Genomic DNA, 52,456 nt, shown 5'->3' with positions numbered 1-52,456 from the left:
TCCCAAAATGGATTGAAGCGACCCTCAGGATATCAAAATGATCACATCTTGTCCACATGATATTGTTCTTGCAGGACACAGGAAAATGTCCTGCACAATAAAAAAATTTAAACATTTCAGATGACTTTGCAGTCAGTAACTTGAAACAAATAGCTTCACTACTGTGAATGAATACTTCAGCTCCATCTGTGAGCTTCATGATCACAGCCTTGTGTTTATAACTGAAGGTGATATTCCTTGGGAGCATGTTTCCACCCTGTTCTGTCTTCCTTTATTTAAACACGAGCACAGCACATTCCTTGCTTGCCAAGACGGAGAATGTGGGAGGGTAAGTCCTTCTGAGTTGTAAGACTCAACCAAGTCCAAGTGATTAAAGTCAAAGCTGAGTTGAGTATCAAGTCATCAAGTTCTAGTCTGACTCAAGTCCAGGTCATGTGATTTAAATTCACAGCCCTTTTGTTTACTGCAACTCATGAAGACATCTATAATCCAGTAACAGATCATGCAATGGTTATAACTGGTATAATAATAAGGAGAAAGCTTAAAAATAATAAAAATGTGCATTGCTCTTTGCCGTCCAGGTCCAGCAGTAGGAGTGTAGGAATATAGTGACATGTGAAATGCAAAAACCTTGATCAAGCATTTATTAAATTCTTATCCATATCTTCATAAACTCAGGCTACACAACCATCTCCATACTTCTACTCTTCAGGTTATGTGTCTGATACAAGATCTAAACCAAGTTCTTGATGTTGTGTCCAACACTCTGGTTTCTGCCTCAGTTTAATTTGTCCACAAGCCTTTTCTCCAGAGATGGACAAAGTACCCAACTTCATTACTTAAGTCAAAGTACAGATCCCACTGGTCAAATGTTACTCCGATACAAGTGAAAGCTGTCCAATCAAATTTTTACTTAAGCTAAAGTACTGACGTACTTGCTTTTAAAAATACTTAAATACATTTTCTGTCAGTGCATTGTTGTATTATTGCCACAACGCTTACAAAACCCAATGCCTCTGAAGGAACTGACTGGATTTGCAAAATGAACGCATGCTGTGCCATCATGGTGGTTTAACGTTAAGCTAGCTAGTCAGTGAAGCGCCACCTGACATGCTAGCAAACTCTTTTGAAACTTGAAATCATATTGAGTAGCTAATATTACTAGAAAAGAAAGCTTTCTACATTCTGTTTATTTGGCAAGATTATGCTAAAACATATTTCTGAAAGGACTTCAGATAAGTTAACGTTATTCATATTAGCGTAACGCCGTTTTTACATGCTAACTAATAGTGTCCAAGTTAACTATACACTGTAAAAAATGTCCGTAGAATTAACAGGGAATTTATGTAAAATCATGACATAAAAAAACTGTAAATACAAAAACAATGAAGCAGTGTGTAATTTACATCAATATACTGTAAAACTCCTCACCAAATACCACTGTTAATTTAACAGTAAGAATATGTTGAATTGATCATATTTTTTTGTAGAATTTACAAATTGTTGTAGTTTAAACGCAGACAAACTGTAATACTAAAACAGAATGTGATAGTTAAAATTACATAATTGCCCTGTTAAAAAAAATACAAAAACGGCCACTGTCGTGGCTCAGTCGACTAAGGCGCCATACTGTGAATCTGGGGACCCGGGTTCGATTCTGACCCAAGGTCATTTCCCAGTCTCTCTCTAGCTCATTTCCTGTCTCTACACTGTCCTATTCAATAAAGGTGAAAAAAGCCCCCCCAAAAAAATATCTGTCTAGTAGATCATTGAAACCAGCATACAAAAATCCCGTTGTTCTTACGGAAAAAAACTGGCAGCTGGAGTCACCAGAAAAAATCCGTAAAATATACAGCAAAACGGTAATTGCTTTTACGGTACAGCTTGTACATTTTACAGTTAAATCCAGCATATAAAACACTGGACTTCTGTTATATTTGCTACTTTAAACTGTAAAATGTACATGCTGTGCTGTAAAAGCAATTACCGTTTTGCTGTATATTTTACGGATTTTTTCTGGTGACTCCAGCTGCCAGTTTTTTTCCGTAAAAACAACGGGATTTTTTTTACAGTGTAGCTATGTGTTAACGTTAGCACTGGACAAGACAATGGCAACTTGGTGGGTAAATCCATAGAAAGTCATTTGACTAACCAGACTGTATAGCTACGACAACGTTATCGCTAGCTCTAAAAGCACACACAACTTCATTGCAAGCTTTCTCTTGGAATAAAACATATACAGACCTCAATATGCTTCCGCAGGTTGGACGGCGGGTTTTTGTAGACTGTGATGTGGTTCATTTTAGGCAAACAGAGCAAACATTTAAAATGAAATTAATCTTTAATCCTTTCAAAAAACTGAAAAAAGGGATTCTAGGTATGGCCATGGGTGTGTGCGTTCTCCAGAATAACTGCCTCCTTCCATTCTGCCATCAACTGATCATGTTAAATAACGCTACTGAGAAATCATTGATCTTGATTTTATAGTCTATGGGCGTGACGTGATCCTAGTGATTACTGATAGTCTGTCTCAGTGTCACCTGCAAAAAAAACAATCACATTTTAGAAAAGAAAAGAAAAAACATCCACTTTCTAAGCCGCTTCATAGTAATGAGGACCTTGATAGAAATGTAATGGAGTGAAAAGTACGATATTTGTCTTTCAAATGTAGTGAAGTTAAAGTCATAAGTTTCCAGAAAAAATAATACTCAAGTAAAGTGCAGATACTCAAAAAGTGTACTGAAGTACAGTACTCAAGTAAATGCACTTTGTTATTGTCCACCTCTACTTTTCTCCAGTGTTCAAGTACAGATTAATGCTGTGGCTTACACAAACAACCCCATCACACTTTCAGTCAAATGTTTACAGCTTCAGTTCTTCATCATGTGTACAGTACGCAGACGTGCACTGTGAACGGGTGAAAGATTTCTTCAGGAACTTGAGGCAGAACAGCTAAGTTTCCACATTATTGAAGAGTGTCTTGTTGAAATGAACCCTTCTATCCAGAAAATAGTGGGGGAAAAAAGTTATGAGGAAAAACTTTATACTGAAAGGTTTTTAACAGTATTACACTAAGAAGGCTGACAAAACGGGGCGGCATGGCAGTGTAGTGGTTAGTGCTGTCGCCTCACAGCAAGAAGGTCCGGGTTCGAGCCCCGTGGCCGGCGAGGGCCTTTCTGTGCGGAGTTTGCATGTTCTCCCCGTGTCCGCGTGGGTTTCCTCCGGGTGCTCCGGTTTCCCCCACAGTCCAAAGACATGCAGGTTAGGTTAACTGGTGACTCTAAGTTGACCGTAGGTGTGAATGTGAGTGTGAATGGTTGTCTGTGTCTATGTGTCAGCCCTGTGATGACCTGGCGACTTGTCCAGGGTGTACCCCGCCTTTCGCCTGTAGTCAGCTGGGATAGGCTCCAGCTTGCCTGCGACCCTGTAGAACAGGATAAAGCGGCTACAGATAATGAGATGAGATGAGGCTGACAAAAACATGATGGTAGAGTGCAATGCTGAAGTAGAAGGATTTTCCTGAACGAAATAAGCATTTTTTAAACAGTATGTTTATTCTATATAATTTTTAAAACTAATTTCTTTTGATTTTTGTTATGAATTAGGAAACACTTAATACTTAAAGTGAGACAGCCTTTCAATTATATAATATCCCTAATGGTATTATTACAATTTTTTAAAAATTATTTTTATTAAAGCAAGACAACCTTTTGATTTCATAAAATCAGTGAAATTTAGTTCCTTCTGAAATGTGGTCATTGTGATGTATTTTTATTTCTGTAATATCTCACAAAATATCAGGCCATTCTGTGGCTGGGAAGTTATTTAATTTGAGGGGATTAAAGCAAATAATATGCATGAAATCGCTTGCTTTGCGCAGTCAAGCAGACAGGGGAAGTCCATGTGCGCATGCGCAGGTTTACCTTCTTCTTCTTTTGGGTTTTACAGCAGCTGGCATCCACAGTGTTGCATTACTGCCATCTACAGGTTTACCTTTTGTCCATGCACTGACAATTCCATCATTCTGTCGCTAAACGAACAGCTGATCACACTGAGGTGCTCGCTGAGCGCCGATATTTATTAGTTTGATCCTGTGTTTCCTTTCCTTCGTATATAACATAACGTCTTTTCTTCTCGCTTTCTTTCCGTTACTGTAGTCGGTCTTTCACGTTTCTTTCGCACACCCACATCCTCCATTTTTCTGTCCTGTTTCAGATTTGTATCCCACAATGCCTTGCGTGAACGGGGAAAGCCCACCACGTGATGCATGATGTAGCATCTTGAATTGGATCATGGTGAAGCAGGAAAAAATAGCAGAGAATTTAAGGCCATATGGAGATAAATTCATTAATTGTTTTATTAAAAGAACTAATAAAATTGGAAGTCTGTGATTTGAATTCAGTAGCTTTCAGTCCACTAAACAAAAATAATTGGGTGTTGGGGAAAATTCTTTTTATGATCTACACTTGAAAAATCTGAAAGTCAGTCTACCTTTAATACACAGATGGTAAACCATAGAAAATTGTGCATCATGTTTATAATGTCATGTTTCTTCTTTCTTTCTTTTTTTGGCTACATTTATAACATCACTATGCTATCAGTGAGGTTAGCTAACGTTAATTCATGTACTTATGTGTCAGACTGTCTATTAAACTGTCTATTCAGTTGCAGCTGTTAATAACTGAATACAGTAATACAGTATTTAGTAATATTTAATATTTATTTATATTTTAGTAATGCAACACTGTGGATGCCAGCTGCTGTAAAACCCAAAAGAAGAAGAAGGTAATATTTAATATTTAGTATTTAGTAATATTTAGTATTTAATACAGTATTTAGTCACAATTCATGTTATATAGTGATTAAAAAATTTATTCATCCCATAACTTACCTGAAGTTAACATTCACTTGAATTAAAAAAAAAGTCTTTTTTTTTTCCTGCAAAACCATTGGGCTGTGAGAAAGCAATTACAAAGAACAGTTTAAACTCAAGTCTCAATTACTGAACAGTTGATAACTTCAGTTTGATGTAAGAGACACATGTTAACTAGAAGGGCACTTGGTAGAGTGCATACCTCCATCAAGCCACATATTATCAACATCAAAATCAAATCACTTAAATATAGGATAATACTAAAGCTGTACACCAAATTTCATCAAAATCCATTCATTAGTTTTTGAATTACGTTGGGAACATGCAAAAAAAATCCTGGATCCACAAACATATTTGGATTTGCATCAAAATCTAATCAATTGTTCCTTGGCCCATGGCTCACCTTTCCTCCAAGGTTCATCAAAATCCATTTACTACTTTTTGAGTCACATTGGAAACAGTCAAACAAACAAATGGAGATAAAAACATAACCTCGTCCAACAAAGCTGGCAGAGGTAAAAATCTAACAATACTCACACTCAAGTTCCTTTAACTTAGCACAGCTTGACTTTAGAGGATACAATTAAAGAAGAGTAATGATTTATAATTAACATTGTTCAGCATCACCCAGATGAGTTTCCCCATTTGAGTCTGGTTAGTCTCAAGGTTTCTTCCTCTAGGTGTCTCAGGGAGTGTTTCCCTGCCACGTCTTTGAAGGTTTTCAGCCATCCAGGTCATTGTAAACCGTAGGTGCTAAAGAAGGCAACCGGACTTGCTTGAAATCCTTGAAGACATTTCATCTCTCATCCGAAAGGCTTCTTCAGTTCTGTCTGACTAGTGCGGAGTTCCAGGTATTTATCCTCTAGTGGACCAAAACCAACCCTAAGGAGAGTCATTGAGGTCACATGGGTCATTGACCCTCTGAGTCATCCTGTAGGTGTTAGGGTCACTGGAGGCCGGGTGTGAATGGTGTTAGCAGCCTAGAGAGTCATTAGGGTGATTTGTGGGTCGTTGGCTCTCTCTCTCTGCCATCATGTGAGTCTTTGAAGTCAGCTGAGTCTTGGTGTGGATGTGTATTCAGTTTTCTGGGAAGTGTGCCAAGGACTGAACTGTAGGTGGCTGATAAGTGGTGTCTCAGGCCCTGTCCACACGGCAACGGATTCAGGTGACTCCGATACAATTGCTTATTGTTTAGGCCTGGCGTCCACACAGCACCGGCGTTTTGGGTGCCCAAAACGCAATCTTTTTGAGAACGGGTTCCAGAGTGGAAAGATCTGGCAACGTTGCCGTTGTGAAGTCGTCTGGATGAGTAGAACGGATTTGTTTACGATGACATCACAACCACATGACTGTGAGTGCTTCACGCTGGGTAGAAGTGTAACGAACTCGATGCGAGTTGTCAACAAATCCTATAACTTGGTTCATGAAACGCGCTTACAAAATATTTTCACTGTGAATATTTATTGTATAATGGTGCAAAGTGAGAGAGAGAGAGAGAGAGAGAGAGAGAGACTCTGCCCTTAGGGCAGAGTCAATCCCGCCAGCAAAAATAGGGAAAAAAAGGAGCAATCTCACCTCTTCAGATGTTCGTTTAAGTCCTACAATACATTCCTCAAAAAGGGCGTAGAAGAGCAAATTAATCCATCAACGTGTAGCATTCAATTTATTCCGGACCATTAAAGACGCCGCCTTCCGCGCAGAATCATACGTCATCCTCGCCGCCATATTGGATAGGTCAAAGCGGAGAATAAAGATTCATGTGCTGCGTTTAACTGTACCAACAGGTTTACCGTCCAAATGAGATCACATGGGATTACCTTTCACAGGTGAGAAACAACAAATTAATCCATCAATGTGTAGCATTCAATTTATTCCGGACCATTAAAGACGCCGCCTTCCGCGTAGAATTATACGTCATCCTCGCCGCCATATTGGATGGGTCAAAGCGGAGAATAAAGATTAGCTGCGTTTAACTGTACCAACAGGTTTGCCGTCCAAACGAGATCACATGGGATTACCTTTCACAGGTGAGACTGGAAAAATACTTTTCATTGTATTTGGTCATTATAATGTAATTTTATGAACAGATTTTCCTGACTTTGTGGCTAATATGAAGTCTCGCGCATAATAGTTTATGCGCATGTGTCCTTACTTCTTCTATTGTTCTGGTGTCTCTGAAGGGACCATCTTACAGCGCCCCTAGAGGTGTGGCATGTGTATTGCATCGTTTTCAGCAAGCGTTGCGTTGCCATATGGACCTGATATTTTACTGATCGTTGCCCATTTGGACACGATATATTTTTAAATAACATCTCGTTGCCGTTGTCGTGTGGATGTAGCCTCAGACCACCTCGTCTGTTCAGTGATGGTCGTTCCAGGTTGGCTTCTTTTACTCCTCTTTCAAACCACTGGTGTTTACTTCCCAGAAAACTGAATACACATCCACACCAAGGTGGGGTTTACATTAGACCGTATCAGCGGATCATCAGATTAACGTTTTTAAAATGATTAGCGTGCACACAGCAACACCAATACACGATTTGCGTGCACACAGCAACACCAATACACGGATACGCTCGGCTCCGCAGGCATCCTGCGCTCCAAATCACTCCGCCCTGAACAGCAAGTGCCCTCTGGAGGGTGCGCACTCCGGCCCTGCACAGCTCACAGAGCGCGCGAGTATAGCGCACGAGCAGCGATTCGGGACTGAGCCGCTGTGTGTGTGATCCCAGCGCACATCACTTACCACTTGCAAGTGGAAGGATGGCAAGCCTAAAGACAATCATAACTACACAATAGGCAGTATTTGCATCAGTATTTGCAGTATTTTCATACTTTATACTCTAATGAAAGGTGATACAAGGCGGAAGTCCGTGCCGTTTTTCAGCAGTCGCGTCACATGACCAACGCCAGCGAATCAGGAAGGTGGATGTCACAATGACGTTGTCCAATGACGACGCCAGCTAGAGCTCAGCACAGCGTATCCGCGTATTCTCAATGTTTACACAGCACCGGACCAGACACGATCTGGATTGAATACGTGGACCCTGGCGGATTCCCGTTTCCCGGTGTTTTAATGTAAACGGACAGTGCATCCGCGAAGAAAACGAGACAGATACGGTCTAATGTAAACTTGGCCCAAGACTCAGCTGAATTCACTGACTCACATGATGGCAGAGAGAGAGCCAACGACCCACAGATCATCCTAATGACCCTCTAGGCTGCTAACACCGTTCACACCTGGCCCCCAGTGACCCTAACACCTACAGGATGACTGAGAGGGTCAACGACCCATGTGACCTCAACGACTCTCCTTAGGCCAAGTTTACATTAGACCGTATCTGTCTCGTTTTCTTCGCAGATGCACTGTCCGTTCACATTAAAACGCCAGGAAACGCCGGGAAACGGGAATCCGCCAGAGCCCACGTATTCAATCCAGTTCGTGTCTGGTCCGGTGCTTTGTAAACATTGAGAATACGCGGATACGCTGTGCTGAGCTCTAGCTGACGTTGTCATTGGACAACGTCACTGTGACATCCACCTTCCTGATTCGCTGGCATTGGGATCACACACACAGCGGTTCAGTCCCGAATCACTGCTCGTGCGCTTCACTCGCGCGCTCTGTGAGCTACGCAGGGCCGGAGTGCGCACCCTCCAGAGGGCACTCGCTGTTCAGGGCGGAGTGATTTGGAGCGCAGGAGGAAGCGCTGAGCCGCACTGAGGTTTATTTACACATTTCAACCTCCTTCAGGCGCTTAAACTCAGTGAGAACATGAACATCACAGCCAGGTGTGTTTATTTGCTGGAGAAGGTGTTCGCTTGCCATCCTTCCACTTGCAAGTGGTGAGTGACTTGCGCATGCCCGATATGCACTGGGATCATGTGACGTGCCGTCTAATTAGTCATGTGATTAGCGTATCCGTGTATTGGCATTGCTGTGTGCACGCGAATTGTGTATTGGCGTTGCTGTGTGTACGCGAATAGTTTTAAAAACGTTAATCTGATGATCCGCTGATTCGAAATAATTAGTGCTGTCAAGCGATTAAAATATTTAATCGCGATTAATGTCGCGACAGTCATAGTTAACTCGCGATTAATCGCAATTTAATCGCACATTTTTGTCACATAAAAAACCATTGTAATTCTCTTATCAGCATAAAAAAGTGAATGGGCTTGCTTTGTACCAATGTTTTTTTTTTTATTGCAAAGCATAACACGTCTTGACACAGCCACTGCAACGTGAAACCTAAGCCGAGCACCGGCGCGGGGCTAGCAAGAGAATCATGAGTGAAATGATCTACTGTTTGACATGATTGATTATAATATAAAGTACACTATTATATTAAGTTGTTTGTTGATAAATATTGCATTGAATCTGATCTTTACTGTTTCAGCTCACTTAACACATTTTGTACTTTCACACTTTCTGCCTGTTGATGCGTCGCGCTGTCCAATCAGAGGCGGCCAAATTTGCATATTACAGGAAGGATTTCTGGGATAGCATTGCGTTTACAGTTCAGAGGGATCTGGCTTCTTTAAACGCTGTCTTCTTAAAACTGAATAAATATTTAAAAAGAGCCAAATGAGCCAGTCTTTTGAACGGCTCTTTTCAAAGAACGGATCACAAAGATGCGGATCCCATCAAAGAGCCATAAATCCCATCTCTACTAGCGTGCCCTGCCCGCGCTGGTTCTTGGGGGGGGGAAGGAGGGCAGAGGACTCTGGCTGTGCGGGGGGTGGCATTACAGTCTAGCTGCTATCGTTTTGTCTCTGTTCCAAGTTCCTGGCAGTTTCAAAAGCTTATGAAAAACCTACATCATGCCACAGAGCGTTAATCTCGCGATAAAAAAATTATCGCCGTTAAAATTGAGTCAAGTTAACGCGTTAATAACGTGACATTTTTGACAGCACTAGAAATAATGTAAACAGGGCCTTAGGGTTGCTTTTGGTTCACTAGAGGATAAATACCTGGAACTCCGCACTAGTCAGACAGAACTGAAGAAGCCTTTTGGACGAGAAATGGAACATCTTCAAGGATTTCAAGCAAGTCCAGTTGCCTTCTTTAGCACCTACAGTTTCCTTGCCACCTTTGCCTCTGTCTTGCTTGTTAGGAATAAGCAAATTCAAATGCAAATTTTAGATCCAGATTTCTGTAAAGCTGCTTTGTGACAAAGTCCATTATTAAAAGTGTGATATAAATAAAACTAAATTGAATTGAAAACCACGTATGAATGTACATTCGCAGCATTTTCTCAGCTTGTGTGTTGCCACACCAAAGGGGTTTAACAGTTAAAAAACAAGCACCACAGATTTGTTGAACACACTCATGTTTTTAATGCTTATCTGTAACATTTTGAGACAGTTTTATAAACTGAATTTCAGTTTCCCAATTTCATCTGTAAACCCATGAAATCTAGATCAGCAGTTCTCTATGTCCTTCCAGGCTACTGCGTGCCCTGCATGTCTTTTGTTCTCTCAGCATATTGCAGTTTTATTAATTAGCCGATGAGCTTTTTATACAGAGGGTAAAAATATACAGTGCAGCAAAATTGGGAACCAGACATCTAAATGTAGCTTGAGGCTTGATCTTAACTACTTTTACTGAGTATAACATAATTCCCATCTTTACAGCGAACACAGCTGAAACAGATGGAGCCACACATCAGTTACTCAACAACGCATGTGCTTCAGTTTCATTTTACAAAAGAACAATGTAAGGCATAATTTTCGAGCTAACTTAAGTAATGCAAAACTTTTTAATTCTGTAATTTTTTTCCGTTTTCTTATAAAATATTACAAAGCCCTGAAAACTGGGCGACTAACTAGCATGTTTTTTTTTTTTTTACATAAATACTCCTTATAAAACATAAAACAAAACAAGAAAAAAAGAAATAAAACATTTTGTTCTTAATATATAAAAATAAGCATCTCTCATTTTTGCTCTCATTGCATGGTTGTGAGAGAGAATGAGGACAGCAGAGAAACACCAGCATGCAGGGAGGAAAAAAAAAGTCACAATCACACCATCACATGCACAAACTCGCAAAATTTTGGCATCCATCTATAGGAGTTATCATAGAAATGCAAATTGTATAACAAATTCTAAATAACAAGAGTTTCAAAAACTTGGGGACATTCAAACATTTTTCTGTTTCCTTTTTTCTGTTTTGGAGCTCATCAAAAAAAAAAAAAAGTGCACTCACCTAGACATCTATGCAGTAAAAAAGCTCTCATAAATTAACACACTTGTCTGTAATGTAATGCTGTGTGTGTGTACACATGATTTTTTTTTTTAATCCCTTCTGTAGTGCAGGAGTATCAGCATTGCCAAAGTCAGCACCATGTCAAGTCTTTTGAGCGTATGAGTGTGAGAGAGTGTGGGGGGTGTGTGTGTGAGAGAGAGAGAGAGAGAGAGAGAGAGAGAGAGTGTCAGTTACTAGCACTGAGACCCAGATCAGTCATGTTAGCTGAGGACAGGTGTGTATCGCCTTCATCCTCGCTGCCATCTGTTTCATCCTCACTGTGATTACCCATCATGACTTGCTGCATGGCGAGCGTAGCTCCATCTGAGGAAAGAGTTTGATAGCCATCCATGCTCATCCCAACCGTAACTAAATTAACTACAAACACAGAAAAGACAGGCCGTACATTACATTACATGACACTGTGTGTGATTATAACAGGAGACACAGAGCTTACATAATTTCTACAAGATGCTCGCTAGAGAGTACTAATGGTCTTTTCCTAATATTTTCCCCCCTATTTTTTTTATACTGTAGCAGCTGACAAGGAACTGTTTAAGGTCCAACTATTTGCATTCAGTTTACATCCCTGAAGATGTGTGTGACAGACAGATTTAATGTTTTTTTTTTCTTTCCCCATATGTCCCAAAAACTGACATCTGGATCATTTGGAAAACAACTTCATCACAGGTCACAGGTTTAGTCGACACTGATTTAAAGTTTAGGTGGGGCCTCTTAGTCCAAAAACCCCCCCAAAACTGCTTGATTATATGCAAACATGTACACAAAGGCATTCCTTTTGTAATGTTTCCCCATTTTCTCCCCAATTTGGTCTTGGCCAACTTCCACCCATCAGCCAGGGAGAGTCAAGGCTAGCATGTGCTTCCTCTGAGATATGTGAAATTATTTTATCCAGATTCACTGGATATGAGCAATCGCCTGCTCTGATTGATTACTCTACTACTAGGCTATCAGCTCATATACCGTGAGTAGAGAAACATAAAATGGCGGCGCAACACGAGGTCAAAGTAAAAACACTACTCGAAAACAAACCCACAAAAAAAAGCAACAACAAAATATGGAATAAAAGTATTTGACGGTAAGAAAGAATTTGCAAAAAATAAAAAATAAAATGCTCTGTTTCTCAAAATCCAGTGAATATGGATATATTTAACCCTTTGGGGTCGAGAGCTTCGCTGGTGAAGCTCAGCAGTTTTAGAATGAGTAGGTCATGTATTTAGATAAATATCTTTGCAAGTTTTTCATCATACAAGCATGATAAACATATTAACAGAAACTTTATACTTTACACTTTCCTATGTGCCCACTGTCAAATAATAATATAGTTTTTAAATTACCTAAATCAGATGAAACATAAAACTTGTCTCCTTATTCAGTCACACCGGAGTCGGAGCGCTGAGTGCACACTTACACATTCATAAAAGACTATTCAACATGGTAACGGCATGATAATCACTTTCACTCCTTCAGTTTCAATTGGGTTCTCTTTCACCATGGGAACATCCACCGTAAACAGGACAAAGTCTGTCAGACATAGTTTAGACTATTTGGAGATAAAACTTGTTGCGAGATGGCACGCAATTTTATGCGCTTTGGATGATTCAGGGCAGCGATTCAATTTCAGGACAGCGAATCAATTCATGATTCATTTCATGATTCAGGACAGCAATTCATTTCAATCTTGAGAACTGCAACACTGATGATGAACGGTACCTTTTTTTTTTTTTTACTTCGACTCGATCCAGCCGAAGATCAACTCGAGTTAGTGTAAATATTTCTTCTATTTATTATGAGCAGATCAGTTGGTATGTGTGCACTGTAGTTCATACACAGGAAAAATGACTGAGCAATTTTCCAGAGTTAAAAGTATTTTCCTCAAAAATAGTTAATTTTGCTCTATTTTGAGTTTAGAGAGTAAAATTTGGAGTTGAAGTAAAATTACAGAGTAATTGTGTAACAGAGTAACAGAGTTGGTTGTGGCTCTGAACTGAGTAAAAGAGTTATCAAGACACACTGAATAGAGTTAAATACCAAAATAAAGTCAAATACCAGAAGATAAACGAAGATGTTGTAAAAAGCAGTTTTAGCAGTGTTGGAATGTGTGAAAAAACACGACCTTACCCATGGGGACTTGACCTGATGGGATTAAGAGTTAATCTGATGGGATTAAGAGTTGGCAGTGGGAGGGGTTTTCGCTCTTCTCGTTGAATGGAATGGAATTTTTTACCCTTCTCATTGAATACAGAATCAGAGCATGCCAAAATCATTAGAGTGCCAGAAAATACCCTCAGACCCCAGAGGGTTAAACAGTTATTCCACTCAAGCTCGTCGTACATGGCTTATAGCCAACTTGGTGCTATGCGCCTCATCAGCTATCAGCTGATGTACGACTCGATTTCATGGAATAACTGTTAAGTAGCCAAGTGCACTGTTGCGAACTGCTGCTCATGCTGCGTCACAGGTCAGTGTAACACACTCGGAGAAAGCGCTATCCGCCCTTCTCCGCGTGCATGATCTTATAGAGGAACACAATTCATTCGTGTCACTGTGCTTGACCAGCGAGAGTATGCCATTCCTCTCACTCAGAGAGCACGATCAATTTGACTCCCTTGACTTCTGGCCTCAGAGGCCTGTGGCATCCGATTTGAACTTGTGAAATCCTGACGATAAGGCGAACAATTTTCTGTTGTGCTTGGTTCAATGGATCGACTAAATGGACCACACCTAACGTTCAGAAACATTTCTCACACCAACACCGTGGTTCACAAGTGTGGAAAGTGAAAACGTGAAAATGCCCTGAGCCTTGTATTAAACCAGGAGATGGTTTTCAAAGAACTATTCATCCAGAGCATGTGTCTTACTTAACAATTCTGTAACTGTCAAGCTGTAGCGACATTATATATGAATTTTATATCATGTGTAGAAAATATATACATTTTTTAATGTCACAACACATGTATCATGTTTTTGAAATATTATTATTGCTATAGTGGCCTGCGTTATAATGACTGTTGTCTATTTTTATTATTTAACATTTTTCCCCCGTATCTGTTCTCATTAGGCAGCACTTCAACAGTTTTTACATTTCTGTCTGCTGATGTATTTCATCCGTAATGCCTTCTTTAATATTACCTTTTCTGAGAATGATCTATGCAACCCTGCTGTATGATTTCAACGTAAGGAACATTAAAAGCTTTATCATGAATCCTAAATTAAAAATGCATAAAATGCACACTGCTCCCAAATTAGCATGTGTGGTATAACTGTATGGCATCAGGACACTTTGTCCAATAGTTGAGACATTTCGTCCAAAGCCTTTTTCATACGCACTATCAATTATTTTATACGTGCGACAAGATCGAGATATAAACAACCCATAATTCATTTAAGGGAGTGCATTAAGCACTATCAAAAACACAGAGGCAAACAATCCAAAACGGCAGGAGATCTCGTAAACGTGAAACTAGCAAAAGGTCGGGCAAGGCACAAACAGGATAAATCAGGCAAAGACAAAAACAGAAACTAAGAACGGGAAACAGGATCGGAAACCCAGAGAATCTACATGGGAGAATAAGGCTTGGTAATGCACGCTGACGTGGTGTAATACTTTGCACTGAACGTGCATTTTCTCAGTCTTTATATAGACATGCTGATGCCTCTTGATCATAATCAAGAGGCATCAGCGTGCCTATATAAAGACTGAGAAAAGGAAAGGCACGTTTTCTCATATCTGGATATCATATCTCATATCCCGCACTTGCCAAGGACATCTGACAAGTCCGAGTCCAGATTTTCTATGTCATTTGGTCTAATAAAAATGAACGCGCCCGAAGTTGGCACTCGCTGATTCCCATCATTTCCGGTTTCGTTTTCATTTTGCAGAAATGTGTTTTGCTTCTGTCAAATTCCATTGAGAATTCCTCCTTTTTTCGAACAAATGAATACATGAAATATAAAATAACTGACAGTGCGTATGAAAAAGGCATTGGACGAAATAGTCGTTGGACGAAATGACCTTGTACCCAACTGTATTACTCATTCCTGGCATGTGTTACTTGGGTAAAACGTCTTTGGTTCTGTCTGTCTTTTCTGTCACTGTTGCTGAAATCTGATTTAATTCATGGTCTGTACCGTCTTCAATGCTGAATTGGTGCTGGGACGCTGAGGAAGCGATTGAATCGGGCCAGAAGCGCTGTAGAGGGCGGGCCTGTGGTGTCTTCTTCTTGGTTTTGGGAATCTCTGTGGAACTGGCGTCTAACATCGGTTGCAGGATCCGCCTCCGTGCGTTAATGAACCTTTAGTAAAAGGATCAGAGATGATTTTCAATCAACAAAACAAAAAACATGAAAGTAGAAACCATACCGACATGATGGACTGGATAAATTTGTGGGAATGTACACTACCGTTCAAAAGTTTGGGGTCACTTTGAAATGTCCTTATTTTTGAAAGAAAAGCACTGTTCTTTTCAATGAAGACCACTTTAAACTAATCAGAAATACACTCTATACATTGCTAATGTGGTAAATGACTATTCTAGCTGCAAATGTCTGGTTTTTGGTGCAATATCTCCATAGGTGTATAGAGGCCCATTTCCAGCAACTCTCACTCCAGTGTTCTAATGGTACAATGTGTTTGCTCATTGCCTCAGAAGGCTAATGGATGATTAGAAAACCCTTGTACAATCATGTTAGCACTGAAAACAGTTTAGCTCTTTAGAGAAGCTATAAAACTGACCTTCCTTTGAGCAGATTGAGTTTCTGGAGCATCACATTTGTGGGGTCGATTAAATGCTCAAAATGGCCAGAAAAATGTCTTGACTATATTTTCTATTCATTTTACAACTTATGGTGGGAAATAAAAGTGTGACTTTTCATGGAAAACACAAAATTGTCTGGGTGACCCCAAACTTTTGAACGGTAATGTAGTCGTTTTGGAGACAAAGCCAGATTGTTTTTAGATGACTGTATCTGATCTTTTGCTCTAAATCTGATCACGTGTGATGCACAGAGAAATAAAGCCAATAGTGTGTGTCAAGTGAGATGGTGTAACATTACCAGTTGTTGACCTGTAGCAGAGTGAGGTTGGTTTGATGAGCAATCTGTTTCTTCTCATCTTCAGTAGGATAAGGGTGCTGTGAGAGAAAAAAAAAATACAGCTGTAAACCAAGAGCTTGAAAATGATTACCAGTATTAACATCAGTGAGTGACTGATAAACTCACAGCGATGTGCTGGAAGAGCCATGAGCGCATGACGTTAGTGGCTTGTTTGGGGAGAACACCGCGCTTGTTTTTGGATGAAGTGTCTTCGTTACTGAAGAAACCAAAATCCTGATTCATCTGCAGCTGTAAATGCTTCCAGAAAAAGTACAGCAGGTCAGTGTGTCAATCTGGGAGTGTATGAATTTGCTTGATGTGTGACATTTATGCTTTGTGCATGCTGTGTACACATGTGAGGTCCACACCTGGGAGTTCTGAATGTGTATCTTGCTCGGTGAGATGGCCTGAGCCATGACATGGCCTTGGGGTGTGACTACTGTGACCGGCTGATACACTGCACCACCTAGAGAACCAACAAACCAAACCAAAATTGGGGGAAAAAAATACTAAGAAGAAATAGTAAGAAATTCATATTTCTTTTTCAATTCTCTTTAATCAGTGTTTGAAAACAAAAGCTAATTTTTATGGTAACTACATAGAAAATACAATATACAACCTGTGAGTTTATCTCTATACACATGTGTCCAGGCCATGCCTTTTGCGTGTATATCTGTGAGAGGTGAACACTGAACATAGAGTTCAATGAATAGCAAATTCACTAATTCACAGGCTTGTAGTACTCGAGTCCGACTCGTGCCCTAATTTTAAAGACTCGTGACTTGACTTGGACTTGAGCACTGATGACTCGGACTCGTGCATTAACTGCATTTGGGCTTGTAAATTGGAGACGAGGACTCTGATTTTTTCTTTATTTTTTGTAACATGCCATAATAATTTGGCAAAATATATTTATATCTACATTAATTTTTATACTAATTTTGTGCAAGAGAATGCACAGTCACCTGTTCATACTTCAGGTTCAGGAACAAACTAACGTTAATGGCGCTAAAATGCCTGGAGAGACGCCGCTAGGATTGTCCGCTTTGCTTATACAGACTTCTTGTGCAGTGGGAAAAAATGCACTGCTGTGTGTTCCATATGTAGAAGAACTATCGAGGAGATGACGGGGACAACCTCGAACTTCAATCGTCATTTGGCAAGACTCCACCCAGAGAAGGAAGTGACACACTATGATCATTGCTCTGTTGATAGCGGGACTTATTGAGCGATGAACTAGCTAGTGTTAACCCTTTCTCATATTATTTGCCCTGTTGATAGTGGGCAGAGCTTGCTGAGCGATGAACTAGCTAGTGTTAACCCTCTCTCATGTTATTTTCCCTGTTGCTATTGGGCGGGGCTTGCTTATTGAGCGATGAACTAGCTAGTGTTAACCCTCTCTCATGTTATTTGCCCTGTTGATAGTGGGCGGGGCTTGCTTATTGAGCGATGAACTAGCTAGTGTTAACCCTCTCTCATGTTATTTGCCCTGTTGATAGTGGGCGGAGCTTGCTGAGCGATGAACTAGCCAGTGTTAACCCTCTCTCATGTTATTTGCTCTGTTGATAGTGGGCGGAGCTTGCTGAGCGATGAACTAGCTAGTGTTAACCCTTTCTCATGTTATTTGCCCTGTTGATAGTGGGCGGAGCTTGCTGAGTGATGAACTAGCTAGTGTTAACCCTCTCTCATGTTATTTGCCCTGTTGATAGTGGGCGGAGCTAGCTGAGTGATGAACTAGCTAGTGTTAACCCTTTCTCATGTTATTTGCCCTGTTGATAGTGGGCGGAGCTAGCTGAGTGATGAACTAGCTAGTGTTAACCCTCTCTCATGTTATTTGCCCTGTTGATAGTGGGAGGGGCTTGCTGAGCGATGAACGAGCTTTTTATCTGTAGCCTGTTAACTAAAATGGGGCAGTCGAGCAGTAATGTTAGTCTGACACAGTAGCAGAGACGCTTTCACATAAAGGCAGCAACAGACACCATCACATGGTGCGGATGGAGTGTTGTTCTCGGACTCCACTCGAAATTTTCTTTAATGACTCGGACTTGACTTGGACTCGGACACTGGGGACTCGAGACTGGACTCGGACTTGAGGTTTAGTGACTCGACTACAACACTGCCAATTCACAAGCAACATTAATAAACTATTGAGATTAAACTTTGCATCGAGATTAATTCAGCACAAACTGAGACTAGTCAGTGCCTGAAGCAATTTTGGGTTCTTTCTCATTTAACTGAACATGCTTTTATTTGAAATCACTGATTTACATACAGCGCCCTCCACGATTATTGGCACCCCTTAAAGATTAGTCAAAAAGGTTAGAAAAAATCCACCTTTTGGTGAAGTCGCTTCATCTCACACTGAAAAAATGAGAAAAATCCAATCTTTAATTGACATGCATTGAATCAGAGAAAAACAAATCCCTCAACAAGAAATAATTATTTCAACAAAAACATATGTGCGACTATTATTGTCAGCCCTGGAAGTTATAGTGAACACAATGTAACTGAAGCATGTTTCCCATTTAAATTGTACAGTATTTCTGAGTTGACTGGAGTGTGTAGGAACTTTCAAGCTGTAGTCCATGACTTTCTGATTAACTGGGGAACAAATATGAGGTGACACAGAGGCCAAATTCCCTCAACATCAACATGGGAAAAATAAGAGACACACAAACCAAATGTGGAAGAAGTGTGTTGACTTTCATAACTCAGGGAATGGTTATAAAAAATAGATACTCGCCTGAAAATGTCTGTTTCTATGGTTAGGGCAAAAATAAAAAAGTGGACACCAACTGGAACTGTTACAAATTCGCCTGGAAGAGGACCCAAATCTATTTTGCCCCCATGTACAGTGAGGAGGAGGAGGGTAAGAGGCAAAAAAAAAATCCAAGTATCACTGTTGGTGAATTACAAGAAAAAGTAAAATATTGCAGTTTCCAAGTCTCCAAAACCACCATCAGACTCCACCTCCATACCAAAAGCATATTAAGAAGGTTTGCCGGGGGAAAAAAAAATTCTGTCAGTTAACCACAAACGTAAGCACCTGAAGTTTGCGAAATACGACTACAACTTTGACTGGAACTGTGTTTTCCGGTCTGATGGAACAAAAATAGAGCTTTTTGGTAATAAACAGTAGCGGTGGGTTTGGTGTATAAAGAAGGATGGTGATAATGAAAAGAACCCGATCCCAACTGTAAAATATGGTGTGATGTTTGTTTTGGGGCTGTTTTTCTTCCAAAGATCTTGGAAACTTTATAGGGTACACGGCATCACGGACTCTATGAAATGCCAGGACATTTTAAATCAAAATCTGGCTGCCTCTGCCAGGAAACTAAACCTGGGTCGTCATTGGATCTTCCAGCAGGACAATGACCTGAAGCGTATGTCCAAATCAACACAAAAATGGTAGCTAACCACAGAATCAAGCTTCTGCCATGAACATCTCAGTCCCCTGAACTGGACCTCAGTGAAGACCTGTGGGCTGAGCTGAAGAGGAGAGAGAGAGAGAGAGAGAGAGAGAACAAGAGAGGGTCGAGGACCCTGGATGATCTGGAGAGATTGTGTAAAGAGGAATGGTCTCAGACACCCTGCTCTGTATCTCCAACCTTATAAAATGTTATCGAAGAGACTCAGGGCTGTTTTACTGACAAAGGAAGGGAGGTTGCACAAAGTATTAAATGCAGGGGTGCCAATAATAGCGGCACATGTTTTTAGTGAAAATAATTATTTCTTGATGAGGGATTTATTTTTCTCTGAATAAATTTATTTCAATTATAGGTTGGATTTTTCTCATTTTTTCAGTGTGAGATGAAGCGACTTCACCAAAAGGTGGATTTTTTCTAACCTTTCCAATGGGTGCCAATAATTATGGAGGGCACTGTATGTGCTTATATTTGTGCCAGTTTTATTCTTGTATACAAGTGTGTGCTTGATGTGTGTGAGGGATAGAGAACCCTCTAAGAAATGGTACCTGAAACCATTTGTGACTGACTGACTGCTGATAAATTGCCTTGTTGCATAGGTGAGGCAGGAACCACAATGCCCTGGGTATCCTGTTATAATAAAAAATAAATAAATAAATAGAGAGATAAAATAAAATGCTACAGCAGTAAAAGTCACAGTAATGACAGTTAAATTCATCATGTCATGTTGAAAGAAGTGCTTGGATTAACATTCTTCCTTTTTCTGATCGATTAACCAACTTACAATGGGTTCAGAAAATAAAAAAGTGAAGCACTTTTGTTATGTCTGCAGTGCTTTTGTGAGAAACATTATTTATACACCCACAAGCACTGCTGCAATCCCTACCCGTGAGTACCAATGGTAGGTGTATCAGACGCTTGCTGGCCGCGCTGTGAAAATTGTCCATGCAGACGCTCATCTAAGTTTCCAAATCTGTCATTGCTTAACTCTTGAATATTTTCTATCATTAAAAAGCTTATAATCTCTGCTTTCCAAAGAAATGTATCTGGTAAAGATCTGTTCAGTGCTTTGGGAGTAACAGCAGGTTGAAGTCGATACAACAGAGTAAAAACTCTGCTCGTGTGACGTTGGGAAACTGGTGGTGCTTTTCTTTTTGAGTCACGGGAAAGCGGTCAGTCTCTCTCTCCTGATCGGTTTCCCACTGGATTACTCGTGAATATCAGTCAGATCACTTTTATAGGGATGTTCTCTCGCTCTCACTGTTTCTGATGAAGGATTCAGCAAAATATTCCGTCTGCTAGTTTTGATGTTATGATTCACGAGAGACTTTGAAGCGAGTTTTCAGAGCTTTACCCACTTATTTTTTTCAAATCAAACTGATTCATGTAAATAAATACAACCCCGATTCCAAAAAAGTTGGGACAAAGTACAAATTGTAAATAAAAATGGAATGCAATAATTTACAAATCTCAAAAACTGATATTGTATTCACAATAGAACATGGACAACATATCAAATGTCGAAAGTGAGATATTTTGAAATTTCATGCCAAATATTGGCTTATGTGAAATTTCATGACAGCATCACATCTCAAAAAAGTTGGGACAGGGGCAATAAGAGGCTGGAAAAGTTAAAGGTACAAAAAAGGAACAGCTGGAGGACCAAATTGCAACTCATTAGGTCAATTGGCAATAGGTCATTAACATGACTGGGTATAAAAAGAGCATCTTGGAGTGGCAGCGGCTCTCAGAAGTAAAGACGGGAAGAGGATCACCAATCCCCCTAATTCTGCGCCGACAAATAGTGGAGCAATATCAGAAAGAAGTTCGACAGTGTAAAATTGCAAAGAGTTTGAACATATCATCATCTACAGTGCATAATATCATCAAAAGATTCAGAGAATCTGGAAGAATCTCTGTGCGTAAGGGTCAAGGCCGGAAAACCATACTGGGTGCCCGTGATCTTCGGGCCCTTAGACGGCACTGCATCACATATGGGCATGCTTCTGTATTGGAAATCACAAAATGGGCTCAGGAATATTTCCAGAGAACATTATCTGTGAACACAATTCACCGTGCCATCCGCCATTGCCAGCTAAAACTCTATAGTTCAAAGAAGAAGCCGTATCTAAACATGATCCAGAAGCGCAGACGTCTTCTCTGGGCCAAGGCTCATTTAAAATGGACTGTGGCAAAGTGGAAAACTGTTCTGTGGTCAGACGAATCAAAATTTGAAGTTCTTTATGGAAATCAGGGACGCTGTGTCATTCGGACTAAAGAGGAGAAGGACGACCCAAGTTATAAGGTATATCCTGGTTCTAGAGCAACATATGCTCCCATCCAGACGACGTCTCTTTCAGGGAAGACCTTGCATTTTCCAACATGACAATGCCAAACCACATACTGCATCAATTACAGCATCATGGCTGCGTAGAAGAAGGGTCCGGGTACTGAACTGGCCAGCCTGCAGTCCAGATTTCACCCACAGAAAACATTTGGCGCATCATAAAACGGAAGATATGACAAAAAAGACCTAAGACAGTTGAGCAACTAGAATCCTACATTAGACAAGAATGGGTTAACATTCCTATCCCTAAACTTGAGCAACTTCTCTCCTCAGTCCCCAGACGTTTACAGACGGTTGTAAAGAGAAAAGGGGATGTCTCACAGTGGGAAACATGGCCTTGTCTCAACTTTTTTGAGATGTGTTGTTGTCATGAAATTTAAAATCACCTAATTTTTCTCTTTAAATGATACATTTTCTCAGTTTAAACATTTGATATGTCATCTATGTTCTATTCTGAATAAAATATGGAATTTTGAAACTTCCACATCATTGCATTCTGTTTTTATTTACAATTTGTATTTGTCCCAACATTTTTGGAATCGGGGTTGTAATTATTTTAGAATATAACTGGGGTTGTTTTGAGGAAAAGTACTGAGATCTTAGTGGTCGGAATGAGATTTAAAAAAAACAAAACAAACGGAAGTCAGAAATGCGAGTGTCAATTTCAATTCAGTTCATGTGAATTGTTTATTGGAATTGGATCAGACAGTTTTTTCTGACCTACAGAGCACAAAGACAGGATTAGAAATAATTTTTTATTACTTTTTTATTGAGTGTACTGATTTAACTTTTTTACTGAATTAGCATAATTAAAGTGCATATCATGGGTAAATTCAGGAGCAAGATCAATGTAATTCTCCTATTTTATATTAAACTTTGGTCAAATAGCTGTCACATTTTGTGCAATTTTTTTACCTTGCGCAATACCAGAAAAATTCAGTTGAAATCGAGCCATTTGAGGTGAATTGGTCCGCCTCTGAAAAAACTTGGCGTTTGGATTTCCCGGCAAACATTGATTTCCGTGACGTCGCGTGCGGGACGCCTCCCTCTGAATCCTACGTCAGCGCTGGTTTGTTTATGAGAAAACGACCTGGTGGTTTTCTGCAAATTTCTTCAACGTTATCATGTAATTATTAAAATGGTTAACAGATGTATCGTAGCAGGGTGTAGCAGCACCAATCATGAGGGGATTAGTACTCATCGTTTTCCAAAAGACCGGACAATGAGAGAGAAATGGGAGCGCTTGGTCTACACAGGCTGTGCACTGAAATCGTGCAAAGCTCTCGCAGCCTGCTGGCGCTTCCGCAGGTGACGTCACGAATCTGGCTCCAGACTCCCTTGGGATTTTTCCAGACGCGTTTTATTTTATTTTTTTCTGCTGTAGACAGATGGCCTTGTGCAAAATTACCCTTCTGGATGAGTATGTAAAGGGACAAACTTTCATATAAAAAAAACCCGAAATTGGTCCAGAATATGCCCTTTAATACTAATTAAATACAAATTTGCATAACTTGTTTTTTACTAATTTTTCAAACTTTGTGTTCAGTATCCAACCATCTATGTGCTGCCAATTTTCATGTAAATATCTTGAAAAATAAAAAAGTTATTAAGAAAAAAAAAACACTTGATCTCATTGGTTAACGAGGCCCATTTTGGACCATGTGATTCTCATATGCCCCTTTTCCACCAAAGCAGTTCCAGGGCTGGTTCGGGGCCAGTGCTTAGTTCGGAACTGTGTTTTCTGTTTCCACTGACAAAGAACTGGCTCTGGGGCCAGAAAAACCGGTTCCAGGCTAGCACCAACTCTCTGCTGGGCCAGAAGAAAGAACCGCTTACATCAGCGGGGGGGCCGAGTTGTTAAGACCAACAACAATAGCAAGACCACGAAAGGTCACCATTTTTAAGCGACAAGAAACAGCAGCTGTACAAACAAGAAGTCATCCATTATTGTTGTTGTTGCTGCTGCTTCTTCTTCTCCGTGTTGTTGTTGCTTCGATGTTCGCGCCAAGGTTTATGCAAACTCAGCGACGTAACTGACGTATACAGCGACGTAATGATGTGGCTCCCCTTAGCACCGCGAGCTATGGAAAAGCAAACTGGTTCTCAGCTGGCTCGCAAGTTGAACGAGTTGTGAACCAGCACCAGCACTGGCCCCGAACCAGCCCTGGAACTGATTTGGTGGAAAAGGGGTATTACAGAATATTATGGCAGTTTTCTAAAAATTAAGCCGTTTCTTCAATCTTTGATTTGTAATATGAGAGATACAAGAACGGATAAACATATTTTAATTCTGTACAATGTATGCTGTTCTACATTCAATTCTGAATTCAATGAGAACAGTTTCAAGCAATTTGGATTGAATTTGAATTTTCACCTGATATGCCTACCAATGGTTCCTGTCAGTATCATTTCCAAACAAGTGTCAAAACCTCCAACACCAGATCCCTTGGTACTGAGCTGGTGGCTGATAGTAAAAGTGTAATGTAGGGTTTTAATAAATGAGAAGGCAACTACTCTGAGCTGACCTGAGTGTGCAGGGGAGAGTAGAGACCGTCTGTTTCTCCACTCAGCAGTGTCTCGCTGTTCATCTTGCTCCTGAGGCAGGAGATGTAGCGGCTACAGAAGTCTTTACACAGGTCGCTGACCTTCTCCAGCTCAAGCAGGTGAATCCTGAGAACCTGAATGGCCTTCACCATCTGATCACACAGGCATAAGGTGTTACTGCAGTTTCAGAACATCATCAGTTTCTCAGATTTAAACACCATTAAAGTTAAACACTGTTAAAGTTCTCAGATCTTTTATACAAGTAAGACTGGGTGCAAATCTGGTGGCTGAAATTACTTGGATTCAGGAATTTAAAAACTAATACGGTTTAGAGGTGGGTGATCATTCTTATTATTCTATCCACATTCACTGGATATGAGCAATTGCGCGCTCTGATTGGCTACTCTACTACTAGGATATCAGCTCATATACCTATCGTGAGTAGAGAAAAACAAAATGGCGGCGCGTGTTGCTGAACCAACCGAGGATAAAATAAAAACTCTATTCGAAAACAAACCCCAAAAAAATACAAAAAAAGAAAAGTAACAAAATATGGAATAAAAGTATTTGATGGTAAGAACGTATTTTTTTTATTTTTCAAGAACTATTATTATTATAATAATAGCATTTTTCACAAATTGTTCCTGTCATTTCACCAGTTTGTTTACGTTCTAAGCAGAAATGATTTTGTCGGATGTTTTGTATAAAGTTTTTATTTATCGAATTTGCCAAAAATAAAATAAAAATGCTCTGTTTCTCAAAATCCAGTGAATGTGGATAGAATAAAAGCTATTCCACTCAATCTCGTCGTACATGACTTATAGACAACTCGGTGCTACATGTCTTATCAGCTATCAGCTCATGTACGACTTGATTTTCTAGAATAACTATTAATTATAATTAATCGATAATCAATTATCATGATTAATTAACATAATAGTTATCATGATGAAACTATGAATTTCAATACCAATACCCCAGGAGTAACAACTTAATTAAGACTTGTATTATTTAAATTTTTAATAATAAACCCAGTAATCTAAATAAATCAAACCTACATTAAAGGGGCCGGCTCACCCTTCCCACTGACAATCCAGTTTGTTGTTTTTGTTTTGAAAGCACCTGCCCACTACTCTGTGAGCTCTCCGTGCAGGAAAACCTCTACAAATTCACTCTTAGTGATCCTTTCAAACCCATCTTGAATGTTTTCTTCATCTACATATCCTACATACATGGAACTTATGAACAAAATCTTTTCTTTCCTTCGTGGTCACCTACAGAACATTCGAGGTCAGTTAGGGTCCATTATCACGGAATAACCGTACAAAAACGGAATGGATCGGTCGAAAGAATTTAAAATATACGGTAGACACTATGAATATGAATAGTATTGAAAATGATGATTTGCTACTTGGCGGTGAGGATTCTGGGAAGGATGAGTCAGCCCCTTTAACCAAAATTCATTCCACCAATGAGTAAATTTAAACCTAAGTCTCAACTTGAGTAATGTTTGCGGTTATTACTTGGCAAAATTCAGAACTGAGGCTGATACAAAGTCCAACATTTACAACAGAAGACCAGAATTCAGTAAGCTATCAACATTTTCGGAGCATGCTGAAATTTAATTTTGCTAATTTAGGTGGATTTATTTTTAGTCACTGACTGAATAGTCAATGAGGGTGGATTTTATTAACATGTTAAAATGTAAAGAAAGATTCAACTAACACATGTTAACTTACTTTGTTAACATTACTTACAATTTAATAATGCTGCAGTTTGTTCATGTTAACAAGATCAACTGTGAGCTACTGCTCACTTACGTATCCCCCGCTCTCGCTTATATCAGAACGCAAGCGATCAAAGGAATAGGACACTTATTATGAATGTTGACTTCAACAAATAATGAACCCTGAAACAAGTAAGTAAAGAGCAGTGTCTCTACTCAGGGATTTCAAATACTATCCTGGTAAACTGTCATTTTGAAATAGCGTCAAAATCCACACTATATGTTTCGTAAATACATTCAGTCGGTAAACAGGACGTCAATGTGCGACAGACCTGAAAACGGTAAGCACGGTATAGAACCCCAAGCTGAAGCTCGGTACCAAATATCAAGCAGTTGTGATTTGTAGTTGCTGAGAAAAATGTTATGAAAATTTTGTAAATCCACGCTATATGTCTTGTAAATACATTCAGTCGGTAAACAGGAAGTTGATGTGCGACAGACCTGAAAATGGTACAGTGGGGCAAAAAAGTATTTAGTCAGTCACCAATTGTGCAAGTTCTCCCAGTTAAAAAGATGAGAGCGGCCTGTAATTTTCATCATAGGTATACCTCAACTATGAGAGACAAAATGAGAAAAAACAATCCAGAAAATCACATTGTCTGATTTTTAAAGAATTTATTTGCAAATTATGGTGGAAAATAAGTATTTGGTCAATAACAAAAGTTCATCTCAATACTTTGTTATATACCCTTTATTGGCAATGACAGAGGTCAAACGTTTTCTGTAAGTCTTTACAAGGTTTTCACACACTGTTGCTGGTATTTTGGCCCATTCCTCCATGCAGATCTCCTCTAGAGCAGTGATGTTTTGGGGCTTTCGCTGGGCAACATGGACTTTCAACTCCCTCCAAAGATTTTCTATGGGGTTGAGATCTGGAGACTGGCTAGGCCACTTCAGGACTTTGAAATGCTTCTTACGAAGCCACTCCTTCGTTGCCCGGGCGGTGTGTTTGGGATCATTGTCATGCTGAAAGACCCAGCCAAGTTTCATCTTCAATGCCCTTGCTGATGGAAGGAGGGTTTCACTCAAAATCTCACGATACATGGCCTCATTCATTCTTTCCTTTACACGGATCAGTCGTCCTGGTCCCTTTGCAGAAAAACAGCCCCAAAGCATGATGTTTCCACCCCCATGCTTCACAGTAGGTATGGTGTTCTTTGGATGCAACTCAGCATTCTTTCTCCTCCAAACACGACAAGTTGAGTTTTTACCAAAAAGTTCTATTTTGGTTTCATCTGACCATATGGCATTCTCCCAATCCTCTTCTGGATCATCCAAATGCTCTCTAGCAAACTTCAGACGGGCCTGGACATGTACTGGCTTAAGCAGGGGGACACGTCTGGCACTGCAGGATTTGAGTCCCTGGCGGCGTAGTGTGTTACTGATGATAGCCTTTGTTACTTTGGTCCCAGCTCTCTGCAGGTCATTCACTAGGTCCCCCCGTGTGGTTCTGGGATTTTTGCTCACCGTTCTTGTGATCATTTTGACCCCACGGGGTGAGATCTTGCGTGGAGCCCCAGATCGAAGGAGATTATCGGTGGCCTTGTATGTCTTCCATTTTCTAATAATTGCACCCACAGTTGATTTCTTCACACCAAGCTGCTTAGCTATTGCAGATTCAGTCTTCCCAGCCTGGTGCAGGTCTACAATTTTGTTTCTGGTGTCTTTTGACAGCTCTTTGGTCTTGGCCATAGTGGAGTTTGGAGTGTGACTGTTTGAGGTTGTGGACAGGTGTCTTTTATACTGATAACGAGTTCAAACAGGTGCCATTAATACAGGTAACGAGTGGAGGACAGAGGAGCCTCTTAAAGAAGTTGTTACAGGTCTGTGAGAGCCAGAAATCTTGCTTGTTTGTAGGTGACCAAATACTTATTTTACCGAGGAATTTACCAATTAATTCATTAAAAATCCTACAATATGATTTCCTGGATTCTTTCCCCCCATTCTGTCTCTCATAGTTGAAGTGTACCTATGATGAAAATTACAGGCCTCTCTCATCTTTTTAAGTGGGAGAACTTGCATAATTAGTGGCTGACTAAATATTTTTTTGCCCCATTGTATACATGGTATAGAACCCCAAGCTGAAGTTTGGTACCAAGTACCAAGGGGCTATGATTTGTGGTTGCTGAGAAAAAGGGTGATTCAGATGGACGGAGATACGGATGGACGGACAGACAGAGGTAAACCAGTATTACCCCCCCAATTATTCGCCAAAGGCAAAGTGAATATCGGTGAATAATAACTGAGATGAAATCGAGGTTATTATTCACCAATATTCACTGAGCCTGAGGCGAATAATTGTTTTAGTATAAATAATTGTTTTAGTATAAATACACTATTTATTATTTATGATTATTTAAAAATAATGAAATATTATTACAAATGAGGCGGCACGGTGGTGTAGTGGTTAGCGCTGTCGCCTCACAGCAAGAAGGTCCTGGGTTCGAGCCCCGGGGCCGGCGAGGGCCTTTCTGTGTGGAGTTTGCATGTTCTCCCCGTGTCCGCGTGGGTTTCCTCCGGGTGCTCCGGTTTCCCCCACAGTCCAAAGACATGCAGGTTAGGTTAACTGGTGACTCTAAATTGACCGTAGGTGTGAATGTGAGTGTGAATGGTTGTCTGTGTCTATGCGTCAGCCCTGTGATGACCTGGCGACTTGTCCAGGGTGTACCCCGCCTTTCGCCCGTAGTCAGCTGGGATAGGCTCCAGCTTGCCTGCGACCCTGTAGAAGGATAAAGCGGCTAGAGATAATGAGATGAGATGAGATTATTACAAATAATTTATTTCAAACTTCAAAAGCAGTATGCAAATGTAATAAAGGTGCACGCAGGTTGTGTCACTTACCTACACGACTCACATAAAATCCTTTGTTTTGAAATTGATAAAATAAATCCCAACTCCACCTTACCTTTGAACAGTTTTAGACCAAATTTCGTAGCATCTTTAGAGCTTTTAGGAACAGCGTTTTCTTTCATCATTTGTAATTCTTCCTCACTTACGGTGACGAAGCGATCGGCCGCCATTTTGCCAAGTTGCTCGATGTGATCGAGAAATAGTTAGAATTTCTCGACCAATCAGTGTGCACGATTTCTTATAGTCACCTGTGTATTTATACGAATGTTAGTTAAAGGAACCTTAATTGTAAAGTGTTACGCAAAAAAAAAATTTTTGACACGGAAGAAATAGAAAAATTTTGGAATCTGTTAAAACTGTTGTTGAAGTACTGATGAGATATTTCATTAATCACAGAAAAGCGAATAGTGACAACGGATCGTGATAATATGATAACATCGCATCTTTTGAAGTTACTGACAAAGAATGAGACTCGTGTTGCCGAGATCTTAAAACAGGACCTGGTGTATTGTAAAGTCACCAAATATTTATGATCATTATGCAAAGAAAAATTTACAATATGTTACACATCAGCAAAGAAAACATTTTAATGTCCATTCTACTACAGGAATTCTCACCAGGCTGTCGAGCTCAGTATCTTCACTGAAGAAAGCTTTGTCCTCTTTCTCTTGGTTGCGTACAAAATTCTGGATATCGATATCAAAGCTCGCCGACGTGACACACTCTGAGCTCTGAGTAGACTGCTCGCACTTCTCAAACAGAAGGGTGAGGAGAGGAAAGAGCGGATGCCTGCAGGCCCACAGAAAACAACACACGAGGCACTGGAGATGAACAAACATGATAGAATGACTGGATTCAGGATGAAAGTCACTGAAAACAGACCTGGGGCTCGCCTATTTGCAAGGATATGGGTGCAAGCTAAAATTACACAGCCCTATTTAATCATAAAATAGGTTACATGTGTGTGTGTTACAGTAAGAAATACACAAGACTCTTACACAAGAGTAAAATGCCACTGCTGGAATAGTCGAACAGTAACAGCTTCAACAATGTTGATGCAGTTTACCGAAAGAATGTCTACATCGTTTAAACTGGTAGACGGAGTGTTTAACATGTCACACACTCTACCAGTTAGAGCGTGCACCTACATTATATGGCCAAAAGTATGTGGACACCTGCTCATCACACCATCAGTAGGTAGGTAGGTCATTTTTGTTTAATGCCATATGAGCACCTGTGGCCATTTCATGGCAAAAAAAAAGATGTGTTGTAAAATCTATACAGATAAATACTTAAAACTAGATAGAACTCGACGCCAATGGCGTCGATGGGGATGCCTCCGCCTGGTAGACTACATGCCTTATTAAGTTGTGATTTGGGGATGGACATTTGACCTCACAGTAATCTTGACCTGGTGAAATTACTTGTATTAGCCTTGGAGATATTGTGTTCACAAGGTTTTCGGACAGACATCTGACCTCACAGTGACCTTGACCTTAGACCTTTTGATCTCAAAATCTAATCAGTTCATGTTTGTCCCAAAGCGCACAAACAGTGAAAGTTTGGTGAAATTCCTGTCATCACCCTTTGAGATATCGCGTTCACAAGGTTTCGGGACAGACGCACGTGGACAGACATTTGACCTCACAATGACCTTGACCTTAGACCATTTGATCTCAAAATCTAATGAGTTTATCTTTGTCCCCAAATGCACAAATGGTGAAAGTTTGGTGAAATTCCTTTCATCTGCCTTGGAGATACTGTGTTCACAAGGTTCTCGGACAGACATTCGACCTCACAGTGACCTTGACCTTAGACCTTTTGATCTCAAAATCTAATCAGTTCATGTTTGTCCCAAAGCGCACAAACAGTGAAAGTTTGGTGAAATTCCTGTCATCACCCTTTGAGATATCGCGTTCACAAGCTTTCGGGACGGACGCACGCAGACAGACATTTGACCTCACAGTGACCTTGACCTTAGACCTTTTGATCTCAAAATCTAATGAGTTCATGTTTGTCCCAAAGCGCACAAACAGTGAAAGTTTGGTGAAATTCCTGCCATCAGCCTTTGAGATATCGCGTTCACAAGGTTTCGGGACGGACGCACACAGACAGACATGTGACCTCACAGTGACCTTGACCTTAGACCTTTTGATCTGAAAATCTAATCAGTTTATCTTTGTCCCCAAATGCACAAAAGGTGAAAGCTTGGTAAAATTTCTTTCATCTGCCTTGGAGATATCGTGTTCACAAGGTTTTCGGACAGACATTTGACCTCACAGTGACCTTGACCTTAGACCTTTTGATCTCAAAATCTAATGAGTTCATGTTTGTCCCAAAGCGCACAAACAATGAAAGTTTGGTGAAATTCCTTTCATTAGCCTTTGAGATATCGTGTTCACAAGGTTTCGGGACGGACGCACGCACGGACGGACGGACAACCCGAAAACATAATGCCTCCTGCACCTTACGGTGGCGGAGGCATAATAAATACATTTACACAGATAAATAAGTAAGTAAATAATATGCTTCAAGTACACGTGATAAAAATTCTAAAACTTTTTGTGGCAGCACCTTATGAAATACAGTGTCTTGCAAAAGTATTTATCCCCCTTGGTGTTTGTCCTGTTTTGTCGCATTGCAAGCTGGAATTAAAATGGATTTTTGGGGCGTTAGCACCATTTGAGTTACACAACATGCCGACCACTTTAAAGGTGAAAATTGTTGTTTTATTGTGCATATGTATTCACCCCCTTTAGTATGAAACCCCTAAATAAGAGCTGGTCCAACCGATTCACTTCATAAGTCACATAATTATTTGATTAGAGCATATACGCAGAACCATGGCCTCACTTTTTGTTTATAAGTGCCTTGAGACCTCAAGAATGGCACAGGAATAGTTTTAAACGTTAACAATAAATCTAATATAGCAATTTTTACGATTTAAATGATTCATATAGGTAGCGGTCTGAGGGAATGACCTTGACGTTCATAACGTCACAGCAGGAAGTCTATCGGTCTCATCACCATTACCGCTATACTAAAACACAGAGCTGACTGCAACTCCGAGCCTCCATTTTGAGCTAATTTATCGCCATGCCACGTCGATGTGTTGCTGGCGGGTGCAGCAACATGACAGAAGGTGGATTTACATTGCATTCATGGCCCAAGAATGTTCAAACTGCAAAGATTTGGATGCATTTTGCAAGTTGTTCACGGGCACATTGGGCGGCTACGAAGTGGTCTCTCCTCTGCTCTGCACATTTTACTGAAGACTCGTACGAGACCTCTGATCTGTTGAGGAGTGCTGGCTATAAGCCTGTACTGAAAGAGGGTGCAGTACCAACAATTAAAGGAAAAGAAAACTACAAGGAAAGGAAAGCAAGTTCAGTTGCACCAGTTCTCCCGGTGTGTGAGCCGAGGGTTGTTGGTAAAACCCCGGATGGAATGTGACGTGACATATTATCGCTCGGGCAGTGACCTCCCCGCAGTTGTTGCTAAAACCGGTGACATCCCGTCTCATCCTGGGTTTTAGTAATTGCCTGAGCCGAGCAGTAATGGCGGAGTACACAATATGGAGAAAATGGAGAATGAGTGGACCAGCCGTCTGATTTCTCCGCTGGATATGCTCGCCTCAGCAGCAATATCTCGCCCTTATGTGGAAGAAGCGAATGAACAGAGAACTGAATGAACAACTGAAAGTCAGATTGTTTCAAAACAATCAGCCACAAGATCGGCCTTCAAGAAGCAAGAACACAGACGGGTAAGCTCCAACTCTAGTTTGGATATAAAAGAACAAAAACAGCATGTTTACCTGCATTTAGAGTAATACATGTAACTTGTATTGTGTGTTTAAGTTACCGGTATAAGATTATTTAATTTGTTTCAGAATGTGATTGTCTCAGTTCATCTGATTATTTAATTAGCCTTTTACGTTTGATCAGTGAAAATGCATGCATGTACATGTATGTTGCATAAGTTATAACACCTATCCTGTTTTAATGAGGGTCAACCCACAATCAGTGAAGTCAAATCAGTCTTAGTTGAGCAAGTCGGTAACGGGATTTCTTACTTTCACCATAAATTTTTATTTATATGACTTTGGTCTATAGCTGTCAAAAGCCTTGGCCTTAAAACCGGTTCCTGCTGTGACGTCACACACTCAGGGCTGGCTGGCAGCTTGAATGCTAACTTTGCGGTTGATTTTAACTCTCAAAAATATATTTTTTTATTCTCATTTATGCAGCATACAAGAGTCAAGGATGGAGATATTATCCACTCAGAAATTTATTTAAAAATAAAGGCTCTGCGTATCTCCTTTAAGATCCACTTGTGTGCAATCAAAGTGTCACATGATCTGTCACATGGTGTCTCTATAAATCACCCTGTTCTGGAAGGACCCTGACTCTGCAACACTACTAAGCAAGCAACATGAGAACCAAGGAGCCTCCAAACAGGTCAGAGACAAAGTTGTGGAGAAGTATAGATCAGGGTTGGGTTATAAAAAAAAAAAATATCCCACGGAGCTCCATTAAATCCATTATAGCAAAATGGAAAGAATATGGCACCACTACAAACCTGACAAGAGAAGGCCCCGCCCACCAAAACTCACAGACTGGGCAAGGAGGGCATTAATCAGAGATACAACAAAGACACCAAAGATAACACTGAAGGAGCTGCAAAGATCCACAGCAGAGATGGGAGTATCTGTCCATAGGACCACTTTAAGCTGTACACTCCACAGAGCCGGGCTTTATGGAAGAGTGGCCAGAAAAAAGCCATTGCTTAAAGAAAAAATAAGAAAACATGTTTGGAGTTTCTCCAACAGCATGTGGCAGACTCCCCAAACACATGGAAGAAGATTCTCTGGTCAGATGAGACTAAAATTGATCTTTTTGGCCATCATGGGAAACACCATGTGTGATGCAAACCCAACACCCTGAGAACGCCATTCCTACAGTGAAGCATGGTGGTGGCAGCATCATGCTGTGGGGATATTTTTCATCTGCAGGGACAGGAAAGCTGGTCAGGACTGAAGGAAAGATGGATGGCGCTAAATACAGGGCAATTCTGGAGGAAAACCTGTTTGAGTCAGCCAGAGGTTTGACACTGGGATGAAGGTTCATGTTCCAGCAGGACAATAACCCTAAATATACTGCTAAAGCTACACTGGAGTGGTTTAAAGGGAAACATTTAAATGTCTTGGAATGGCCTAATCAAAGCCCAGACCTCAACCCAATTGAGAATGTGTGGCATAACTTGAAGATTGCTGTACACCAACGCAACCCATCTAACTTGAAGGAGTTGGAGCAGTTTCGCCTTGAGGAATGGGCAACAATCCCAGTGGCTCGATGTGCTAAGCTAATAGAGACATACCCCAAGAGACTTGCAGCCGTAATTGCAGCAAAAGGTGACTCAACAAAGTATTGACTTTCGGGGGGGGGGAGTGAATACCTATGTACACTCCAGATTTCTGTTTTTTCATCTTAATTATTGTTTGTGTCACAATAAAACAACAATTTTCACCTTTAAAGTGGTAGGCATTTTGTGTAAATCAAATGGTCCTGACACTCCAAAAATCCATTTTAATTCCAGCTTGTAATGCGACAAAAAAGGACAAACACCAAGGGGGATGAATACTTTTGCAAGGCACTGTACTTTGAGAATAAAACAGTTGCCTTGTGCCGTTACCATCATGCCATATGTGGACCTTCCCTGAAATGTTGCCACAATTGGTTCCCCTAATGCTCTTACAGCTGAATGAACACAAATTCCAACAGCGACATTTCAAAATGTAGTGGGAAGCTTTTACAGTCGATGGAAGATCAACTCCATATTAAAGTTCATGGTTTTAAAAGTTGTTGTTTTTTTAAGAAGCACATATGGGTACAATAGTCAGATGTCCACATACTTTTGGTGATATAGAGTATCTGTGTGCTGTGATGCTTGTTCATAATCACGTCAGACAACTCTGTCCAAGTCTTTCAGGCAACAATCTACTGCCTAATTTCAAATCTAAACTAAGGAAAAGTTAACGTGAATGGAGAAACGTTTATTACCGTATTAATGTTTCATGAAATAAGAAATGTCAAAATCTTTGTCACTCTAATTAGGCACACAGCATATTTTTTTTCTTTTACAGTTTTACAGCTAATGCTAACACTGTGTATGAGTCTTTTATCTGTAGGCTTAACGGCTTTAAGCTCAGAGTGTAACAAGATCCGAGAGCGGGCTGAGACCGGTTAATAAATTCCTTATTTTATTTCTATACTGTATCGTTTATTTTAAACGTATTAAAATATAATTTTCAGATGTTCAAACTCTTTTGACTGGCAGTATGTTTATATCAGGCATATTTATTTGGCATATTATAAATCAGTTAGTGGTTATGCTTCATTACATACACCTGGACGTTCCTGTATGAAATTACCTGTATATAGAAGCTTTATCTGTATCCATGCGAGTGGATTCGGCAAGAGCACTGTTGCAGGTTCTCCCCATTCCTGTGTCTGCAAAACTCTTCTCTGGATCGCTGTCTGTCTGCTCGTCCCCCTGCACGTAAACCACATGTTACTGTAAATGCTGGACATAAAAACTGTCCATTGTGTGTTCTTTGTGTGGAACAAATCAGTTGGGGCTGTGCTGCTAGAGGAAAATAATCAACAACAGGATGGTGTAACGTGGCCTACACTACCACCTCAAAACATTATTTTCTTATAAGAAGAGCATGTCCTGAATTGTTTTATTATTTGACTTTGACTTTATTTGGATCCGCAATTAGCTTGACGTTTCTGTTAGCTATTCTCTCTGTGGTCCTATACATGAAGTACAATACAATATCACATGACAGACAGGGAAACTACAGAACAATCACACTAAAATACATAAAATACATAATCATACTGCAGAAATAAAAGAAAAATACAAGTTCATTCATTAACTGTCCTGTCGTGTGTTGTATTCCATTGATGAGACATACGGTAGAGGAAGCGTTTCCTTTCAGCATTAGTTTTAGGTTTTGGCAGTTTGATGGAGTTTGTTGTTGTTGATCGAGTTTGGTACCAACTGTTGTTTGACTGGAATGTGAGTTGGTTGTACAATGTTTTCAGCACTCCAGTGTGTAGTATCCTACGAAATGTGGCAAAGCTTCTGTGTTGGATTCTCTCGCTCACCGGTAACCAGCCTAAGATATGTAGCATTGTTGCACTATCTGTCTTGGTATCACATCCCATTATTTGCCAATAATTACAGTTTTTTATTTACTAAGAAAGTCACATTATACAATTTATTTACATTTAATCTTGTGTAAACGTCTATGAAAAAATTTCCTGTTATCAGTTATGTTACAGCAGCAATAAACTATCATTTCTTTTAAAGATTTTTTTTGGGGGCCTTTTCCACCTTTATTGGATAGGACAGTGTAGAGACAGGAAATGAGTGGGAGAGAGACGGGGAGGGATTGGGAAATGACCTCAGGTCGGAATCGAACCCGGGTCCCCAGATTTATGGTATGGTGCCTTAGCCACCTGAGCCACAACACCCCCTAAACTAGCATTTCTTCATCAGCCTCTTTTTTCCCCCTCTCTCTTAAAGTGTATGTAATGTCCCTAAATCACACTTTTTTCCTTGTACAAAGCAACAATCATTATGTTGATTGGCCATGTGTTTTCAAACCATAGCTGATCCAAAAGGCTATGAATTAATAGAAAATCAATAAGATCAGCCGATTTTCACAGAATCTACCGAGACTGATCCGGAAGATCCTGAAGGAGTGCGTGACGTCACACATGTAACAATCCAAGGATCAATTTCGTTCACGTGCGCAGCAGTGGTTAGCCCATTCTCTATATGGAATCACGTTTTGGACAGAATTCTGATCGTGATTGGGATTCTTATACGTCGGATGAAGGGGCAGATAATTATCAAAGATATTCCGGAGTAAATGCTTCTCTTTTCAAGCCCTCAAGATGAGAAACAGATGCCAGTTCATGACAGTCCTGCTCACCGCCGATAGCGCACCACCAGCCAGAGAGAATCGGAAACACAGACTGGTTTGTGGATTTTTATTCTAAGCTCGCCGCTGCAAAATACAGGGAAAATATTTACATTTATTTTTTTAGCGGTGCGGTTTCCATCAAATTCTGCGCTCTGATTGGCTGGCGAGCGGGTCCGTCTCCTACAATACAGACCCCAGTTATGGACCTCTGGCGACTCGCTCGTTCACAACAACAAAAACATAGTAGAATTTTTTGTCAACATTTATCTTTTTTTAATAAGATTTATTTATAAGATTATCAAAAATCTTATACATTTTTGCCAGCATTTCTCAGGAGAATAGCATTAATTTTACAGCATGGATAGTGATAACGACAGTGTTCACAGCGAAAGCGAGTTTTACTACCCTGAGGAAGAAGAAATAAAAGAAAACATTTCAGGAGAAAGCTAAAAACCTGTAACTGTTGCTAACGCCGAGCAAAAACATGGCTGAATCTTGAATGACTCCTATTTGTATAAACAGGGGACTACATAGGTGGCAAAATGTAGTTTTTTTCCTGCCATGAAAGTGCACTTGTATACCGAGGAGGAAGCAATTTGCATTACAGCCATGAATGAGGATTCAAAATGGCGGCTCGCCTCAGCTCGGCTGTTTTCCCTTCCGGGCGCTCTCGTTTTCTGCTAGAATTTGGTAAAGAAAAAAATATATATATTATTTACCAGCTTAAGGTCGGTCCGTATGGTGAAATACCGTGACCTCGGCCCAGAGGGCCTTGCTCAGTACTTTCAAGACCTCGGTCACGGTATTTCACCCTACGGACCTCCCAGTTGGTAAATAACATGTATGTACCTCAATAAATGCAGAAATATAATCTTTAAAACGTACACTTATTCAGCGTAATTACTGAAAGCAGGGGCGATTCTAGCATCTGATCTTTGGGGGTGCTTAGCCCCCAGAGCTGACAGAGGCACCTGGCTTGAACGACAGTGTTTCCACGTTTATTCCGCATTTAGACTAGACTTAACTAGACAAGATGACTAGACTAGACAAGACTAGACTTATGCAATGTTTTAACAGAAGTTGACCCAATAAACTATGATATCTACACATTTACAACCACTGACACAAATATTTACGTTATATTTTTAACTAAGCAATACCTACTACTGCATTTGTAATGTTGGAGCTATTCATTTTGAACAGTGGTAATTGTTAATTAATGTGTTATTGTGTATTGTGTAATAATAGTGTGTATTATGATTTTACATTAGTTTACATTAGTTTATATTTTTTGTTATATTTTGGTAGTGTTCTTTTGATCGTCATTTGTTTAATTGCTTGCTTCGTGCATGTACGTTTCAGATATAGTGCTATACGTATATATACGTTTCAGACAATGACCAGGGTTTGGATTTGTGAATGATAAGCAAACGTAAACGCTATGTTACATTAAATAAAATTGACTAACACACGGTGGTCTAGCACCGTAGCACTTGTACAGCTCTGCACAAAAGTATCTCGATATGGATGATAAATGTCGTTTTTATCATTCTGTTCATAGACCACGGAACATCAATATTGCATTATGCATATTATTGTGTTGTGTTTAACAATTGTAACTCCAGTCCGTACCTTCACATCTCGCTATGCCAGTAATACTCAGGTGCTACGTCGAGTTCCTCATCGGCGTGGAATCCAGTTAAAAAAAAACACCATGTCGTAGCAAGCACTTGCGCGGACAGGCAACCCAATCAGAGGGGACGCAAGGAGGAGAGGTATTTTACTGGTCATAGAACTATCACATAACAGGTGAATTCAAGAACACACACACGCCCGCGCACACATTCATTGCGCAGTGCGCAAGGGCACTTATTTCTGAAAATTACGTCCAAAAGCAGTGTTTTTGAGGGTGCTGAGCTAGGGGGTGCTGAGCTCGTTTTTGGGGGTGCTTGAGCACCCCCAAAAATAGGCTAAACACGCCCCTGACTGAAAGAAAATATGAACTGGGTGAGAATAGGGGAATCGACGAACTTTCCAAATTTCTGATCAAATGTCATTTATTAAATAAATGGGATTCTTTTTTGCTCCAATAATTCCCATGTGGTCGTTCTGGTGGTGATGAACGCTTGATGAATCAGATTTATTATTAGTAGGAAATCGACACGAAATCTGCCCGCTTCGTTTGCACAAACCTCACCCACTGTCACTTTAGATTAGTGTCATTTCTCAGAAATTCGTGAACTGAATGTCCTGTTGTATATGGATTTGAACATCCAAACACAACTCAGCACTTTCACATCGTTATTGTTGTAAGATTCCATCAGCAATATCCAATTTTAGTGAGTAAACAAGCACGGAGTCAGATGAACGGAAATGGCCCAGATAACCGCGGTTCCACACGTGACTTCATGCGAGATTAGCCCTGGGGCGAGGCTGCCTTTTTCCGGGATCTGGAAGCTGTGATTTATCGATAGTTTTGTGCTTGACAATAAAATAATAAATAAATAATATTATTTTCTCCCCTGCTTTATTAATTTATTTTGGTCGTTACTAATGATATATATTAATTTTAAAGCATTATATACACTTTAAATGAATAAAAGGTTACACAGAAACCACAAAGCCCTTATTCTGAAACCTATCCTGTGTCAGCTTTACTCTGACTGTTACAAAGCTCTGACACTGGAGACTCCTTCCATAAATATTACATAAATGTATTCTCATAGAAACCTATACCACATCAAGAATTACACGTTTTAAATCTGTTCTTCTGTAAGTTACTATAAAGTTACCATGGAAACAGTACGTTATTAGAAAGAATGCATTGATATACGCCTGCGATTAACCGGCACTACTGTCAAAGCTGCTGTTATAGAAAATTAATCAACATCGACTGAAAAATCAGAATCAAGCCTTCAACAGCACTGAGGTATAAACAAACTGATACAGAAAATGTACAGGGGTAGGTTTCCCGATCACGTTGCCCTTTAGGGCTAAAGAGTGAGTTGAGAGACTCTCTTAAGCAACAGACATTGTTTCTAAACGTGGTTTTCCCGAACTCACTCGTAAGGAGGAGTCTGAAGAGCAACATTATGAAGAGCGTCTTTGCAATGCGTGTCCCTGATATAGGCATTAGTAGCTGCTAAAGGCATTAGTAGTTGCTAAATCCAGTTGATGAGGTCACATGACATTCGTTTTTAACCAAAACCAATCAAATATAAAGTGTTTAAAATATGTTAATACATGAGGGTAAGTCAAAAAGTTCTAAGACAAATGAAAAAAATATTTATTTATGAAAATAAAGCCATTTCTCTACATATCCTCCATTTAAGTCTAAACACTTCTGCAAGCGATGTTTCCATCGGAGAATTCCTTCTTTGTATTCCTTTTCTGAATTCTTTAGAATTTTGAAATTATAACATCTGTCTTAGAACTTTTTGACTTACCCTTGTATTGTATCATCATTAAACATTACATATATAATGTGGGGCGGCACGGTGGTATAGTGGTTAGCGCTGTCGCCTCACAGCAAGAAGGTCCTGGGTTCGAGCCCCGGGGCCGGCGAGGGCCTTTCTGTGTGGAGTTTGCATGTTCTGTCCGTGTGGGTTTCCTCCAGGTGCTCCGGTTTCCCCCACAGTCCAAAGACATGCAGGTTAGGTTAACTGGTGACTCTAAATTGACCGTAGGTGTGAATGGTTGTCTGTGTCTATGTGTCAGCCCTGTGATGACCTGGCGACTTGTCCAGGGTGTACCCCACCTTTTGCCCGTAGTCAGCTGGGATAGGCTCCAGCTTGCCTGCGACCCTGTAGAAGGATGAAGCGGCTAGAGATAATGAGATGAGATATATAATGTGGCAATTAATAATTGAAACTAACATTTTAGGCAAGCATTTTAGCAAACTAAAGGTCCACTTTGGCTACGATATTGTTCGGGAAAACCACGTTAGCTTGACGATGGATCTTAAGAGGTAAATAAAGACGCTCTTAGCCTTAAGAGGTTTTCAGGAAACCTACCCCAGGACTGTGCAAAAGTCTTCGGCACCCTATTTTTTTTTTCCATACAAACTTTGTTATAGATTTCTATTTTATGACTTCTACATTATCGAGTCAAAACATTACAAAAGCATTTTAGAGTTCCAGACGTTCGTTTCATTCTCCAGCACAAAATTAAATGTTACAGAATCTGAGCAGCATGTTCCATAAGAGAGCACTTTTCAGATTAAAAAAGAAAACATAATGAAGGCTACTGGGTTTTGGTGCAAAATGAAGAAGTGAGTGTGAGTTATATGCCCCTTTTCCACCAAAGCAGTTCCAGGGCTGGTTCGGGGCCAGTGCTTAGTTCGGAACTGTGTTTTCTGTTTCCACTGACAAAGAACTGGCTCTGGGGCCAGAAAAACCGGTTCCAGGCTAGCACCAACTCTCTGCTGGGCCAGAGGAAAGAACCGCTTACGTCAGCGGGGGGGGGCGGAGTTGTTAAGACCAACAACAATAACAAGACTGCAAAAGTTCGCCATTTTTAAGCGACGAGAAGCAGCAGCTGTACAAACGCGAAGTTATCCATTGTTATTATTATTGTTGTTGTTGCTGCTGCTTCTTCCGCGTTGTTTTTGCTTCGATATTCGCGCCAAGGTTTATGCAAACGTAGCGACGTAACTGACGTATACAGCGACGTAATGACATATACAACGACGTAACTGACGTATACAGCGACGTAATGACGTGGCTTCGCTTAGCACCGCGAGCTATGGAAAAGCAAACTGGTTCTCAGCTGGCTCGCAAGTTGAACGAGTTGTGAACCAGCACCAGCACTGGCCCCGAACCAGCCCTGGAACTGATTTGGTGGAAAAGGGGTAAAAGTGTCCAGAAGAACTGTGGCTGGTTCTGGAAGACGCTCAGTAAAACCTACAGCTCATTTCTGCATAAAACTGCACTCACTGGACCTGAGAATACTATTTTTTTTAAAGCAAAGGGTCGTCTCACACCAAATACTGACTTTGTTTCATTTATTATGGCTTACTGAGTACTGTTTATAGTATTTTTTTAATGTTGAAGCATTTCACTTCATTATTTTTTAAGCCACTTTTGGTCGACAGCATTTTTTACATGTGCCTAAGACTTTTGCACAGAACTGTATGTACAAAATATGCAGAGGTGGACAGTAACAAAGTACATTTACTTGAGTACTGTACTTAAGTACACTTTCTGAGTATCTGTACTTTACTTTAGTATTTTTTTTTTAAACTTATGACTTTAACTTCACTCCATTTAAAAGACAAATATCGTACTTTTCACTCCACTACATTTCTATCAAGGTCCTCGTTACTCGTTACTATGAAGCAGGTTTGAAAGTGGATGTTTTTTTCTTTTCTTTTCTAAAACGTGATTGGTTTTTTCGCAGGGGACACTGAGACAGACTATCAGTAATCACGAGGGTCACGTCACATCCATAGACTGTATAAAATCAAGCTCAGTGATTTCTCAGCAGCATTATTTGAACACGACTGTTCAGTTGATGGCAGAATGGAAGGAGGCGGTTCTTCTGGAGAATGCACGCACTCATGGTTTTACCTAGAACCCATATTTCAGTTTTCTGAAAGGATTAAAGATTCGTTTTGTTTTAAATGTTTGCTTTGTTTGCCTAAAACGAACCACATCACAGCCTACAAAAACTCGCCGTCCAACCTGCGGAAGCATATTAAGGTCTGTAAACATTTCATTCCAAGAGAAAGCTTGTAATGAAGTTGTGTGTGCTTTTAGAGCTAGCGATAATGTTGCAATGTCTATGCAGTCTGGTTAGTCAAATGACTTTCTATGGATTTACCCACCAAGTTGCCGTAGCCTTGTCCACGGCTAACGTTAACACATAGCTAGTTAACTTGGACACTGTTAGTTAGCATGTAAAAACAGAGTTGCGCTAACATGAATAACGTTAACTTATCTGAAGTCCTTTCAGAAATATTTTAGCATAATCTTGCCAAATAAACAGAATGTAGAAATCTTTCTTTTCTAGTAGCGTTAGCTACCCAATATGATTTCGAGTTTGAAAAGAGTTTGCTAGCATTTCAGGTGGAGCTTCACTGACTAGCTAGCTTAACGTTAAACCACCATGATGGCACAGCATGCGTTCATTTTGTGAATTCACATTTCTGTCTTTGGTCACGGCATTAGGTTTTGTAAGCGTTGTGGCAATAATACAGTGATGCGTTGACAGAAAATGCACTTTTAATACTTAAAGTGCATATCACGGGTAAATTCAGGCGCAAGATCAATGTAATTCTCTTATTTTATATTAAACTTTGGTCAAATATCTGTAACATTCTGCATTCTCTGCAATTTTTTTACCTTACGCAATACCAGAAAAATTCAGTTGAAATCAAGCCATTTGAGGCGAATTGGTCCGCCTCTGAAAAAACTTGGCATTTGAATTTCCCAGGAAACATTGATTTCCGTGACGTCGCGTGCGGGACGCCTCCCTCTGAATCCTACATCAGCGCTGGTTTGTTTATGAGAAAACGACCTGGTGGTTTTCTGCAAATTTCTTCAACGCTGTCACGTAATTATTAAAATGGTTAACAGATGTATCGTAGGAGGGTGTAGCAACACCAATCTTGATGGGATTAGTACTCATCGTTTTCCAATAGACCGGACAATGAGAGAGAAATGGGAGCGCTTGGTTTACACAGGCTGTGCACTGAAACCGTGCAAAGCTCGCGCAGCCTGCTGGCGCTTCCGCAGATAACGTCACGAATCTGGCTCCAGACTCCTTTGGGATTTTTAACATGGGTTTTGTTAAGACGCGTTTTGTTATTTAATTTTTTTCTGCTGTAGACAGATGGCCTTGTGCAAAATTACCCTTCTGGATGAGTGTGTAAAGGGACATACTTTCATATAAAAAAAATGAAATTGGCCCAGGATATGCACTTAAAGTATTTTTAAAATCAAGTACTTCAGTAGTTTAACTTAATTAAAAATTTGACTGTACAACTTTCACTTGTATCGGAGTAACATTTGACCAGTGGGATCTGTACTTTGACTTAAGTAATGAAGTTGGGTACTTTGTCCACCTCTGAAAATATTGCCGCTTTTCCACTACAAACGCGGCTGAGTCGGGCTGAGCCGTGCCGTGCTGAGTTGGGCTGAGTCGAGCTGAGCGGGGCTATTGAAGTTGCATTTCGACTACAACCGCGCTGAACCGTGCTGGCTGGAAGTGGGTGGACACATTGGGTGGAGTTAGTGAAAGTGGGTGGACGTCACGTGATGTCGTTAAGCAGCGCAAACAGTGACATCAGTGAGCTTTTAAGCGGTAGTCTCACGACCCGGATAGTAAACAATAAACATGGAGTCGTTAGTGTTGCTGGTCTTGGTGCTGTGGCTTGTTGTCACCGACAACGCCAACAGATACTGGCAAGAGCGTATAGATGAGGCGAGGCGCATAAGGCTTCAGAAATTCTCGTAATTCGTAATTATTATTCTTCCGGGTTTACGGTGTTTACAGATCCCAGCGCGCTCGCGGGGCGTGTGTGGGCATGTGAGGACACTCCTCCTCACCAATCAGTGCACAGGGGAGTGTCTGCTCACGCCCCCAGCCTCACTCGGCTCGCTTTGGCTCGCTTCAGCCCCACTTCAAAACGGTGCGAGTTTTAGGGGCTAAGCAGGGCTGAAGCGAGCCGAGTCGTGCTGTTCTTTGGTAGTCGAAACGCGAGCCGTGTCGGGCTGAAGTGAGCTGAAGCGAGCTGAAAAAGGGTAGTGGAAAAGGGCCATATGTGATAGGAAATATCACCTGGGTGTACAAGGTTTTAAGTTTTATTACCTCCATGCGTTAACAAGTAAATATTTTAACTTGTAAATACACCTTTCAACAAATAAAATAAAGCCTTGTTTTTTGTGACCCACGTTAAATTGGAGCAGTATGAAAGCAGTACCGTTGTGCTTTACTGTACTGAGAGCAAATAAAAAGGTACAACAAAGAACCTATCGTCATGTAAATGCTGCTTGTGAGTGTAAACGTGACAGACACACCTGCTGAACTCTCTCCTCGTACTTGTGCATTGACACAGGCTGGGCTGCCATCGTGTTCACTGTAGCCACTGCCAACACTGACACATTATATGCGCAGGCTGAAAAGCGTTAGCAAACAAACACACAAAGTAATTACAAAGTAATTATACCTTTACAAAATAATTATACAAATGTACAAAGTAATTATACATTTCGTGACTATTTTAGCATTTACCAGTTGTAGGTATATACTGTAGTGCACCGTATGTTACCCCCCTACACTCCCCTCCCTCTGCCATATCCATGAACATAAAGTAAATCAGATATTTTGCCATTTTGGTGATCATTTTCAGCAGTGGCACTAATGAGATTGAGTGCATCAACAATGATATGAGTTCATCACAGGTGCTGCTGTGTGCACTTACAAGGCCATTTAGTACACCGTCAGCCCAGTCTGTAGCTCAAATGATCTTTGTCCATGCATAGTATGGATTAATCAGCCTTTAGCCTTCATCAGTGTCAATATCAGACCTCTTAGCTTTATATTTTTAGCTGCTGAAATGATTTCATCCCAGCAGTAATGCTGAGAACACACACACACACACACACACACACACACACTCATACCACCATCAGAATTCCAAAACCAATGTCATGACTAGTGGCGTCGTTAGGCCCTATCATTGAACCAAACCCCAGGTATTTTGAGCCTAGCCCCAGATATTTTCGTCTTCAGAAAGGTAAGAGGTTAATGGGTCTGTCTCAGAAACTGGGTACTGTGGGGGTACCCCACTAAATATACTCTCAGTCAATAAACTATACCGTTTTGAATGGCGATGTTGGTTTTAATTTGAAATAAAATGATGAAAGAAATAATACAGATAAAACTAAATCTTTGATGTGAATACTCTATTCAGAATTTGGCAAAAATTCTACAAATTTGTGGGAAAATGGCGGTTTGATCTGAGACATAATAAATGGTTGACTACATCGCATTCCCTTAAAAAGGTCATAGTCCACTGAAAAGTCTACAGTTATCACTAATTGTATTTTAAGTTGTAACTTTATACACCTAAGGATCGGTGCGCTCACAGAATAATCATAACCGTAATAAAACATCATGCAAAATATTTGATCACCGTTGTAACTCCGTTTTCCGCAAAACCAATACGATCGTGTGTTTTGATCTAAACGGAAAGCCTCAGGGTCAAGCTCACTACCTCACCAAAAGTAGGAACTTAAAATCACTACGCCATATAAACATTTAGCTATAAATCTGCGATTTTGTTTTTAAAAACGAAAGCTGAGTGGTAGGTATAGAATATGTTTCTTACAGAATATGTTACGATGGTAGCTGGTCTTGTATGAATTTCTGAGCTATAAAATGAGTTGTGGTCTATTTTTTACCGTAGCGTGTTATTTGTGTGCGGGGAAGGACACACATTAACAATTTGCATGTGTAGAATGGAATTTTCCACTCCAGCAGTTCGAAGTTGATCATGTTTCCATTTGCGGTCTTTCTGTTACGCGGGTGATCTGTTCAGATGTTATCACTGAAAAGGTGAGTTTTGACAGTTTTATTTTGTTTTAGTCTTGCAGTATAAGGCAATAGAATGTTTCTTTTTCATCTTACTTTCATATTTCGTAGTGTTTGCGTATTTTTGGCCAATATTTTGCAACCATGGTCAATTTAGATCGAACTTTTGATAGAATCTACGGCCAGTCATTTTGCCCCGCCCCCGCCTCGCGCTCCGTCCGGTGCGGTAGTGATGTCCCGTTGCTCGCGCGCCGCAGCAGAGACCCGCGCGACCTTCAGCCGGTACAGTCGCTGTTCTTTTACCACCGCCGTTATTCTCATCTTTCCGGTGTGTTCTTGATTTTTCCATTGTGTCCTATTTCGCCATATCAAATACCCAAACTGTATCATATTATTCATATTTAAGTGAATAATCAATTCAGTCATCATAACTTGCCATTTTTAACCCAAGCAATCAAAAAGAGGAAATTTATTCAATATTTTCACTCATCTGTGAAGGAGGGGCTTTAATTCTTCATGATGTAGTTATTTTATATGGAAATCAATTTTACAAAAGCATTTGAATTGTAATCAAAAAATGTTCCACAGTGGAAGCCAGATAAAGCAAGATACTATCTTTATTCTTATTAAACATGACAAAAGAAACATTGAGTGTTTGGTAAATGCAAAAAAAAATAGTAAAATTAGAAAATTTATTTTTTGATCATAATGTCCCAAATGAGAGAGCAGTTTCTGAGATGGACCCGAATGATCAGAAACTTGACTTGCAGCATCCAAAGATGAGGGGAAGGGGGGGACATAATTGAGTGCTGCACAGTGCACATTCAAAATTTTGTGCCGTATCCAAAATCAATCACTGCTCACGTTATAGTGGACTATAGAGTGAGTTTGACATTTTGTAGTGCTGTCCGAATGCATACTGAGAATTACTACATCCTACATAGTGCACTCATAGTATCCCACAATGCACTGTGAAAAGTAGTGTACAACTGATGGGCACTAACTAAACAATATACACACCATCATGCATTGGGGTCACGCTGAAAGAAAAACTGCTTCATTAGGACCGTTAATATTGTAGTGTGTTGGGGTGAACTGACGGAGGAAGAAACACATTATAAACGGACATTCAAGTACAATTAAAAATAGTAAGAGAATAGAAAATAAGCTAAAATAGAAATAAATAAAATACAAGAATAAAAGAGTGCAGAGTGAGGAATTAATCAAAAGCCTCGAATTTGATTTAATAAAAGGCAGCGGCGAAGAAGAACGAAAGTATTCAACCTTGATTTAAAAGAGCTGAAGGATGCAGCAGACACAAAGTACTTTGTACTGATTAATGTAGGAAATACGCTCAGTAGCCTCCGTTTTAACTGTGCGACAGTAATGACATAAATACCAGCGTGGCAGAGTAGTGTCCGAAAGGGTTTTTCATTTTACCAGTGAACTCACTATACAGTCCTCTATATAGAATTGTGAGTAGAGAGTAGTGAATGAGTGAGTGATTTCGGACACTGCTTTGGTAACCGTCAACAGAAGAAGGACATTCAGAACTGGTCAGAAGGTGACTTAAAACAAAAAAACATCCACCATTGTTGGATTTTTCAAGATGTAAACAGATGACGAGTCATCAACCATGGGTGTAGATACAGACTATCAACAATGTCACCTATCAAATTATGTTGATGCACAGAAACCCGCTCCATGTAGCCTGGATATGTTGAATTTACAGCGTAGAGTCTGTATAATTAGTTACTAGGTGAACTCTAAAGTTTGAGTAGTTTAATGAATATCTACAGTGGGGGTCTGTTTGCCCCGACTAAGTTTATTTAACAGGTAACAGGTCAACAACAATTTGTGTTCATGTAGACACCAATAATTACCCTGACATCATTTAACAAGAGTGCTCTGAGAGCACAGTATCCCTATGCTATAAGTGCTGGATACACCCTCATGAAATTGTCGAAGTACAAGTTTGGTAATCAAGGGCCATAACTCTGGTGAAATGTGACGGAATTGAACGAAATTGTAATATGCGCATTACTGAGATATAGCAAAACCTTCTGCTAAGTTTCGTGAAATTCCTGCAAAAATTATGAGAGGAGTTGGTTTCAGAAGACGAGCACACTTTCATGAAATTGTCAAAGTACAAGTTTGGTAATCAAGGGCCCTAACTCTGAAAAAATTTGACTGAATTGATCTAAATTGTAATATGCGTATTACTGACATATAACAAAGAATCCTGTCAAGTTTTGTGAAATTCCTCCCAAAATTGTGAGAGGAGTTGATTTCAGAATGTGAGAGTACCCTTCCTGGAATGGATGGATGGATAATCATATGTTTTAATGCTCCATCTAGCCTACGCAGAAGCAGGCCAACCATCCCATAGCCAGCCTTTGGCGTATTAGTCACATATAGGGATAAAACAGTTTTTATCAAGCAGCACGGTGGTGTAGTGGTTAGCACTGTTGCCTCACAGCAAGAAGGTTCTGGATTTGAGCCCAGTGGCCAACAGGAGACTCCCCGTGTCTGCGTGGGTTTCCTCCGGGTGCTCCGGTTTCCTCCACAGTCCAAAGACATGCAGGTTAGGATAATTGGTGACTCTAAATTGACCGTAGGTGTGAATGTGAGTGTGAATGGTTGTTTGTCTCTATGTGTCAAGCCCTGCGATGACCTGGCGACTTGTCCAGGGTGAACCCCGCCTCTCACCCATAGTCAGCTGGGGTAGACTCCAGCTTGCCCGCGACCCTGTACAGGATAAGCGGCTATGGATAATGGATGGATGGATAGTTTTTATCCCTGCTGGCCGAAAGGCCTGAAGGGGGATCATGTCATGGTAATGTCCGTCCATCCGGGGAAGGATACTCACCTTCTGAAATCAACTCTTCTCACAATTTTTGGAGGACTTTCATGAAACTTGACAGGATTCTTTGTTGTAATTTTGTTCAATTCAGTCACATTTTACCAGAGTCACAGCCCTTGATTACCAAACTTGTGCTTCGACAATTTCACGAGGGTGTATTAAGCACTTACAGCATAGATATAGTTGTTAGCGGGGGATACTGTGCTCTCAGAGCACTCTTGTTTTGTATTTTCATGCAGTATTAATGTCAACATAAATTTGTGTTGTCCAGATACTACAAATGAGCTGCTGCAGTCAACTGAGCCTGGATGCATTGGAGAAAATGGTATTTGTGTGCGTGTGTGTGTGTGTGAGAGAGAGAGAAACTTTGAAGGACATATAAATATAATCATAGTCTTGTGAGATGGGATCTCATCTGGGATTCTGAATGTTCATCTCATCTCCTCTCATTATCTGTAGCCGCTTTATCCTGTTCTACAGGGTCGCAGGCAAGCTGGAGCCTATCCCAGCTGACTACGGGCGAAAGGCGGGGTACACCCTGGACAAGTCGCCAGGTCATCACAGGGCTGACACATAGACACAGACAACCATTCACACTCACATTCACACCTACGCTCAATTTAGAGTCACCAGTTAACCTAACCTGCATGTCTTTGGACTGTGGGGGAAACCGGAGCACCCGGAGGAAACCCACGTGGAGAACATGCAAACTCCACACAGAAAGGCCCTCGCCAGCCACGGGGCTCAAACCCGGACCTTCTTGCTGTGAGGCGACAGCGCTAACCACTACACCACCGTGCCGCCAGATTCTGAATGTTGTTCTATAATAATAATGTATGTGTCTTAAAGGAGAGATCTGTGAGTGAGAAATAATATTTTGATTAAACTGATGATATATTTTCCTAGTCATCTTTAATAGTCAGTTGACACACGCGTCAGTTTCCTGAGACATTATGGCTGTTGATAATCACTTAAGAATAAGGAGACGGAAACTGAAGTGAACTCCATAAAAAGTAAAAAGTGCCGTGCAACAGTCACTAATAAAGATGTCCGAACATTTGAATGTGTGTGGGTGATAATATTATTCTGTAAAGTTCGATATACAGTAACCTCGCCAACCTATCTGTGCCAAAAAATACAAACCCCAGGAAAACTTGACTCAGCCCCTGGGCTTCTTAATAGCTAGAAACGCCCTGGTCACGACCCCAATAATATTTGAAGAGTCAAGTTCCCATGGTAGTCTCACTAATAGGTGGGGTAGAGGGGGAGTGTGAGATGGTGCATAGTGACTTTGATGTGCTGCAGGAGAATTTTCCAACCATAACAAATATTTCATCTTCACACAGTTCCAAAGTTGTGTAGAGTATCTCTGCCCTGCCTCGTACTGCACTGAACACAAATTAATCAACTAAACAGTGAGTCATCACAGTCATCGTCAAAGTGGAGTCCAGGAACCGTGAGGGTTCTTTATGAGGCAAAGCCAAAGGGTCTGTGATTTTTTTTTTATGTGGGGTTTACATTAGACCGTATCAGCGGATCATCAGATTAACGTTTTTAAAACGATTAGCATGCACACAGCAACGCCAATACACGATTCGCGTGCACATAGCAATGCCAATACACGGATACGCTCGGCTCCGCAGGCATCCTGCGCTCCAAATCACTCCGCCCTGAACAGCGAGTGCCCTCTGGAGGGTGTGCACTCCGGCCCTGCGCAGCTCACAGAGCGCGCGAGTGAAGCGCACGAGCAGTGATTTGGGACTGAGCCGCTGTGTGTGTGATCTCAGTGCATGTCGGGCATGCGCGTCACTTACCACTTGCAAGTGGAAGGATGGCAAGCCTAAAGACAATCATAACTACACAATGGGCAGTATTTGCATCAGTATTTGCAGTATTTTCATACTTTTATACTCTTTAATGAAAGGTGATACAAGGCGGAAGTCCGCGCCATTTTTCAGCAGTCGCGTCACATGACCAACGCCAGCGAATCAGGAAAGTGGATGTCACAGTGACGTTGTCCAATGACGACGCCAGCTAGAGCTCAGCACAGCGTATCCGCGTATTCTCAATGTTTACACAGCACCGGACCAGACACGATTTGGATTGAATACGTGGACTCTGGCGGATTCCTGTTTCCCGGTGTTTCCAGGCGTTTTAATGTAAACGGACAGTGCATCCGCGAAGAAAACGAGACAGATACGGTCTAATGTAAACTTGGCCTTAGTTGCAGTAGTGCTTAAACTCAAAAAAGGTAAGTCTATAAATAATGTAAACTTGAAGAACGGCTTGCCATCATTGATGGAACAATGAATTCTGAATTATACCAGCGAATTCTAAAGGAAAAATGTCAGGACATCTGTCCATGAACTGAATCTCAAGAGAAGGTGGGTCATGCAGCAAGACAACGACCCTAAGCACACAAGTCGTTCTACCAAAGAATGGTTAAAGAAGAATAAAGTTAATGTTTTGGAATGGCCAAGTCAAAGTCCTGACCTTAATCCGATGGAAATGTTGTGGAAGGACCTGAAGCGAGCAGTTCATGTGAGGAAACCCACCAACATCCCAGAGTTGAAGCTGTTCTGTATGGAGGAACGGGCTAAAATTCCTCCAAGCCGGTGTGCAGGACTGATCAACAGTTACCGCAAACGTTTAGTTGCAGTTATTGCTGCACAAGGGGGTCACACCAGATACTGAAAGCAAAGGTTCACATACTTTTGCCACTCACAAATATGTAATATTGGATCATTTTCCTCAATAAATAAATGAACAAGTATAATATTTTTGTCTCATTTGTTTAACTGGGTTCTCTTTATCTACTTTTAGGACTTGTGTGAAAATCTGATGATGTTTTAGATCATATTTATGCAGAAATATAGAAAATT

General features: G+C 40.5%; 1 protein-coding gene across 3 annotated transcripts; it reads right to left on the bottom strand.

Annotated features, from left to right (window-relative positions):
* Nucleotides 1–10,183: 10,183 nt before the first annotated feature.
* On the bottom strand, nt 10,184–52,158 carry pknox1.1 (pbx/knotted 1 homeobox 1.1). Of its 3 annotated transcripts, none has more exons than XM_060930401.1 (11): nt 52,068–52,158; nt 45,196–45,293; nt 35,612–35,733; nt 29,799–29,970; nt 24,527–24,697; nt 20,203–20,284; nt 16,598–16,695; nt 16,356–16,487; nt 16,191–16,267; nt 15,268–15,431; nt 10,184–11,493 (listed from the first exon to the last, which is right to left on the bottom strand). In XM_060930401.1, the coding sequence occupies exons 2-11, from the start codon at nt 45,244–45,246 to the stop codon at nt 11,303–11,305; spliced, it is 1,260 nt and encodes a 419-aa protein (XP_060786384.1). In that variant the 5' UTR covers nt 45,247–45,293; nt 52,068–52,158; the 3' UTR covers nt 10,184–11,302. The 3 variants fall into 3 exon arrangements, with proteins under 3 accessions (XP_060786384.1, XP_060786383.1, XP_060786385.1); XM_060930400.1 differs by lacking the exon at nt 52,068–52,158 and adding an exon at nt 45,600–45,757; XM_060930402.1 differs by lacking the exons at nt 45,196–45,293; nt 52,068–52,158 and adding an exon at nt 38,810–39,821.
* Nucleotides 52,159–52,456: the final 298 nt, after the last annotated feature.

The sequence above is a fragment of the Neoarius graeffei genome, chromosome 9 (assembly GCF_027579695.1).
Source record: "Neoarius graeffei isolate fNeoGra1 chromosome 9, fNeoGra1.pri, whole genome shotgun sequence".
NCBI classification, from domain to species: domain Eukaryota; kingdom Metazoa; phylum Chordata; class Actinopteri; order Siluriformes; family Ariidae; genus Neoarius; species Neoarius graeffei.
The sequence above is the reverse complement of the archived record's forward strand: the minus strand, read 5'-3'. Positions and strand labels throughout refer to the sequence as shown.

Coding starts and splice junctions, on each gene's coding strand:
- pknox1.1 (XM_060930401.1), bottom strand. CDS start 45,246: ATGGCAGCCCAGCCTGTGTCAATGCACAAGTACGAGGAGAGAGTTCAG. Junction 35,734..45,195: donor ACGAGGAGAGAGTTCAGCAG/GTGTGTCTGTCA, acceptor GTTTACGTGCAG/GGGGACGAGCAGACAGACAG. Junction 16,488..16,597: donor TACACATTCAGAACTCCCAG/GTGTGGACCTCA, acceptor TTTTTCTGGAAG/CATTTACAGCTGCAGATGAA.